Source organism: Berghia stephanieae, chromosome 1 (genome assembly GCF_034508935.2).
Source record: "Berghia stephanieae isolate SIO BIC M18660-M18661 chromosome 1, UCSD_Bste_1.3, whole genome shotgun sequence".
Classification (NCBI taxonomy): domain Eukaryota; kingdom Metazoa; phylum Mollusca; class Gastropoda; order Nudibranchia; family Aeolidiidae; genus Berghia; species Berghia stephanieae.
Window position 1 is genome coordinate 101,580,908 of NC_088360.1, and position 72,089 is coordinate 101,652,996.

The 72,089-nt window shown below is 37.2% G+C and overlaps 4 protein-coding genes and 1 long non-coding RNA gene across 9 annotated transcripts; 4 read left to right on the plus strand and 1 right to left on the minus strand.

The window, feature by feature from the left end:
• The first annotated feature begins 8,534 nt into the window (after window positions 1–8,534).
• On the plus strand, window positions 8,535–20,644 carry LOC144962562 (ataxin-3-like). Its single transcript, XM_078895602.1, has 7 exons — window positions 8,535–8,716; window positions 12,998–13,162; window positions 14,012–14,148; window positions 14,785–14,939; window positions 16,290–16,547; window positions 17,152–17,364; window positions 18,325–20,644. Exons 1-7 carry the CDS (start codon window positions 8,693–8,695, stop codon window positions 18,384–18,386), a joined length of 1,014 nt encoding a protein of 337 aa, XP_078751728.1. The 5' UTR covers window positions 8,535–8,692; the 3' UTR covers window positions 18,387–20,644.
• Window positions 20,645–25,654: 5,010 nt separating this feature from the next.
• LOC144962567 (ribonuclease H2 subunit C-like) lies at window positions 25,655–31,680 on the minus strand. The gene is made up of 4 exons (XM_078895609.1): window positions 31,202–31,680; window positions 30,011–30,079; window positions 28,497–28,660; window positions 25,655–26,994 (listed from the first exon to the last, which is right to left on the minus strand). The coding sequence occupies exons 1-4, from the start codon at window positions 31,353–31,355 to the stop codon at window positions 26,953–26,955; spliced, it is 429 nt and encodes a 142-aa protein (XP_078751735.1). The 5' UTR covers window positions 31,356–31,680; the 3' UTR covers window positions 25,655–26,952.
• A 27-nt stretch (window positions 31,681–31,707) lies between these two features.
• Window positions 31,708–41,003, plus strand: LOC144962568 (uncharacterized). Of its 2 annotated transcripts, none has more exons than XM_078895610.1 (3): window positions 31,708–31,863; window positions 36,859–37,028; window positions 40,265–41,003. In XM_078895610.1, the coding sequence occupies exons 2-3, from the start codon at window positions 36,863–36,865 to the stop codon at window positions 40,369–40,371; spliced, it is 273 nt and encodes a 90-aa protein (XP_078751736.1). In that variant the 5' UTR covers window positions 31,708–31,863; window positions 36,859–36,862; the 3' UTR covers window positions 40,372–41,003. The 2 variants fall into 2 exon arrangements, with proteins under 2 accessions (XP_078751736.1, XP_078751737.1); XM_078895611.1 differs by lacking the exon at window positions 31,708–31,863 and adding an exon at window positions 31,892–32,008.
• Window positions 41,004–43,636: 2,633 nt separating this feature from the next.
• Window positions 43,637–45,141, plus strand: LOC144964992 (uncharacterized). Its single transcript, XR_013643962.1, has 2 exons — window positions 43,637–43,887; window positions 45,031–45,141. It is a non-coding gene; the product is annotated as an uncharacterized LOC144964992 (long non-coding RNA).
• A 1,228-nt stretch (window positions 45,142–46,369) lies between these two features.
• On the plus strand, window positions 46,370–51,199 carry LOC144962563 (protein bicaudal D homolog 1-like). 4 transcript variants are annotated; one of them, XM_078895605.1, is made up of 2 exons: window positions 46,370–48,547; window positions 48,705–51,199. In XM_078895605.1, exons 1-2 carry the CDS (start codon window positions 46,386–46,388, stop codon window positions 48,715–48,717), a joined length of 2,175 nt encoding a protein of 724 aa, XP_078751731.1. In that variant the 5' UTR covers window positions 46,370–46,385; the 3' UTR covers window positions 48,718–51,199. The 4 variants fall into 4 exon arrangements, with proteins under 4 accessions (XP_078751731.1, XP_078751732.1, XP_078751730.1 ...); XM_078895606.1 differs by having other exon boundaries at window positions 46,370–48,514; XM_078895604.1 differs by having other exon boundaries at window positions 46,370–48,514; window positions 48,710–51,199.
• Window positions 51,200–72,089: the final 20,890 nt, after the last annotated feature.

Genomic DNA, 72,089 nt, shown 5'->3' on the forward strand with positions numbered 1-72,089 from the left:
AAAAAAAAAAAGAAAGAAACTTGGTATTTTAATTCTTGTAAATTACCATTGAAAGCATTTATGTGCATCCTTTTTGATAGTTGGGGATATTTTGCCTCTAAGGTGGCTGGAGCCTAAGGGTAGGGAAGCGTCTGCTTCTTGGGCTATGAGTTATACCTCATCCATCTTTAACGTCTGTTTGACATCCCTTTCATATGGCTCTATGACCTTCTACGGGAATGAGACCATACGAAAAGAGTCGTTATATTTTGGGTTTTTAAAAAAATCTTTTTATTTGTTGGGTTTTGTTTTTTTTTTGGTTTTTTTTTTTTTCGAGTTGGGTTTTTTTCTTGCCTATATTTTGAGATTTATTTGTATCATGGTTTTTATGCTTTATTCCCTGTAACTCATTTCTTTGTATCGCCTCTTTTTTTCTAATTTTAAATTTCTTCTTTTTTTCATAATTATATTTTAAAAAAAAAACAAGAACCATTTTGATTTAGTGATCTGATTATGATGCTAGATTTTTTTTAAAGCATTAAATAAGTAGGCAGTATTCGAGATCGCGTCTTTATTTTCATTGGAAACCATCCAAGCTTAGCATTGTCTTTTCAAGTATTATGATGTGAACAGATGTGAGCAAGATTACGTCTAGTAGTGTATCCCGAGCCTCTGTCGTGACGTTGTTAGAGTGCGAAATCAATTCCTCTACTATTTACTTTTTTTTCCATGTATGATTCCCAATTATCTCAGTGCTCTGTCTCATAAATTTTGATCCCCTTAGCTCCAGGACGAGAGAGAGAAAGAGAGAGAGAGAGAGAGAGGGGGGGGGGGGGTTATTCCAGTCTTCTCGTGGAATAGACATTAGACACAAATTTCCCTATGGGATGAATAAAGGGAATTTTTATTTATTTATTCTCAAGAAACATATTGGACACCTTAGAATCACCAGAGAAAATTTGAAGTTTCAAAACACTCAAGGCTTTGTTCTTTGAGGGAAACAAGACTGGGTTTTGTTTTTTTGTTTTTTGTGTGGAAGCGTGCTGGGCCCATAACTTGTTAAGTTATGTAGATACTTGAACTGAAGAAATAAACAATGGATGCCCGATTATTTTGTTAATTTCTATAAGATTTATTTAACTGAAATTCTGATCGTCTGTCTCTTTGGACAGGTGAGGGGAAGAATGAAAAAAAAAGAGAAAGGAAACAGGAAATAGAAGTATAGCAGTTATAGGATATGCATTCTAACAGTACTGCAGTTATAATAAAACATGTAGAATAATGATTTCACTTCTATCATTAACTAATATATACATGATGAGATTATACTCACCACCTTACTGAGTCTCTAAATAAATGACCCCCCCAAAAAAGTAGTTTTCTCTAAACGATTAAAAAGCAACTTAGTAATGTTTTGAATGTCCCCTCCTCGTCTTTACTTTGCATATTCACTTTTTGGTATCCACTTCATCCCGATGTAATACCGGTATGACGTGATGGGTCACACGTGCTTTTTAGCAATAATTAATGCCTTCCTTTTCTGGTGCTAATAATATTTTGACCCAAAAGGTCTCAAACTTCATGAGGCTCCAAATCATACACAATTATATATTGTAAAATAATTTTGTATCTCTCTATTTTGATGATTAAAACACTCCGATTGGAGTGAATGGGAGATGTATCTTTTATTCCATTGTTTTGTTTTGTTTTCTTCATATTTAAATTTTACAACCCAATAATACGCCATGCCATTATGTATTCTTGTATTGATATTTTAAAAAGTTCTATCCAATTTTTTTTTCATATTATATAAACTTATATTTACATATATACCCAATCTACAACATGCAATAATATTATAATCGCTTAATGTCTGGTCTCCTGCTATGAGCTCCTATGTCGACGATTGCGTGATATACTGTGATTTGGTGGCCTTTGAAGTATAAGAGAGAGAGAGAGAGAGAGAGAGAGAGAGAGAGAGAGAGAGAGAGAGAGAGAGAGAGAGAGAGAGAGAGAGAGAGAGATAACGGACACAAAGACACAAACAAACAAACAAAAATAATAACTGTATGTAGGGCCACAATAAATGACAGTTGGTGTAATAGAAGTGAGAAATGATTCCCTGACCTTTAATTGCTCTATAACTGTATTTGCACACTATTCATCCACTAGATAGTTGAAGTTGAAGAACTGAGCACACCAATTCCACTTACAACGTGGGATCTTTCTACCGGCCCACACTCCTACTACCTCTTCTATCTCCAGCCATCATTTTTCCTTTCACGCAACTTTGTGTTCTTGCTCTCGAATGAAACCGTTTTGTTTTGCCTGGGCTCAATCCGGAGTCTTTTGTTGAGAGGGAAATAGTCGGATGGATTTTTTTTTTCAAATGATATTAATTTTCGTTGTATAAATTATGTCTTCGTCATATGCTTTGTCATTATTAGTATTAGGTTCTCTATTATCTTTGGTCTGTTCTATCATATTCCTTTAAATTGCACTGAAATAACCTTAAAATGTAGCAAGTACTTTAAAACTCCTTTTGAAACAAACATTAAGGCTACCCAATCACATCGGCAAGGAGCATTTAAATGGAGACGACTATATTTCTTTATATAATAATAATATGATAATATAATAATGATGAACCTTTTGACGACAAGTGCCTAATTACTTAAGAAATAAAGCGTTTCAATTTAAGTCATTTTTTCATTAATTTATGGTGTTAAAAAGTTCAAACCTGTAGATGGAGGAAAGTTCGATCTTACCCACGGAGACTAGCCTAGTTTCTGAGATGTGACCTTGCATGCTATCTCATCTATTCTCTTAAATCAGTCTTCCTGGGTGGGGCCTTTTGTCCTCCCATAGTGGGCAGGGAGGTCACTTGCTGGGTTTTCTATCCCCCTATGTCTGTTTTCCAACTTGCTTTCTGTCTTTGTCTTGGAATGAGATCACTTAGTTTTATACTGACCCCGACGGCCGGAATTCTTGGCGGGGAGGGAAACAGGAAATGTAGAATTTTATTTTTTGGAGATGATATTTTTTTCCTTTGAAAATCATCTCTGTTATATATTGTTAAATTTGTTGTCTTGAGTGTTTAATGATTTGTAAGCATTTGAGCGTTTTCCTCTAAGTGGGATTCTGTGCTTACGTCTCGATGAGACTTTTAATGATCTCAGACTAATTAAATTGATATTATGCTCTGGGAATCTGCATCTGTCTGATCCACATTTGAACCATCCCCTCTTCCAACTTTTTCTTGGATGTTTGACTTGTTAATTTATAACTTAAAAAAAAAAAAAGAAAAAAAAATTTTTTTGACGATCTCACTTTCTTCCTTTTTACTGGTGCTGATATGGCCTAAATGTATTGCAAGCGCCATAAAGCCCTTAAAATCAAATTGTCTTCTCTTCAGCTTGAATTTGTTGAGGGCTGCTGGCTTCGTGCGGTTGTGTGGTCTTGGTGGTATGATCAAAAACGATAGTTGGTATGACCATCGACTTCTTGTCTCAGGTGGTTCAGGGTGTGACACTGAAGGTCTCTGTTGAATAGAAAAATGTTAATAGGCTTTAAAGTCGCAATGTCTTGATCGATATGTTTAGTTTTGTTTTTGGTTTGGAACCCATTGTAAAGCTCTTTGGACTGTCTTCTATCCCCCTATATCTGTTTTCCAATATGTTTCTGTCTTTGTCTTGGAATGAGATTACTTGGTTTTGTCCTGGCCCTGGCCGTATACCCTGGCTGGGAGGGAAACAGTCAAATGTATAGTTAGTTTTGGGAGATGATATTTTTTTCCTTGTAAATCATCTCTCTGTTATGTATTATTTTGTTTGTTATTTTGAATGTATAATGTAAGTATTTGAGTGTATTCCTCTTAGTGGGATCTTGTGCTGGTGTATGGGTGAGACATTTAGGTGATCTCAAACAAAGTACACTGATAGTGTGCTCTTGGAATCTACATCTGTTCGCCATTTGAACCACTCCTCTTTGTCTAACTTCTTTCCTCAAGTCCTTTTTTATTGTACATCTAGAATATTTTCACTATCCAATTTTCTTCCTTTTTACTGGCGCTGATATGACCTAAATGTGTTGTAAGCGCCGTAAAACCCTTAAAAACTAAACAAACAACATAAAGCACCTTGGGCACATTAAGTGAATATCACGCTATAATTTGATGGGGGTTTAGATCTTTTTTTTTTTTTTATTGTCTCCAAAATACTATGAGCTTCCATTTTTTGGGTGGCGCTGAAATGGCTTAAAAGTGTCACACGTGCCGTTAAACTTCTAACAATTGTTCTACTTTTAATTTTTTTTGTTCAACAGCAGCATTTAACCTCTAAGATTAACGGCCAGTTACTCATTTTACACCTGAGTACGGTGAGTAAAGAGCCGTTTCCAAGGACTCAACCATGCGCCGAGCGAAGCTCGAACCCAGGACCTTCCGATCCGAAAGCGAGTGTCATACCACAAGACCACATAGCCGCATTTTTTCCCCCCATTTGGACCTTGGGAATTCAAAAATAAATCGGTATACTCTTGCTATCTGTTTCATTGATGCTCCGTTAGCTCAATTGGCATGGCACTCGATCTACAAGAGCAGTCGGGATTTTTTTTCTGACATAATCTGTGATTGAATAGTTGGGTTTATTAGATCTGGTGGATAGTACTTTACGATAGACAAGCGTCCTATACAAAGGGTAGCAAGTATTTGCTGCAGATGGTAGCAGGCAAATGTTACAAAGAATAGCGAGAAATTGTCGCAAAGTGTAGCTGGCAAGTGCTACTGTCCGTTTAACGCTATAGAAACCGGGATAAACTCCGATTTTGAGGGTGATATGGCTCTGAAGGACTACTTTTTACAATCTTTTCCATTTGATTATTCTATTAATCCGTTCATGTGACCACTTAAGCTCCATTTAGCGTGAACATTTATATAGTGCAATATCGACCAAATGTGCTCAAAGCGGTTTACTGAGGTCCCTAGCCAACAGTAACACTGAACACGTTGGACGAGACACGACGCCTGTTTGACGCCTGGGTTTTTTTTTAGTTTTGTCCTTTGTCCTTGACTGGGAGGGCAACAGTCGAATGCATGGTTATAGTTTTGGGAGATGATATTTTTTTTCCTTTTATATCATCTCTCTGTTATGAACTGTCTACTGTTATTCTTTTTAATTTTAAACTTTTGATTTGTAAACATTTGAGCGTGTGCCTCTTAGTGGGATCTTGTGCTGGTGTCTGGGTGAGACTTTTAGGTGAACTCAAACTAAATAAATTGATAATGTGTTTTTGGACTCTTCATCTGTTCCCTATGTGAACGATTTCCCCTATGTCTTACTTTTTCCTCGAGTCATTTTAATTGTACACTTAAAATGTTTTTACTATCCAATTTTCTTCCTTATTACTATTGCTGATATGACCTATATGTGCTGCAAGCGCAAAATTTTTTACCGGTCTAATTTCCATCACTGATAATTTACTGTCAGTTAAGTATATGTGAATCTATATACACTGAAGATTTGTGTATACAGTATGATATATACGCATAGAAAAAACAACAACAACAAAACAAAAACAACAGCCACTCATACACTATGTCGCTCTTTCGCATAACCGGCGCCTCTCTGCTTATTCTTATCACTTCGCCAATCGTTCTAATTTCACGCGCCATTATTTACTAATAGTTAGCTACGAGGGTAAATGAATGTTGTAATACAGTACCCCCCCCCCCCAACACACACACACACACACAATGTCAATTATAAAGTTATATCCCTGTAAGGTTATCTGTAAGGTAAATAAATATTAAAGTTCCCTTTAATTTTCCTCAAGAGGAGATTTGTTTTAGGGTCTATTATTCTAGGTGCCAGCCGCAGCTCAGTGCCGGAAATTGAACTTGGGAGGGGCCACATAACACGATGATTCGAACTCGGTATCTTTCGGGTATGAAGCAAAGACCATACCGCTGAGTCACACTGCCCCCCCCCCCCCCCCCCCCCCCGCCCCCCTCTCCACCAAGTCAATTTGGCAATGCACGGTTTCCTCGAACTACGGTTTCTGGGTGGGGTTCCTGACACTATGCATTCTATCCCCTTATAAATGTTTTCCAACATGCTTTCTGTCTTTGTCTTGGAAAGAGATTACTTGGTTTTGTCCTGGCCCTGGCCGGAGTCCTAGCTGGGAGGGAAACAGTCGAATGCATATTTATTGTTTTGGGAGATGATATTTTTTTCCTTGTAGATCATCTCTCTGTTATTAATTATTATATTTGTTATTTTGAATTTATAATGTAAGCATTTGAGTGTATTCCTCTTTGTTGGATTTTGTGCTTGTGTCCGGATGAGACTTAAAGGTAGTCTCAAACTGAGTACTTTGATAGTGTGCTCTTATCTGATCCCTATTTGTTCCCAGTTCCCCTATGTCTTACTTTTTTCTTGTGTGCTTTATTTGTAATTCTAGAACTTTTTACTATCCCATTTTCTTCCTTTTTACTGGCGCTGATATAACCTAAATGTGTTGCAAGGGCCGTAAAACCCTTAAAAACAACAAACAACTAACAAACGAACTACGATTTCTTCGAACTATTTTGCATGTCCCGAGGAGTTCGAGGAAACCGTGCTGGAGTGCATTGCTAATGTTTCACAAACTGACACATGATTTTCTACTAATTGACCGTCGTCTTGTTGGGATTTTAAAGTTGAGTATCTCCGATAAGTAGGGATTTGCAGAAATCTTGAGCACTCATTACAACATCGTACATTTTCGGCCTAAAATCTGTGATCTTTTGTATTTAACTTATTCTGGCGCTGATCATAGACCTAGCTACTACGGGGCTGAAAACTCTTTTGATTTGTTTATTTATTTGTTTCTTTGTTTGTTTGTTGTTTTGTTGGGGTTTTTTTTTTTTGTTTGATTTTTGTTTTGTTTTGTTTTTTGTTTGTTTGTTTGTTTTTGTTTTGTTTTGTTTTGTTTTTTTTTTTTTGTTTTTTTTTTTTTTTAATGTTTTTTGTTTTTAATTTTAAGTTTGTATTCCAATGTCAATCATTGCTTCTTCGACAATCTTCAGAATAATCATCATAATTTTCATTTTATATTTGAAAAGCAGGAGGAATCGACGGATATACAGCCAAATCAAGAATAAAGATAAAGGTGGGATAGCGGAGGCCAATTTCGTTTACACCTTTTTTTAAGTACACGAGTGAGGGGAAAAGTTAAATGTACATCGATAAAATAAGAGGGCAGCCTGTTTATTGACTTTGACAACTCTGCTTAATTGCTCACTAAGCACGGATAAACTGTTTGCGAAATGTATTAATTTTCATGATTGTTATGTTTGGTAAGAGAGTTTAACTAAAGAAAATAAGAGCTTCATAGGTCATACTTTCTTTGGTCCAATGATACTCGTTGGTTCAACATTGTATTTAAGACATTATTATTTCTAAAACCTTATTGCAATACTTAAACACTTCGATTTTTTTTAAAGCTTAAAAATGCTACCAAATTAGCTCATTTTCAGCATTTGCAAATGTATTTATTTTCCTGATCTTCTTTATTGTATTCTTATTCATCTTTATTGTATTTTAATATAAATCTTTAAATTAAAAATGACTTTTTATGGTCACATTTATGTAGTTGATAATTTATTGAGGCGAAATTATTAAAATGGATTTTTTTTTTTACTGGGTGTAATGTGGGAGTGTGTCACAGTGCCATAGACATGATTGTCAATTTAGTATGGTGAGCACCTGATGGTGAGAGTAGTTTGGAAATTATTTGAACCTTCATTACTCTTGATTTTTCGTTCCATTTTGACCTCGGCACTTTCATCAATCTATACCTTTCATACATAAACATAGGCTCAATGACTTATTTGGTTTTATTTCTAAAAACATCTGGTATTTAAGTATAATTGCCAGATTAAGTTATTTAAATCCAAACTCCATTCTAGGCCTAACCCTATTTGGCTGCCAATTCGGCACATAGTGGGCCTAAGAAAAAGGTTTAAGCGTCTGCAAAGTTTTGGCACGCTAGTTCACAATGAAATTTGAAATTTGGAACACTATGAAACACCATTGGCTATTGGCCATATAAATCCAGGACCTAGGAAAGGCCTATGTATGATTTTAAATCGTTCTAAATGTTCGTCCATTTTTACACGTTCTGCATGTAGCTTTACATTCATGGTGCTTTTACTCAAGACTCAAGATCGCTCTTTAATTCTAGAAGGTTTAGCAAGTTCACATGATTCTCTACAATGGAGCCGAATAGAAAACAAATGTTGCAAAGAATTTATTGTTACAAAAAGTATGATCCAACTATTGATTTTGAAACCGTATACTCCAGCAAGTCATATAAGAAAGCACACCCAAAGCAAACGATGTTGGTGTAGACCTAAGAGGGGAGGTTGAAGACTCATATTTTTGTTTCTAGGGTAAGTTCGGCACTTTATTTCAAGATATAATAAATATTTATCCGAAAAGTCTTTTTTTTTTTTCAAATTTGGACTTTTTTTCGGCATTGATTTGGATTATTTTAAAAATTTATCTGACAAGTCTGACGCAGACGACGAGTAAACTGAAAACACAACTTTTGACTCCCTTAAATTAAAAAAAAGGGAAATACCGATTGATTTTACTGATTGACCGGCCTAATTGGAAATCGGTGTCTCCTTTAAAATACATAAAACGCAAATTACATCTATTCTTTTCTTCAAATGGAATCAATATTTCACGAAAAGGTAAGTTATTTAGATAATAACATTAAATGAATTATTACTGAACTGTCAGTGAGAGCAATTTCACTTTCACTCCCACTCTTCCCAATCGCAGTTTATGAAGTTTATAATTATGGTTACAACTACAACTTCAAAATTATGACAATCATTTTCACTGTTTTGCACTTTCTATTGTTATTTTATAATGCCGTGCTCAGTCAGTAGGTTTATGATGAAGATAGAGAGTTAGTCGGAGGAATTTTTTGGTAACGAAGTGCTTATATTTATATTCGCAGTGCAGGGCTGTCTTTACTCTCAGTTCAGTCAGACATGTCTGCCAAAAGAAAACTGATTATTGGCAGACCCTGAATGGCAATAACCAAAAGTCTGGTCTTTTCGTTATTGGCAGACACATTTATCAAGTTGGCATCAAGTTGGCAGAGAAAGATTTCTGGGTGGGGATCCTGACCTCCCATGGCGGGCAGGGAGGTACTTACAGAACAGTGTCTTCTATTTTCTATCCCCTTATATATCTGTTTTCCAACATGCTTTCTGTCTTTGTCTTGGCATGAGATTACTTGTTTTGTCCTGGCCCTGGCTGGAGTCCTAGGTGGGAGGGAAACAGTCAAATGCATAGTTTTTGTTTTGGGAGATGATATTTTTTTCCTTGTAAATCATCTCTCTGTTATGTGTTATTTTATTTGTTATTTTTAATGTATAATGCAAGCATTTGAGTGTATTCTTCTTTGTTGGATTTTGTGCTTGTGTCTGGATGAGACTTATAGGTGATCTCAAACTAGGTGCATTGGTGATATGCTCTTGGAATCTACATCTGATCCCTATTTGTTCCCAGTTCCCCTATGACTAGCTATGTCTTACTTTTTCTTGGGTGCTTTAATTGTAATTCTAGAACTTTTTACTATCCCATTTTCTTCCTTTTTACTGGCGCTGATATAACCTAAATGTGTTGCAAGCCCAGTAAAACCCTTAAAAAACAAAACAAAAACAAGAGAAAGATTTTATGCAAAATGACAAACTAGGCGTGAAAAATATCAAATACTCTGAAAAATAAAAAGCCAGTGGTTATTTGTGTCCCAAAGCCAAATATCAGTTATCTAGATCTAATTAATATCAAGTGATATTTAACACAACATGAAAGTAAATAATGCTCAAATGCCAAATCCAGCTCTTTTAAAAAGGAAGCAAATTTATCAATGAAATGTAAGTTTTTGAAACTTTAAACTTAAACTCAAACTCAAACGTCAAACTGGCAATTCTCCTTTGTTCAACCTGCAAGAAACATGTTAATCATCAAATCGGTTCTTGTCCACCAACCATTAAAGTTTTCACTACCTACCTACCTATTAACTTTATTGATATTCTTTTGTTTCTATAATTTGTTCATTCATTCTGACCAAAATTTTGGGGATATTGATGATGGCCAGGAATTTATTTATTTCGCGGACGAATCACGAACAAAGTCCCGAAACTTATATGGGGAAGTGCCAAAAAACACATACCAAGAGGCTGCCGGAAATCCTACATACCATGCCTACTTTCTAAACATTATGTGGAGGCTTACAAAACACATCCATTTGCTGAAAAAAATGGGCATTCCATGTCAAGTGGACCAAAGTCTCGAAAATTGGGAACCACACCCCTTTTGATTTTGATTTTCCTTATACTATACTTGGCTGAATTGAAGATACTTATGAGAGATGAAGAAAACCAAATTTTCAGTTCAGAATATGGATGGATATACAGTCGACTCTGCTTAATCGCACACCCTCAGGAGTTCCGGTAAGTGTGTCGATTAAGTGGAGAAGCTAAAAATAGCATCAAAGCCCAGCTTTCATGTGCCATCTAAGAAGGACGTTCCCATCTGAGTTTTCTATTTGTTTTTTTTTCTTTTCTTTTTTGTGTTTTATCGCCAACAGAATGTGACATTATTCTTTGTAAGAATAGTAATTGTGAAGCTTGTAGTGCTTTCTTTTCTGTGCAAGCTGTTTATAAACCCTTGTCTCCAATCTCACCAATGCTGGTCGATCATCAGTCAAGCATTCTTCTTGGATGAAGCGGCGTAGTTCATCAAGTTCTTCATTGTTTGTGGGAGGTGATGTGTCACATTCCAATGACTCTTTCTCATCTTCATTATCCAGCCATTGTATTTTGTGTTGCTGAACGGAGTCCAGGAGTTCCTGAGATGTCAGTTCACTGCTGATGGGTATATTGTTGTCCAATCAAGATGGAATCAAATTGTAGCGATTAAGCGGAGCGATTATTGTTATCACGTCGGAATCAAAAGTGAAAATGGAGTGTTGACGTTTGGAACTCGCTCGGGTGGAACAAATCTCGGAAACCATCGAGATTTAGATATTATTTTTTTTCAAAATATTTCCGATCCTATTTTTGGCTTTAAAAAATCGAAATTTGTGAATTTTGCCTATTTTAGGTGTTTTTTTCTGAAATATTTAGATTTTTTAGGGTTTTAATGTTAATGAATCAAGTTGTTATTGGTATCATTAGAAATAGCTTTTAATTCCCTTTCTAATGATGCTATTTGTAACACGATCCAACAAATGTTCGAGGATCTCCGACAGTTAAAAAATGGTTACCCATAAAATTTCAGTTATTCGCCGCGATAAAAAAACTCATTATGTCATGCTATTTACAAGGGTCTAATAAGCTATTTTTGCAAGAAAAATCTGACATGTTTTAGAAAGAGATTTTCAGGCCCGTTGCACAGAAATGGACTGGATTGGGATACCTAATTATATTGAAAAAATTGCGTTTTTCGGGAATGTGTAGTGCATAAGTGGAGTATGCGATTAAGCGGAGTGAACTGTATTTGAAATTTTTACAATTAAAAAAAAAATGTTTTAAGACATGCCAAAATCAAATTTGCTCACAGGTCCATTTATAATGGGCTAATGTCTTTTATTAATCAAGCCAAATGTCTCAAGTTTGATAACCTACAAGGGTGAGACAAAAAGTAATGGGACTCTGTCAGGCCTGTCTGTCAACCTTCCAACAATTATTGGATTTCCGACAGTACAACTTTGCTAGCTAGATAATTTTTGTCAAGTGTCAACGTAAAAAAATTTAAAAGAAAAAAATAATCTGCTGCGTCAAAAGATAAATCAAACATAGAAGAAGAGGACAAAGGAGTTTTTATATCTTTGCCTTGAAAAATGGAGTCCAAAACAAAACAAACTAGTTAACTGCATGTGAAGCTAAATGACGCATAACATCTGCTAGCCGGATATACCATACCAACACACAAAACTATGTGTACCCTTGAACGTTAATTGTCTGACTGATAGAATTTAGTGAAAACTACTTATAAAATGGCTGGCTAAAAACAATAACACGGATCCGAGTGGTCAATTTCGTTCCTTCTATAATTTCATCTTTTCAATTATCACCATTCGCACACTCCACAGGGCATGGCCCCTCCCCCATGAATTCGCTGCCCACCCATTATTTTTGGCATTACAACTCTTTGGATATTTTTATTACATCTAGCTCCCTCCAGTGAGAGGTAGTAGAAGGTAATTGATCAGCTGGATACTTACTGACTTCCTTTTTAACCAATGTCTAATGCTATAGAAACTGGGCTAAACTCCAGTGACTGGACCTTATTGATCTGGATTACTTTTGTGAGAAAAATTATCAGCATAATTTTAAGACTGGTTGGAATATTATGAGAAAATGTGAAAATGACCAATTGCAAAAAGGAGAAGTAAAGAGATATTTTTATTCATAACTTTTGTTATCCATCTTAATAATTATCTGAGATTGGAATGCTTTTGGAAAAAAAAAGAAATTGCATCTTTATATCTAAACTTTTTATAGATAAGAATAGTCAAAGATTTTTATGAATCCAACTGTTTTTGAACTTGTTAAAGTGGCTGCAAAGGGTTTTTGCCTTCATCTAAAAAAAAAAACAAACCAAATCATCTTAGAAAATATATTGATGCAATAAACAGTTCATGACTTAGAGATTCAATTGAAATGAACATTTTAAAAATAGCACTACTAGAGTTCAGATCACATAGCACACTGTTAAAGTCAAATTAAGTGTATTGTCTATTGTCATTGTTGCTTTTATGTTTTAACTATCTGAATCAATTTTGAGCACCCCACCACCACCACCACCAAGGTTGTGTTCCCCTTTTTCCAATGCAATGTTTTGAAGTGTACTAAACTAATTCAGGTACAGATGAACTTGATGCAGAGGTAGAAAACTTATCATCTTTCTCTTTGCTGTTTTCATACTTTTTTTATTTTATTTTGAAATTTCAGCAAGAAGGGTCCCTATGTGCCCAACACTGTTTGAATGCACTCCTACAAAACCATTACTTCAGTGCAGTGGACCTGGCACAGATTGCAAATCGACTTGATGAACGGGAAAGGGAAAGGATGGCAGAAGGTGGTGTTGGGACAAATGAATATCGTCAGTTCATAGCGGTATGAAAATGCTAATCAGTGAATCAGGTTTATGAGTTATGATATATCATCTCTCAATCAATTATTATTATTCACTGCTGGTCAGAGGAAGAGTTTTTACCTTTACTCTGGAGTGTTTTCTGTGCGGCTATGTGGTCTAGTGGTATGACACTCGCTTTCGGATCGGAAGGTCCTGGGTTCGAGCCTCACTCTGCGCATAGTTGAGTCCTTGGAAAAGACTCTTTACTAACATTCTCTCACCGTACTCAGGTGTAAAATGAGTACCTGGCTGTTTACAGCGTTGTCTCTGTCCGAAAAAAATTGTAACGTCGCCTAATAGGCACCATGTCCCGTCCTAAATGTTACATGTTGCTGTTGGACAGGGACCCCTTGTAAAGCGCTTTGAGCACATTTAGTGGATATTGTGCTATATAAAAGCTCAATTAAAAAAAAAAAAAAATTAAACTGCCAAGTCATACTGTTTTGTGTTTTTCTTTATCTGATTTGTTGCTCCCTTGCACACAACTTTCTGTCCTTGTTCTAAATGGTCTTCACTGGTTTGGTGTTTTTTCTTTTTTCTTTGAACTTTATACTAGATGAGATATCAGGGACATGAAAGCAAAATAAGAATGGAAAAAGAGAAGATAATGTTGATTAATTTTTTTTGGAAGAAGAGAGTTGACTGATATAAATGTAAGGAAAGTAAGTATGTAATAAAAAAGATGGATGCATTTTAGTATTAGTATATCCAGATGTTGAAGAAGTCATGAAAGGAGTGACCCGTTTTTCCCCATTATGTTTTTAGTTTCATGTCACAAAGTAGTCCCTTTTATTTTGTAATGATATATATTTGTATCTGTTTCTTTTTAGCAACCCTCCAGCAATTATGATGACAGTGGATTTTTCTCAATCCAAGTTATAACAGAAGCTCTGTCAGTGTGGGGGCTTGATATTGTTTTGTATAACAGTTCTAATGATGTTGCTGTTCAAGCAAGGCAAAACCCCAGGTTGGTAATTTTTTTACAAAAGTAATGACATTAATATTAATATTGTATTAGTTAATTGATAATTTAGACAATTGGCCTGTAATTATTAAGATCTTAAGGCTTGTCTAAAATTTCCCTCTTTAGTGACAAAGCACCATTTGCCTTTATTTACATTTTATTTAATTGAATTCGTACTAAATATCTGCATTTGCTTTTTAAAAAATATATATTATGATATATTTATGATTGCCTCAATGCCTGCTGTCGATTTCCAACACTGGGGAAAAATAATATTTGATTGGTAAAAAGTAGTGCCTGAATAGAAATCTCCTTGTATCAAAACACCAAGATATCTGTCATATTTAAATCGCATAAAGCCCTCAAACACTCACTCTCACACACAATCACTTCACCATGCATCATCTACTGTCATACAATAGTAATGTTATGTTACAATACCATCACATAACATGGGTTGTCACATGAAGATTTTTATGCAATTTCATTGAGGTATTTTTGATTCTACAAGGAACAAATAAAAATACATGAAGACATACTATTTTTATTTTTATGTCATGAATATTGTCAATGCTAATATATAGACTGGTGCACTTTATAATGATTGCTTACATGACATTTTACTTTCTCATTTATCAGACAGATGTCGGCTTTTATCTGTAATTATCTACAGCACTGGTTTAGTGTTCGCAAACTTGGACAGCAATGGTTCAACCTTAATAGTCTTTTGTCAGGACCAGAACTTATCTCTGACACATATTTATCTCTATTTCTTACACAGTTACAACAGGAAGGTATGTAACCCATATGTTTCATCATTTTCTGCTGTCTTAAATTTTCTTCTCCCTATATTTATTTATTATTATATTTGCATAGCGGGCAACTGTCCTTATTAAATCTGGACTGTCCCGATTTGGCAATCTGGAAAAAAAAGAAATGTAAAAAAATAGAATTGTTTATATGTAAGGAAATTACCTTTACATGTCCCTGGATTATGCTTTTTTGACTAGCAAATTAAAACTTTGAGGTTTTGATGAAAGGCGCTATAGGAATGTACTTATTATTATTATTATTAAAACAAGGAACAGAAAAAGCTCTTAATCTAGATTACATTCTATAATAGACCAAATGCACTGTTGTTTTGGGTCATGAAAATATTGGGCATTAGGGTGTCCTGTTTTAGCTCTTTGAAAAGTTGGCCACTATGTATTTGTTATATTGTTTTTCTTGGAGTAACTTGAATGCAACCTTACAGTATATGTAAAGTCAGCTGGAACATTCTCCTCAAATTTATAGAAATCTCTAGTGAATCAAGCTTTTATTTTCTTTGCTATGTTACAAGTTCTATGATTACTACTCTTCCTGTACAACAGTTGCTATTTGTCACTCACCAATGAATATTATAATATACAGGTTTGCATTACAATATCTAGGGGGGGGGGGGGGGGTGTCTCAAAATTTGAATTTGACAAATTGATTAACAAGGTCTTTGCACAGCCATACCACAAATGCGGAGAATTTTGGATATACACTCCAACACGGTTTCCTCTAACTCATTTGAATGTCCCAAATCTTTTCCTTATTATTCTTTGCTATCATTCCATTCCTTCCTCGAACAAATTTTTACCTCGAACTATCACCCAGCCAACGTAAAAAAAAATTATTAAAGTTCATTTTTCAAAAATTGCGCTCCTTGATTTTGACCACTGATGACTTACTGTGACATTGACAGTTACTTGTGTGTGTATCTATCTACACTCCATGTGTGTATGTGCAGTATAATACACACAGACACACACCATAGCCGTTTTGCATAAAAGACACCTCTCTGCTTATTTTCATCACTAGTTCCTCATTAGTTCCAATTTCAATGCCACATTCTTCTTGTAATTTTTCCTCTTCATTTGCCTTCAATTTAGATTTTTATTGTGCTTGATTTAGTCATTGGGGCATGGTGATTCGCAGGTCCAAGTATGTATTCGGTGATTTGCTGTTGGCAAATTAAAAAAAAAATTCATGAATAGCTCTGCCACTGATCTCTAGCTCATAAAATTTAGAACAGCTCAGATATTGCATCAGTAATAATTTTGTTAATTAATTGTGATTTTTTTTTTGTCATTTAAATTTTTTCCCCTTTTTTCCAGGTTACTCAATATTTATAGTAATGGGCTCCTTACCTCAGTGTGATGCTGATGCCATTCTAAGAACCTCCCCAGCGGTCCAGACAGTCAAACCCAAGTTATTGTCAGAGGTCGCCAAAAAAGATGGGCAAGAAGAAGCAATGAGAGAAATAGAGGGAGAAGAGGATGATGTTGTTTTGAGGGAGGCCCTGCGAGTTAGCCGGGAAATGATTGACAATGATGATTCCTCTTTACAAACAGCCTTACAGATGAGTATGGAAGGTATGGCTGAGGGTTGGATTTAAATTGCTTTTCAAAGTAGAAGAATGATTTTGACCTACCATTACTCTTTTTACAATATAAAATGAAATTGCAACTCTTGGTAGCTTAATCAATTTTTGATGTTCATTTCTTCAAAAAAATGAAGTCATATTGATTAAACATCTTTTTCTTAAGCAGATGAAATAATTTTGTATGTCATTGAATTATCAAAAAAATTAGACTTGGAAATCCTTTTAGTTAAATTCATTGTAAAGGCCTACCAATTGTAACCAAGTTCATTTTTTAAATGTCTTATGCCTTGCATTTTGTCCTGAAAAAAAAAAAAAGAATTTAGTATGTCGCATTGAAGTAGATACCAGAAAGTGAAGTTAATGTTAAAAATGGTCATAAATTAGAAATTTTGAGTTTTTGCGCATTATAAAACTATCTTCATTCTCCCCTTATTAAAACACTTAAACTTAACTTTGTATTTTTGACCATAAATTAGATTTTCAACATCTAAACTAATTATGTTTTGAGGCAGTTGGTCATGTATATTTTCAGTTTTACTCCCACCTAACACACATTGCCCCAAATCCCAACTACTTTATCTTTTGTACTGCAGGATATTTCCATAGCCAAACATCACAGTTGTCACATGTTTCAAAATGTTCTGCTGGATCCAGTCAAACCTCATCTTCCTCTCAAACAGCCACTGTCACATTATCACAGGAAGAACTTAGGCAGAAACGACTAGCAGCTTTAAATCAGACAACAAACCAAACACCATCTACAGATTTACAACAAAAGTCAGACGCTAACACGGGACAGTCACATGGTATGTAATTTTTTGTGAGTCAGGGATCACCTGTGTGGGTTCTTACAATGTAGTGCATTGTATAACAAGATGGGGAAAATTTAATGGTGGAGTCAAGTTTTAATATACTCCTTATTTCGAGCTTTTATGTGGAGGAAGAATTTAAGGGAAAGGTTGGCAGTGAAATATCAAAATTGCCAATATATTTTCATTCTGACCACTTTATGACAATATCAAAGCAGGCCTGTAAATCTTCCGACAATTGTCGGATTTCTGACATGATGATTTTGCTCGATAAATTCTGTTAAGTGCAAACATTTTAAAAAAATTAATTAAAGGCAAAAATAAAATTCGTAACGTCAACAGACAGAAAAAAAAAACATTAAAAAAATAATATATTTTATGCCTCAAAAACATCGGTTTTTATTCAGTTCGAGCGCCTGTCGAAAAATTTCATGGTCAAAACATTTTATTTTTCCAGTAAAAACATTGTTTTTAAAAAATTGTCGATTTGTGAAAAGGAAGACTGTCCAGTTATATTCAGCTATATTACAATCCTATTGTCTTAATAAGAATTTTTTGGTTTCATTGCCAACCTTAGTCAAGAAGAAGAGGCTTTATTAACAATGTACTGGTAAACATTTCACATATCCACTTTAACAACTAACAAAAGGATTGCTTTGAAATATGAACGTCTTCTCATTTAATTCATCCTTTATTTTTCGTTCAAGTTGGTTTTATGATTGATAGAAACCCAAAATGTAAAAAAAAGCTGTTCTTTGTAGCCTATTGTTAACTGTAGCTAAATTGATTTGTTTTAATTTCCATCTAAAGTGTCAACTTCAAAAAGCTGTTTAATTTTTTTTTTATTATTCATCTATTTTAGATGCGGAAATAAATTTCAAAATGTACCTTCATTCTTTGCATCATTTTGCACTTATCAATATTAAACCTTTAAAATGTTTGTTTTCAATCCTATAGAACTCAGTGAAGAAGAATTACTACAGCAAGCCATAGCCTTGTCAATGCAACAGGACAGCTGATAACAACCAGAAACTTGAATTTTTTCTTAACTGTGACTTGTGGTATGATATTAGTGATTACTACACAGTAGATTCTCACAGTTAAATTATGTTAATGTTTTAACCATTTTTAATTGAAACTTGTTTTATAACACAAAAAATAGATGTCTTGAAGAAAGATCATTAAGTCATGTAAATTACTGCAGCAGTTTCCATTGTAGGGAATGCCTTTTGGTGATATTTATTATTGTCTCTTTTTTCTACTTATGAGCCAACTTATTTTAGTACTGTTGGTGCACATTAAGTTAAAATTTATTATTTCAAATTAGCATGTTTTCTTAATGGGGATAGTGTGTATTACATATGACAATGTAATAGTAAGTCAATTAGAGGTAAGCTATTTCATAAGAGGAATGTATTTTTGGCAAAAAGAATTAGAGGATTATTTTAAAAATTGGTATCAGCCTAGATTTACCCAACAGCCTAATTTACATTTTGTAGATAATGGTATGCTGACATATTGATGAGATGACTCCATCCTGGTATACAATAGTGCGCAAAAGAAAGGTAACACTCCCCTTTCAAGTTTAAAGATGAATCATGACAATGTCCCACCTCACACAATCACACTCCTATATCCGCAATTTGCAACCTCTTTGACCATTAAGGAGTGGTAATGTTGTTCAGTTTTCCTGTAGCAAAAAGTACCCATCTTTGAATCATCATAAAATGACGATTCATCACTAAACAACATGTTTGCCTAATCTTGGCAATTTGAGCGGAGATGCTCCCTAGCTCACCGGTGTTCGTTTCTGTGTCCATCCTTTAGTTGTGGCTTGATGGCAGGCTTACGGGCTCTGATCCCTACTTCCTACAATCACCTGGTAACAGTACTTCTGCTTGACGTCCTCATTGCTGTATGAAATAGGTTGCTCTCATGGATGTTAACTATTACATGGTCAATCTTGTCAGATTTTATCTGGGCACTGCCTGATCTAGGCCTATCCTTGACAGTAACAACATGATTATAATGTCTCATTATCAAGTAGAGAGTTTTTTCGTGAAGAATTAAACAGTGTTGCTAAATCCAATACTCTACAGCTAGCTTGAAGATGTCCAAAAGCTCTCGATCACTCCACAATTGTCAGCTTTGGCATTGTTTGTCGATGGATCACAAAGCGTATTTGAAATAAAATAAATTTTGTATAACAAAGCTAGATCTGGACTCTGGATGTAACTGTCAAATATCAAAACATTGCTATACAATAGCATGGGTGCAAGAGTGCCGGCTACAGCGGCCTGCCGGCCGATTGGATTACCGAAAAAAGCGTCACCGGCTTTTTGAGATTTGGATTTGATTGATTTTTTTGGGATTTTTTTGTTTTGTTTGTTTTTGTTTAGGTCCCAACAATCGGGTCGGGTACGTCCATATGATTAAGCGAAACTTTTGAATCACGATGCTACTGTGACCCGGAAGTGATAGTTATATTATTAAATTTGAACCGGAAGTTGATAAGAGAAGAAATGAAAGTTGACCCAGACAAGACTTCAAATGACGAGGTAAGTCCGTGAATCTTCCAGGCTTTTTCAGATTATATGTCTGGTCATAAGTAGACTTGCAGGCTTTTTGAGGTCCAGTTGCTTGCACCCATGCAATAGCAATTTAATAAGAATGCTTTAGAATGCAATGGTACCAAGGGATCTTCATCAGTGAAATGGGTGTGATTTTGCTGTGATGCTTTGCTTGGATTTTGCAAGATTGTATTTTTGTCATAATGAGTTAAAGAAGGAATAACTGGACAACAGCTTTATGAAACCTATTTGTTATTAAAATTAGCAGAAATTATTGTAGTTTTGCCATGAATTAAAATTTAGCCATGCTAATCAGTGATATTCGTACAAGACATTTTATGGGTGTTACCTTTTGCGCATTACTGTAAAGGGTTAGTTTATTCTCCCTGGCAATTTATGACATGCTAACTATTCTATTGTTTTTCATATGAACATCTGTTTTATCTTTGATGAATGATAATTGTCGTTTGTAATGCATTTTTTATTCATTCTTCTGTGCTATCTTAATTTTTTATGGCTTGATTTATATGATGTGAAACCGGAACAGAAAATCGGTAGTACCATATCTATATTTTTTTTTAATGTAATTTTATTTCTGCTTGTAGGCTTTTGGATATATTTTAAAACTATTATTATCATTATGTAAATGCTTATAGAAGGGTTGTTTAATTTTGCTTACCAAAACATTTACAGGGATTCGGGATCCCTCCCTGCAGTTGTCATTGTGTATAGTATAATGGTACCAATCTATTTGATTGAAAAGGCTAGTCAAAGAGAAAATTCAGAAAAATAATTTTTTGGAAGGGTTTAGGGCCTAACTGATTATTGCTAGTATTTTATATTTGCAGGACAGTAATAATATATATATATATATATATATAATATATATATATATATATATATATATATATATATATATATATATTGATGAGTGTTGGTGGGTACTCGTAGGTACGAAAGTGCTCAATAATGATGGTTAGAGCTAATATAAAAAATATAAATGGGATCACTCACTTATATGTGGCCAAAACATATGTTTCTGTGGCTTTCATCCACGTAGTCAGTTGGCATATTGTCCGCAGAATAATTTTATTCCCTTTGAGATCGATCTTGACATTTTTGTATGCATATATATATATATGCACTTCAGTTGTTCAATAAGTTCAATTTGCAACAAATGATAATTGACTGAAATCAGTCAATTTGTCAAATTAAAAAAGAGGGAAAAGAAGGAAAGAAGAAAAAAAAACTCACAAATGTAGTCGAATGAATAAATACATTATGAGGTTTTAAAAAATAATTGGGAAATGGGTTGGTTTCAGTGCGCTTTTTTAAAAATTAAGAATATCAATTCAAAAGACATATCCTGAAAGGTAGGTAGATGAATATAAGCTTGAAGCATTTCTCATATATTTGGGTTGACATATGATGGATGGGTCAAATGATGAATGCAAGCTCCAGATTTATCAACCTTGAGAAATTTAGACAATTACTGTCATGACCAAGAAGAATGGTAATGAAGAAGACATGTTTTAAAGCTGACACATTTTGACATAAGGAAGAGGAAACCACAGTAATGAGGTGGTTGTCAGGCAGTTATTATAATATAATTCTTCATGGAATGAATTTATAGGCACAGGTTTCCTTGGTCTATGAAAGAAAGGACTGGTCCAGAAATGGGTTGTTTAGTCTAAAGACGTATTTTCAAAGAATTTAAGATTTTTTGATGAACAGTCTTGCATCCTGCTTTTCCAAATAACTCCCTAACGGAGTTTCTGTGAATGTATCACCTGATTTCAGGCTAAATAGAAAATGTTGGTTTCAGATCTTGGTTTCAGATCAGTATTAGACAAATCCATTAAAAATAAAAATATCTTCCAGTCCTCTGAAATGTTTAGTTTTGGTGCTTTCCTATAAAAAAAAAAAAAGGTACATATTTCCTGTCTACGTTTATTAAAATATTTCTTTGTTAATTAAGATAATTAAGAAAAGTCATATCGTTAGCTTGGCAGCCATAAAAAAAAAGTCCAGTAGGCTAGTATGCCATTACATGTTCTTTTATACAAATGATCTCTTCAGGAATGCCTTTTTCTACTTTTAAAATTTAAATGTAGCTTCTTTATAGTGAAAAAATCAACCCATAATTGATATATCTTTAATACAAAAGAATATTTCACTTTTTACATCTACACCACAGCAATCACATTTAACAATACCATCTGGAGTTCCTGTCTTAAAGGGGTGATCTACTGGTATAAATAATCTCACATCTCTCTCGTACTAAACATTGAATTTTGGATAAAAAACATTAAATTGATTCCCTTTCATTTTGTTTACCCTATTGTACTGGAAGGCTATGAATGGGTTTTAGGGATATTACTGTTCAGAAGATTGAGAGATGGGGAATCACTATCACCTTTACAGTTAAATTTTGAAGGCAGTTGGCCCCCCTCTTCCACTTCTATGCTGATTCCAAAGAGGATTTCTACATTGCAACCTTGTCTCTAACTCTAAAATTTTCTTTTTTTTTTCAACATAGCGAGATATATCTTTACAATATTTTAATACATCATAACAATTATGTCTAAATGCTCTTAAACAATTATTGAAGGATGCAATGCAAAGTGTTTTTTATTGTTTAAGAGTACGGGATGACCAGAGGTCAGTGTCCAGGGGTGTCGTTATCCAGAGGTTGCACTGTATTATATCTACTGTATCAAGAAACTTTCTTTCAACTGAATCACAAGATTTGGTCAAATTAAAATTTATGGTAAATGCGGTGCTCAGTGCTATATGATATTATTAATGATAATATCATGTATTTATTTTCCATTCATTTATTTTGAGACATGTCATAAATGAATTATTTTTAACTTCTTTTTTAAAAATGATGAGCAAGACTGAATAAATGGAAATCATATGCGTGAGAGTGAATTTGAACTAGTTATGATGCGTGAGATCGAATTTAAATTATGATGCAATGATTTATGAGTATTTTCTATTCTCTACCATCCTATATTAATTTGTGATAACAAATAAATCTTCTTTATTCAAATTACCGGGTTGTTTATTTTTTCTGGTGTTTTTAAATTTTATTTAACATTTTTATTATTTTGTTTTGTTTTTAAAATTTATTTTGTCTGTTTATTTTTGGTTGGGTTTTTTTTATGTTTATAATGAAATGATATCAACTTTTGAATACATTAGAGTATGGTTTCCTTGAACTCATTCAAATGTCCCAATTTTTTTCCTTAAAATTCTTTGTTATCTTTCCATTCCTTCATTGAACTAATTTCACCCAGCCATCCAAAGTAAAAATTTTAAAAGAATTAATTACACCTTTTTTTTTCACACCTTAGTCGCTTTTCCTGTCCCCAATCAATTAGAATGCCAGTGAAAGTCCTTCATCTCGAGAACAATGTTATTGGAATTGATTGAACAAAGGCCCCATACACTTGCAGAGGGGAAAGTTAAGGGAGATGTTTTTGTTTGCTCATTTATAAGGTGAGATGTGAAGCTCCTTTCAGTTTCAGGGTTTTTTTTTTTTCAAAAAAATCATTTGGCATCCTGATGATTTACTGTGACAGTGACAGCTACAGATGTGGGTATTGTGTGTATCATTACAAGTGTATGTTCAGTATGCAACACATATGCATACACCATCAGTGCTGCCACCCTGGCCCATGAAAATGTGGACAATGGAGATCCAAAATGAGTAAAATTTAGAAAAATGCGTACAATCTTGCAAAAAACGATAATTAGCATTAAATATGATGATAGGCAATTAGTCCATACAAGGAATATTATAAGTGATAATTTAAATCAATGAATAAACTTACTCTTTATAGACTATATAATCCACTTATAAGTCTGATATGACCCAACCATATAATACTATATGAACGCCCAGGTCAACAAACAGATTAAAGTGTTTAAGTTTAAGTACGCTAAAAGTGGGTGATTGTTAAAATGCTTAAATCATAATACATACAATCCTCAGCAAAATGAGAACATTGAGCAAAATGCTTAAGAATATGCATTTTTTACTCGATGTTGGCACCACTGCACCATCCGCATTTCTCATAACCAACACCTCTCTTATTCTTATCCCGTAGCCATGGCTTCCAATTTCAATGCCATGCGCCATGATTTGCTAATGGTTGGCTATGACAGTAAATAAATGTGGTGTAGCGATCCTTGCATGGGGTCTTTTGACCTCCCATGATTGGCAAAGAGGTCACTATTGTTGTCTTCTTTACCCCTATGTTTTCCAACATTGCTGTCGTCTTTGTTCTGGATTGACATATCTCGTTTATTTTCCTGGTCCTGGCAGGGATCACTAGCTGAGAGGGAGGCAGTTAAATGTTAGTTTTTTTTTCTTCTTTTTAAACCAACTCTCATTTTTAGTTTTGAATATACAGTACTTTTGGTAACTATTTGAGTGTGTCCCTCATTGCGGAATCATTTACTTGTGCCTGGATGGAACTTTCAAGTAATGTAAAAATAAGCACATTGATTAGATTGTTCATGGAATCTTCTGTTCCTTAGTTGAACAATCCCTTTTGTTATTACTTTTAGCCTCAGATCTACAACTTTCCCGCTAAAATCTCCCTATTTACTGGTGCTGAAATGACCTAAAAGTGCTCTAAGCACTGTAAAATCCCTAAATTCAATGAAAACCACAACGCAGCAATCCAAACCCCTTGTAACATGTTGCTCAACATATTAAGTTGTTAAGGCAAAACAGTCTTCTCAGTTTGAGAAAACCTTGCTCTAGTGTGAGTAATAAAAAACAAAGTAATAAACTTATGTTTGTAAACGATATGCGTTGCATTTATTGGTAATAAAAAGGATTTATCTCTCCATGTCATGATTTTGAAAAACCGATCAATCAAAAATAACCAATAAAGTAAAATTCCCTTTATTCATCTTCAGGGAAAATATGTCTTTATTTACGCAATGTGTTCTTAAAGTTAAAGTGCCTTAACATGGGGTCCCGAGCCAACAACAACAGTTACTAGTGCATTTACAATGTTTCATTTAATCCCTCAGCAGGCCATATTGAATATTTCCATATCATACAGTACCAGTCACCCATAAGGCATCCTTTTTGTACTAACACTGAATATCCATCACTGCCTACTGTTAGATACTCATTCACACTTTAGCTGAAATTAAGGTAATGCGTGTATAGTACCTTACTGAAGTGCCCAATGTCATCCGGGACTATAATTTTCCATGATCATTGTCATCCATTTGGCCACTGACCATGCTTAACATTGTTTGAATTTTGACACTGAGACAACTCTGCTACCATTCAAGGCAGGCAAGATCCAAGACCCAAAAGACTAAAAGTCTGCAGGTTCAATTTCATGAAAAGACATCAACCGGAATGCACCACTGCAAAGTAAGCATTCAGGAGACTACATTTCTTTTACAAGGAAAAAGATATACTGATAATAGACTCAAACCGGGGTCATCTGGGACTTTAGTCAGTGCATATGCCTATAGTTTGTAATGTACTTGAGATTCCGTTCTTAACTGATTGAGTGAATTCAAGCCAGACTAAATTTGACCTTTGACCTTAAATCTTAGTTGCCACAAAACGGAAAGCCATATATATGAATGTGGGTAATAGAGATGGTTCAGAGCCTAGAGTTTGTCACTTGATTCATTAAAATATTTTAAATAAAAAAGGATTTAAAAAATAAAATATATCACACAGTTTATATTCCTTTATTGTCTTTATACTTTATAGAAACATTGAAAACTGTTAACAGACATTGTTACAATTCCACTACTCTGACATCTGTATTTTATATTATTTGCAATGAAAATTATAACTGGCAAACTGAAAATTACTGGTCTTAATGTATAATCTAGTCTTTTCCCAGTAATTCCACATCACTCGTACTTGGATAAAGAAAACAAAAATACAACGAATTGAGCATAGATGAATGAAAATGATTTTGAAACAAAACAGGTGGATATATGGAGAATGTTACACGACTAAAGGGGCTATAACCAGACTTTAACTTTTATGTTAATGATTTGATTATTTCTCCTTAAACACCTCTCGCTGATTAAATTAATGTGATCTTTTGTTAAGGAAATGTTCACATATTACATCATCAATAGGGGAAGGGTGTGGGTGTGGATCTGCCATATGTTGACATGGGGAGGGGGGGGGAGGGGGGGAGAGAGCGGGGGTCAGACCAAAGATGATGTCATCAAGAAAGTGAAGAATGGAAAACTAAACATGTGTGCCACACTCAATAAATGCTTCAAATAATGAAATATATACTGACACTTCATGCTGCAAACTTTGGAGAAATGTACAAACTATACATCCTACATGATTTGAAGATAAACAATGATGGACGATTTGGAAGTATATTTCTAAGTTTGTTTCTATCTCAACGACAAAAGGTAACATGCTACAATGATTACTACCCAAATTTGGATGACATCATGTCCAGCTGATTCCTTTATATAATAATATTATGGTTCAACTCATGAATAGTAATAATAATAATGAATTTTATTTATATTGCGCCCAATCCTCTATATGCAATGCATCATAATATTCTATAGAATGAAAAACGGAGAGTTGAAAAAAAAGTTAATATTTCTTTCTTTTGTATGATGAAGAAGTCATCTTTCGGGGGGGGGGGGGGGGGGGGGGGGGGGTCAGGCTAATGATGACAAGTGATGGCAAGGAGGGGGGTCAAAAAGGGCAAATTTCTTGATGACGTATGCAAACAGTCCCTAATTATAATGAGTCTTGCAAGCCTGTAATTGCAATGTATAGAAAAAGATAACGTTTGCTCCCACCATGGACAATACCATCTCATGGCTTAAACATTTTCTTTTCTATCTGAAAAGACCATGTTGGACTAAATCCTTACATTTCCATCCAATGAACATGAAAATTTCATACCATAGTGCTTCCAAAGATTAATTAAAATCAAACATATTTTTTTATTACTAATACAATTTATGCTGATGATTCTTGTCATTTACTTTGACCAGGGTCATCTGTAACAGGCTTGTGAATCTGTGTGTAAAAGGTAAATAAGATAAGATAAGTACATTGGAATGCATTTAATGACTAATTAAAAATTCAAGAAGAGGTTATACATTAAAACTCACTCAACCCTAGCTTTACGTATTCGTATTGTGCAATCTCCCAGTGATTCTGGGTACTTTTGAAAATTGAAAAATAAAAAAATACTCATTCATCTAAAAGAGAATTGGCATGTACATAATTATATTCAACTGCAAATCTGTAAAAATTATGGTAGTTTTAATAATATGTTTATGTGAAACATGGACCATAACTAAGGAGATAGAAAGATAAATCGATGCCTTTGAGATGTGAGTATACCGAAGAATTCTGAGAGTACCATGGACCAGAAAGAAATCAAACATTCTGGTTCTTATTGATGCAGCCAAAGGTCCAGAAAACTGTTAAAATGAGAAAACTGACTTATTATGGACAGATTCGGAGACACAATACCATCCAAAAATGGCAGAAAGGCATGGGGCAAACCAAGGAAGTCCTGGATAGCAAATATGTAAACAACTGGCAAAAAGATAATCGGCTGCTCGGTAATGGCCCTTGAGCGTGAAGAATGGCGTTCCATGACATTTAACCTCTGTAGGGAGACGGAACTCCAGTAAAGTAAGATAATAATATATATATAATTCATTTTTTAAAATGCAAATATTGATGAAGTAATATAAAAGTAGTTGCAGTCAAATACTGAGATAGTAGGTGTTAGAGTTGAGTGAGTTAATCAGGATGCCACAGAATGATACAGTATTCGCTGTGTCAAGCATGCTCCCGGGAGAAGTAAAAAATGTGCCGAAATCTGATGCTCATGGGAGGTAACCTATACATACCCTGATCTTCAAGTATTATTTCCTGCTTATTTCCCTTTATGATACTGCCTGTAGAGGAATATGGACTGATTTTCATGCATTATGGGGAAATTGGGGTATTAAATAGAACCAATTGGGGTTTCAGTGACACTGCTTGTTAATAAAGTGTGGTAAAATACATATCTAGTATGTAGGTTTAACAATTTACTATAGTAAAAATTTGGTCACCCAGCTCCAGCACGCAGTATTGCAGAGTGTGCTGGAATTTTGCATGCTGGAATCCAGTGAGTACTGTTATAAAAAAAGCCTGAAAATCAGCCCCATACCTCACAATTTTAAAACCATGAGTAGTTCACTGGCATCGACTAATTACTATAAATTCAGAATGATTTCAACCCTGTTTTTCTGGCCGGGGATTCAAACCAATTGCCGGATAACCTTTCAGAAAATTTAACATGTGCCAAAAATTCCAGATACAGGCTAAATAGCCAGATTTCTGGCTTAGCCAGAAAAGTAAATCCCTGATTAATATTTTCGGGGTAACAACCTTAAAATCTCGACATACTTCTCTACGAAAAGCGACTTGGGTAAAATGTAAGCAAAATATTGATCTCCTACCAAAACTAAGTTTTCAGCCTGTGTTTAAACAAAATCTTATTCAAATGTCCAACATACCACTGATGCAATATCAATCCACTGGAAGGCACGCTGGACAAGGTCATCCTGACTTGGCTGTCTGTCCAGATTCCAATGAGTGAACTTGTCAAATTTATGAGTCACAATCAGTCTTCGGTCCAAGTCTTCAGTGGCTCTTTTGTGAGGTTCATTCACAACCAAACCTAAAATAAACATCAAATTTCCAAATATTACAAATCTGTTTTAAGACAAAAGTACATTTTAACAATCATAAATAATGACAAAAGTAGTTTAATCCTTTCAAAACACCTCTACTTCTATCATAAAACTGAAGTTAAGAAGGTAAATATAGTGGGGTAGTCCCTTAGAATCATAAAGACCATGGAGCCAGAGTTTATCACAGTTTCTTTTGTTTTAAACAAAGAGTAACAAATCCTCTGGACTCTTTGAATAGGGTGCTAGTTATCACAAAATGCTTTTCACCAGATTAATTGCATCTGAGACTAACAAAAGCTTTTTTTAGCTATCAAAACGCAGGAGAGAGAATTAAGTATTTACAGGAAACAAATTTTATAGAAAAAATAAATCTCTTGCAACAGATTATGGAAGAAGAAAAAAAGATTGCATGGGTTGTCAGACTCAAAAGCAAGTAAAAATATGAACATTCATATAGCGCATTCCCAGTTCTACCAAATTCCCATTTCGTGCATGACAAGTCATCTTTTAGGCTTCTTTTTTTATTAGCATTCTTAGAATATCCATCACAAACTTCAGTCAGGATTCCAACCTAATCTGAGTGGGGGAATTGGTAATTTGTGAAAAGCGCCTTATCCAACATTATTTTTGTTACTCATCAGGTCACTGACGAACTCTAATACTGCATGATTTTATTACAATACAAGACACTGTCTTACTGAGCCATATGTACATTGACTTTTAAGTATTTAAGAAGCTGCACAATGCTCAGTAATCCATTTAACAAATCTAATACAGCACCGCTGGATTCTGGTGCACTCCCAGAAGCCAAAAAGTGTGCTAGAATCTGAGCGTGCCAAAAACTGATGCTCATTTATAACGACTTATTAAATAGAAAACTTTTTTAGTCACTCTGCTCCATCATCTCGTATTGCAGAGCGTGCTGGAATTCAGCGTTCTAGAATCCATTGTGTACTGTATAGGTACACAATTCACTTATGTGATTTAGTGAGATGTGCAGTAAGAATCTTAACTCTTAACACCAATTATTATTATTATCATTGTGTGTTGTGTTGTTGGCACCAATATACATGAAAACTGTTGGACTGGTGAATGAAGGTGATGTGGGATTGAACGGGATAGTCGATTTTAGAAGGCAGAAGATCGGAAAGGGGGACCCCATCTACACCTAGAACGTAACCTACAGCATTCATCAATTAAAGTGAGGTAAGAAACATAGAACTTAAAACTTAAAACAAACGGTAAAAATCATGTTATTATTATTATGTTGTAACTATGAATATAACATATTAAAAGAATTTCACATTCATATGAATGTATAGAGTGAAATTATATACCCGTATATCCTGATGGTACATTCAAGTCATATCCATTAAGGGGTCTCCCACGAAATGTTGCAGTCAATTCTGAAGAAATCAAAATATGAAATTCAATTTTTGTGTTTAAAAAAACAACAAAAAACATAAATATTTTTACAGAGCAATATCAACTAAACATGCTCAAAGCGCTTTACAAAGGCAGAAAGGGTTCCTAGCCAACAGCAACACTTAATACAGTCAACTCTGCATAATCACACACCCTCGGGAGTTCATGTTAGTGTGTCGATTAAGCGGAGAAGCTACAAATAGCATTTGCTGTTTTTTTAAACTTTCTTTTCTTATTCATTTGTCAAACAACAAAATGTGACCTTATTGTTTGTAAGAATAGTAATCGTGAATCGTTGATTGTAATAAAGCCCCATCTCGTGTGCATTGTAAATGTCATTAGAGTCTGAATGCTGAAGAAGTTGTTCAAAACTTCATCACTCCATTGGCTGGCAGAGGAGACATATCGTGTTTTTCGCCATGTTCTTTTCTAAATACGACATTCTGTCGACCTTTCAATCTCGAAAGCCAGCCTTCTGATGGGGAAAAAGACGTCCCCTGAGTTGATGCCAGTTCAATTGCCTTTTGAGTTTATCAATGTGGACAGGGGCCATAAAATTCAATCAAAAGATGAGACGCGAGTCCTCTCTGTAATCATTTCTTTTTTTCTACCGCCCAGCAGAGGAAAACAATGCACAGGTAAAGAATTGCAATCGAGTGGTCAGTCAATGTAAACAAGCACACAGCATTGGGTGGACTGCAATCACGTTTCGCACCTTGTGATGCAGACAGCAAGTGCTGTGCTGAGTTAATTAGCCTGTCTTGTCTGGCAATCCTTTGATGTCAGTAAACAAAATGGGAGAGAGAAAAGGGATAACAAGAAAGAAAAGAAAAAATGAGAAGAGAGAGAGAGAGAGAGAGAGAGAGAGAGAGAGAGGTCCATTCATTGCTTGTATAGCAGCACAAACTAGTTAGCGGAGTTACCGTGTATGTGGATTCTAAGGCTAGGTGCCGGTTACCGTTACATAGATGGTCACCCGCTCGTCAGGGACATCAATCCGCGAACAGTGCCAACTGTCAGGTATTGAAATGAGGTTAGGGTTATACAGGTAAACATGAAAACGCTCTTTAATTATATCGGATGATATATTTATAAGTCATTACCATTTTTTGATTCTTCTTTTTCAGACTCCACTACTGTTGTGGTAAAGAAATTGTTTATATCTGCAGGTCCGTCATACTGAATTTCACATGGAATAAAATGGCAATTTTCTGTTTTTGCGTGCTCAACAGTTGTTAACTCAATAAAAGTTGCCATGATAAACAAATCTTTCACTTTGACTTCGTTGTATTTACTTTTTTCCCCAAACTAGACGTCTACAATCTATTACATTACCCGCCTTACTTCAGCCGCTTCATGGAAGAAGACAAGTATCCGTGAGGCGTATCGGATACATGGAAGTTTCCAGTACTCGTTCCCTTTTAACATTTTGCAATGTATGAAAAAGTTCTCAATAATTTGTCATAATTTTATAACTGCTCGAGTAAAAAAACATTTTTATTTTCTGTGAAGCATTCTGACAGCTTTTATTAACTTTACTCATTGACTTTGCTCCTTCTATCAAAATCAAATGGACTTCTAGTATTGACGAAAAAGGAATTAGATAGTGTCCAATACCGAAAGTAAAAGAAGACATATCCGTGTTTTGACTTTTGACATTGTTTTTGATTTCGACTGCGTTTGATGACAATGATGATTTAGTATCATTCTTACCCAATCTGGCCTGCAGAACGATCACAAATAAGGATTGTTGAGACGTTTACAGGTACTTCAATAGTACTTTGATAATAAGTCTAGTATACCTAGTCTAGTCAATTGCCACGGCCACGGACAGTGATCGTCAGCTCTAGTCACGGCAGTCACGGCAACACACTTGAACTTGAACTGGAACGTCAGTTGCCACTGCGTTGGTAAAAAAATCATCATTGACTATAACTGCCACATTGTGATGTTGTTGATCACTGCCACAGAGTGATGCTGATATTATTAATACACTACACACACTCTCTCTTTCTCTCTCTCTCTCTCTCTCTCTCTCTCTCTCTCTCTCTCTCTCTCTCTCTCTCTCTCTCTCTCTCTCTCTCTCTCTCTCTCTCATTTTTTCTTTTATTTCTCTCGTTTTCCCTTTTCTCTCTCTCTCATTTTCTCTTTTCTTCCTCTCTCATTCTGTCCCTTAAAAATGAGAGAGTGAGAATTTTAGAAACACCACCACCACCACATCATCGTCATCACCAATACTTCAACCAACACCACCTAGGTAGTTGCATGAAAATTTGAGATTGCAGCAATTGTCTTCAAAATAGTCTCATGCTATTCTGCAAGAAATACACTTTTCAATGGTACCAAAATTATGACAATGTGACAATTAGAACCAAAGTTACGGGATTATTAGTCCGCAAAAGTGGACCAAAATACTTAATATAATTTAAGAGGAAAAAAGAAACTAAAACTGTGACCAGAGAGCAACCGAAAAGCGGGGGAAATGGAAAATCACGGTTATTTGGGTTGGAATACATATAAAACCATATATCAAAATGATCGCAAAGGAAAGACGAAGCAATTTTTTAAAAAATTAAATGATTATTATGCAATATTATGCAACGTCACGCAATTACATAACCCTAGAAAATGAAAAAAAAAGGCGCGAGGAACGGATAATAACTTTAAAAACAGATTTGAGGGTGGTCTTCTTCCAGAGCATGCTTACAATACTATGGCTATGATTAATTTTGAACACAAAAATTGTTAAAACAAGAGGAAAGGAGCGTAAACGTATGAATTTAGACACTAAAGTTGTGTCCTTGGGGAAGGCACTTAATATTTGGCATTGGCAAATGAGCAACAGACGAAAGATGACTGGTATTCGGAGAGAAGAAAAAAAAACAAAAAAACAATGAACAGGGCTAGAAATAAAGTTGAACAAGTGTCAGTAAATGCAACTTGCAAATGTACTGCCCAATGTTTTTGCATCCTTGGACAAGACATTTGGGCACCAACAGTACTCGGGAGAAACAAGCTTGCCGCTTTATATATGCAAACATGGTCAGTGATAAAAATGCAAAATTAAAAACAAGAACTACATAAGAGTGGTAGAGAAAACTTAACCTGAAAATGCAAAATTGAATATTACGTAACATATTACATAATAACAAACAATAAGCCGATAAATACCGACACTTTGCAAACTTTCTGCAACATAGGCATGTCATATATCAAACTGAACATCTCGAAGAGATGTATCATATGACTAACTATTCAACTACATTAAAATTGAAATGAACTTTAGAAAATTTGATAATTGCTTTGCATTCAACATCACTAAGAGAACAGATAATTAAAGGGTACTCACGTACTGACTCGCTTAAATCCATAAGATGGCTGAGATGTGGCAAAAGACAGAAGACAACAAAATCTAGGCACTATGGGTTGTTGGCTGCATGGAATGTAGACACAGGCAATATCCAGGTAATGATACTGAATAAATACATCGAAGTCCAAGCAATGATACAGAAGTAGTTGGGGGAGACTGACGATCGAATTCATGTTGTTACTTCAATTTCACATTTAAAAATACAAGACAGACGACTGGAGTTAGAGGCGGCAGACGACTGGAGTTGGAGGTGGCAGACAATCAAATTCATGTTGTTATTTCAATCTCATATTTAAAAATACAAGACAGACGACTGGAGTTAGAGGCGGCAGACGACTGGAGTTGGAGGTGGCAGACAATCAAATTCATGTTGTTATTTCAATTTCATATTTAAAAATACAAGGCAGATTATTGGAGCTGGAGGAGGCAGATGACGGGAGTTGGAGGTGGCAGACAATCAAATTCATGTTGTTATTTCAATCTCATATTTAAAAATACAAGACAGACGACTGGAGTTAGAGGCGGCAGACGACTGGAGTTGGAGGTGGCAGACAATCAAATTCATGTCGTTATTTCAATTTCATATTTAAAAATACAAGGCAGATTATTGGAGCTGGAGGAGGCAGACGACGGGAGTTGGAGGTGGCAGACAATCAAATTCATGTTGTTATTACAATTTCATATATTCAAAAATACAAAGCAGATTATAGGAGCTGGAGGTGGCAGACAATCAAATTCATGTTGTTATTTCAATCTCATATTTAGAAATACAAGACAGACGACTGGAGTTCGAGACTGCAGACGACTGGAGTTGGAGGTGGCAGACAATCAAATTCATGTTGTTATTTCAATTTCATATTTAAAAATACAAGGCAGATTATTGGAGCTGGAGGAGGCAGACGACTGGAGTTGGAGGAGGCAGACAATCAAATTCATGTTGTTATTTCAATCTCATATTTAAAAATACAAGGCAGACGACTGGAGTTAGAGGCGGCAGACGACTGGAGTTGGAGGTGGCAGACAATCAAATTCATGTTGTTATTTCAATTTCATATTTAAAAATACAAGGCAGATTATTGGAGCTGGAGGAGGCAGACGACTGGAGTTGGAGGTGGCAGACAATCAAATTCATGTTGTTATTTCAATCTCATATTTAAAAATACAAGACAGACGACTGGAGTTCGAGGCGGCAGACGACGGGAGTTGGAGGTGGCAGACAATCAAATTCATATTGTTATTTCAATTTCATATTTAAAAATACAAGGCAGGAAATGAAACATGAAAATGTGGTGTCATAATGAACGTCTGACTCTGAAAACAAAAAAAGTACTTCGATTATGATTAAATCAACAAAATTAAAAGTTATATAATAATTTTTGTTGTGGTAAAGAGTAAAGTAATGAATGAAATATACTTTCACTTGAATTGACTCTATCATGCTATTCTGTATTATTTGTATTGAAATTAACCACATTAAATTAAACCAACACACTTAACCTGCAGAACAAACAAAAATAAAAGATAAAAAATAATATCAGTGGAACATAATTTTTAGTTGTCCGGTATCATCCCAGTTAAAAAGTCATTTCAGTTTCAACATTCATTCATAAAATAAAACTAAAATTATGGATGGGACTATTTTCAGTCTTTTTACAGCAATTATTCAGCTTGAAATTATTTATACAAGTCACAAAAGCAAAAGCAGTCGATAGTTTACAGACTGCACTGTACACAGGAGACTCGGGGATACATCGAGAGGCAATCCTGGTTGGCCGTCGCCAACTTCATGAACACGCATCGTATTTAAAGTCACTAAAAGACCCTTTCGCCAGCATCAATCACCACCAAAATTCACACAAATAGAGAAAAATGGTTGGCGAATAATATAACATTAATTAAAAATAGGTAATATAATGAAAAATGTATTTAAAATGAAGTTAAAACTTACCAAATTTTCAAACAGCTGGCATCTGAACAAAGAATGAACGGATTAAAAATCTGAAAACGCCGCCTGATGCGCTGGCTTCTCCTCTTTAAAATGAGACCGGAAGTGACGAAATTAGTGCACAGGAAGCGATTCCACGGCAATGGAAGTAAAACTATGTTCACCGGTTAACACAATTTTCACTCCAGAGCCGTAACATCGATATCGGGGCTCGATCAGCGGCTCAGCCACAGGCGATGCGACTACCAACACCACCACTCCATCATCATCATCATCAGCACGACTTCTACAACCACATCATCATCATCACTACCACCACTACTAAAACTTCACCACATCGTCACCACTACTGCAACCATCACGTTGTCATCATCATAACACTACCACCAGTATTGCAACCACCACCACATCATCATAATTATCATAATCGTCACCATCACTACTACATCCACCTCCCACCACATCATCATCATCACTATCACTATTACAACCACGGCCACCACATCACCATCAGTACGACAACCATCACCACCACATCATCACCATGACTACAACCGCCACTACTAGCACCACATCATCATCATCACAACCACCACAACTGCAACCGCCCCACGACCACCACCACATAATTTTTTACCTCCTAAAATTGTGAGATTCCTGGAAGGAATCCATTGCATTCAAGTCAGGACTCAACGGAGGCAATTAATCTTTAGAAATAAACCGAATGTGATTTCTACTTCGTATTGAAAATCATGTAAGATTGCTAAAAGAAAAAAACTTATTCCACTCTCTATTCGGATCAATTATTTATTTTTCAACAAGACGTGGCAACTTCCCGCTCAAGTCTGGAAACTCTTCATATCGTGATTTTGAACGTCTTTGATACAACCAGGCATAGTGTCTGAACCAAGAAAGGACTTTTAATTAAACTGACAAGTTATTAAATCATTTCGCACATTATTGTCAGTTAACCACGAGTCGTTATGGTCATGTCGTGCTGATATAATCACGCACCTGAGTAAATAACAGGTTGGCTGACCATCCAATGGTAGAAAGCAATAAATTTGCATGCATGCAATCGGAAGTAATGGACTTCATCTGAAATTTCAGACTTGCATTAGTTATGGTCTGGCAATTACAGGCTTCTAAACTTTTCCTGTGTGTTTTGTTTTTTACTCGCACCTGATATAATGTTAGAGCAATGAAATGGGAGACAGGCAATGATAATGCTTAGGATTGGAGTCCATGCTCATATGCATTAATATACACACAAGATAGGTGTGCAAACAATTAAGTTTTATGAAATTCCTTTTTTTTTTTTTCATCATTTTCAATCAGCTTTAATTATCTCCAAGGCAAGGGTTGTTGTAGACTCCAATAATATTTATGTCCCATCAATTAATACAATCATAAACTCTTTTTTTTCTTTAAATTTTGATGAACAGGAAGATGAAGCGTTATCGTTATGGCAACCCTTCATCACAGAGCGTTTTACAAAAGGCCCGTCCTTATATTCTCCTCTTTGTTGGATGGAATTTGGTGGGAGCAATGGTTTGGAGGTTTTTCAACTCTAGGGCAGAGAAGAAAGATCCAGACTGGTTCGCAAAGCCACAAGGTAAATACAGTGCAACCTATGGATAACAACACCCCTGAATAATGATAACCTATGGATAGTGACATTAACCTCTGGTCCCGATTTTTTCTTCTTTTTAAAAATCGATATTAGTAATATAAAAACAATAATAACGACACACATTTTATTAAAACATCTGTTCAGCAATATCAATATAGTGATAACTGGCCGTTAACACAGACACTTGATACCAAAAAAATCTAGCGAAATAAGTAACATTGTTTAAGACAAAATCATTTAGTACTCTTCTATTTGACCACTTTTAAAATCATAATTGACCACGAGGACCTCTGGCCTTCTGTCAGCTCTAGTGCAATCAATAGTGTCACTACTGATCACTGACAACCTTTGCTGACAAATCAAGTATTAATATATGTTCCGTTTTATTAAGAAATGCCACTTAATTAAAGAAATGCTGGTCCAAGTCTGGATAAGCGACAGAGGGAAAATACTCAATTCAGTATTCAATTTTAATGACAATACACATCAGAGAGTGAAAATTTATCTTGTAAATCTTTTGACAACAGGAAAATTATACATTCTACCATGGTTGGGATGTGTCTTATCACTTAGGCTGATCTCGGCATCACATTGTTATTATCACGGGTCTCACCACTCACCGTTAAAGATACAGGCCTGTAGTTTGCTACCACATGTTTACTGCCTTTCTTGGAAACTGGTGTTACATTTGCACGTTTCCCATCATTTGGGAGGATTTCAGAATAGAGAGAGACAAGTTAAATATTTTTGTCATCGTGGGCGCAAGTTCTGTTGCATGATGTTTAAGGTTGTGATTTAGGATGTTTTTTTGTCCACCAGCTTCGTGTTCTTGTATGTTTTTAAGTGGCTTCAGCACCCCATCTGTTTTGATTTCTAGTTCTTCTATTTTGGGATAAATCGTTTCTTGTCAAGTTGTCCCTTGAGAGTTAGAGTCATTGTGTGTGAATACAAATTTGAACTGATTGTTAAGAATTTTTGCTTTAGTCACGCTATCTTGATGTAATGCTCCATCGTGTCTCACTGATGCTACTCCAAACTATCTTTTTGATTTGTTTTGCTGTAGTTCCAAAAGCGCATTTTGTTTCCGTTTTTCATAGAGTGCTCTAGTGTGTTGTGAATATAGTCCCATTGTCTTATTTCTCTCTGGGTTATGCTTTGAATTCCTGATATTGATAGTGGTCCCAATCATATTTGCTTTGGGATTTCTTTGCCTTTACAAACAGCTTGTGGTTTTTTTCTTATTTTTCTTCTTAGATCAGTATTAATCCATGGCTAGTGGTTTTGTTTTGCGCTCAATTTTGATGGTACCTTATTTTTTATTATGTTCTTAAGGGCATTTTTAAGCATATCCCACATTTCTTCAATATCACCTGTTTCCAAGGATATTATCATTTCACTCATGTCTCAAAGTTTTTCAAGTAAAGCGTTTTTATTTGCTTTGTGATAAAGATATAATTTTCTCTTTCTCGTGTACTGTGTTTTATGTCAGAGTCAATCAACAATGTCATGATCTGATAGACCAGGAATGATGTCAGAAGTTGTAATCAGGCTACGGTTGTTGGTGATGTAGAGGTCTTATGTGTTATCTTTTCATGTTGGCTGATGTTGAAGTTGTTCAAATGTGTTTTTCGCTAGTATATCAATAAAAGTTCTATGTTGTGCCGCCTGGTTGGAGCTTGGGAGTACAGTGTTGGTCTCCCACCATATGTGGGGAAGGTTGAAATCCACTCCGGTTTTTATGTGTCATTTTTTTGTGTGCTTTTTTGTTGTTATTTTGTATGTTTGTTTGTTTTTTTAGCTAAGTGTTTAGATATTGATTTCCCCAATGTTATGATACTTTCTATTGTGGAATTTGAGGGTCGATAATACAATCCTACAATGATAGTGTTGTTTCTAACATTGATTTCAGCCCATACAGGTTCACAATCCATTTCTTCATCTAATTTAAATTAATTTGCATTGGGGTTGTTATTTGCTTCTATAAAGACCCTGCCTCCATATTTATTTCGGTCTTTACTGAATACACGATAAACCAGTAAAAATAATTAAAACCAAAAGTTTGGAGTTAGAAAACATATTGTCAAATATTTACAACTACCCATCAATGAAATATATTTGTACTTAAAATGTTTCACCCATTGTCCAATCACACCAATTTTAAAACAAAGATAAGTTGCATTAGAAAAAACATTGAATGTCTAATTTTTCCCAATGTTAGACCAATCCGAACACCTCTGTTACAAGCAATTTGTCCAGATTACACAGAAACATCTGGATAGTGGAGTCCGTCCCTAAAGAGTACAATTTAAGAAGAAAAAAATCCGTCCCAACGCAACTTGTCCAGATAATGGAGACATCCAGATTGTGGAGTTCCGAATTAAAGAGACGCAACTGTAATTTACAGTCCAAGAAGATCTATGCATAAAATAAAGTGGAATATGCATAAATTCAACACTCTTAAACTTTGAATTAAAGGCAGTCCAACATTTTCTGTTATTTAATCAAAGTGTCTTCCATTGATAATGGAGAAAGTCAACATTGCTTAAGTCAGCCAATTTCCTAGTCAGGGTGTGTTGGTGCTATCAGTATTCCACTGTATACCTCCACAATGAACTCTTTACCTTGAGACCACAAAACCAAAGGGGGTCCTGATACCTTTGTTGGTAGAGCACTCGCTTCGCAAGCAAAGGGACAGAGACCAATCCCGGGTGCAGTCAAGATTTTTTTCTGACTCCCCTATCTACCCAGCAGTGATAGGGTAGCTGGGTCTGTTAGATCTTGTGGAAAGTACTTTGCGATAGACTAGCATCTTATCCAAAGTACAGCAAGCAATTGCTATTGTCCATTTCACGCTATAGAGACCAGGATAAACTCCGTCTCCATGGGCCTGGTGTATGTTGCATATTATCAACACTTTTTATGAGACTTTTTCCTTTAAATAATATTACCAGTTATGGAAATATAGTTTGAAATATTGAATGTTTAACTTATTTTGTGCATTTAGGCTTCAAAATGGAAATGGTCAAAATAATTGACAAGAGACCAATATTTTAAATATTTCTGTCGTTTGTTATTCATATCTATCTTGGGTGGATTTTGCTAATTTGTTCTGATTTGTAGTAACCATAAATACTTTTTGAGATAAAAAATCAACAATAAAAATTTAGCTTTGAATGGCTAACCACTTTCAACCAATTTGTTTTCTCTTTAAATTCCAGTTGATCGCATTGCAAGATTGACAGGCAGTATACCAGATGATACAAAGAAATACTCATATTCTATTGTGAATGCTGAAAAAAGTGACAGTGACAGCCCAGACTCATGACCTCAGTGCATGTTCTTTGCTTCATGTAAATAATTTTAGCCATTCTCTTTTATTCATTTATTGTTATGATAATAGTATGGTCATCTTTACTTTTCCATGAATTCAGTCGAGTTCAAACTGATGTTGAAGTAATTTAATTATGAAGGAATCATCTCAATTTATTATGATTTTATCTCGAGGAGCCAGCGCTTTGGTTTTTGTCTTCAGCTGTGATTGTGCCACCTCTAGAAACAATGTTAATAGCATCAAGGATATGTTAATTATTCGGTTTGAGTGTAGAAATGAATCAAATGGAATGAATCAGGTATGATGAATGCAATGTTCCCCTTGCTATTGTTATAAATAGATAGTTAGATACGGGGTGATTCAATAGAAAGTGAACTCGTCCTTGGTATCCTAATATAATGCGTTCAATTAAAGTCTGCATGCTATATATTTGACATGATAATGATGTGTGTAGTGCTCTTGCATAATGTTCAAATTTTATTGAGTCTTCTTGTACAACAAATTTATCTCCTGTTGTGATGTATCTGTCTGTCTGGCATGTAGAATTATTTGATGACAAGATAGTGAAAGTGTGATAATAAAAATATTGTTTCTTAAATGGAATAAACTATTTTTATGTATAATAAGTTTCTTCATTCCTTTACTTCATCTGGGAGTCCCGGTGGCTCAGTTGGTAGAGCACTCATCCCACAAGCAAGACGGACCCTATTCAAATTCAAATCCCTTCAGCTATTTTTTTTTTTTTTTTTTTTTTTTTTGCTCCACCAATTTCTCAGCAATTATTGGGTCTGTCAGATTCAGAGCTAGTGGAAAGAACTTTTTGAAAGTCCAGCGACCTATCCATTGTGCAACAAAGATTTATTAGAGATATAATGAAAAGATGTGTATGATATTTCTATGTGTGTGAATGATTTATATCATACATCTGTGCTTGCTCCCTAGTTTGCCTCAAGGAATTATTACCATTTCCATTTTAAGCTCCAGGAATGAACTCCTCCTCTACTGGCAATGTTTGGTCTCACAATAAGTGCAAGATGGCGCTTTTATTAGCGCTATAAATTCCCAATGTAAATTGTTGATTCAATCTCAAGCCAGTCCATTTTTTACTCCACTGATCTTCTCATCCAAAACTTTTGCCTGCTGTTAAAAGTCCCAAATGAATGTGGCTCTTTTACAAGGTTTAGTTACATTTAATAGTTACTGGTTCTTGGGATTTTTTATAACCCCCTACAGTGTTGGCCAGGTCTGCCAACTCCATAGTACAGTGGAACTCGGATAGGAAGCAATACTGGGGGAATTTAAAAAACAAACCAAAACACAAGGAACACAATTCAAGTTACCTCCCTAAATATCCATTTACCTCCCTAATTAAATAAATCAGATAAAGTGACTGTGACTTCCATTCCTGTGCACAGACGGATGTCAATAGAGTACACACAATTACTCCAATTCGGCCACTCCCACAGTCCTGTGTAATCTATGGCCACTCCCACCTCATCTCTCCTTTCTTATAAGTTCCTTTTCTTCTTGAGTAAGTAGTTTTTCTCAACTTGGTTAAACTTGAAGCCCCCGTTGTAGCCGTGTTCCAAGAAATATGTCCCCGTTATAGCCATGCATGATTTATGTGCATTATATAGGCCGTAGAAGGGGGGATTTAACATTTTCCCGTTGTTAGCCGAGCTCCCATTGCAACCGATGCCTTTGTACGCGAGCTGTACTGTATGATGTTGCATAATTTTTTGACCCAAATAAGCAGTTACGATTTCAGAAGATTTGGTACATATTATTAAAAGCTGAAATTTATTAATTTAGTCATCGGTTAAGACACTAATACATAAATGTGTTCGTTGTTCATTTTAACCTGTTTACCACTGACACATCAACTGTTAACAATGTTTCTGTATGATGATGCCTCTCAATTTATACTAGAGTTTCAGTTGGTTATAACAACCATACCTTTCAAAATATTTTGAGGATTTGTATAGAATCATTCGTGTATACGCTTATTTTATAGTTTGAATGTTCTCACATCACATAATTTATAGGTCCTTTGGCTCGGGAAGACTACTTTTCATTGTACAATCATGCAATATTTTCTCCTTTATTTTTTACACACTCGGACTGAATACACCTTTTACCTAAAAAAAAAATATTTTTAAATATACACTTTTCACTCTAGGGTTGTTGGCATGTCTTATTGATTTTTGTTCCCTCCCTCAACATATTTTATCCATATTTTATACCCCTACCACCACCACCACCCCAGGGCCTCCCGATATCTCAGTTGGTAGAGCACTCGCTTCACACGCAAAGGGACCAAAATCGTGCAGTCAAATTTTTTTTTTCTGACACCCCTGTCCACCCAGCTGTGAATGGGTAGCTGAGTCTGTTAGATTTGGTGGAAAGTACTTTGCAATAGACAAGCGTCCTATCCAAAGGTTAGCAAACAATTGCTATTGTCCGGTTCACACTATAGAAACCGGGATAAACTCCGGCCCAATGGCTCTGAAGGACCACCACCACCCTAGTGGCAGTAGAGTTGTATCAATACGAAGAGGTTCTCTGAATTCAAAGAAATATGTAAATGGATGGCTACATAAATAAGGAATTAACTTGGGACTGTAAGATGTAGTCACAAGTGGGGAGTGAACCCGAGACTATCGAAAATGGACACAAGAAGAAATGTACCTACTTTTTTTTAATGGATACCAGTAGGGAGTGAACCAAGGACTATTGGAGATGGACAGCTTTGGGGTGTGAAACTGTGACTGTGATTATTTGAGGTGAACGCCACTGGGGAGTTAACCGTGGCCTTCGTGACTATCTAGAGTAACGAAGGTCACGAGTTAACCCGGGACTGAGGGAGGTGAATACAAATGGGGAGTGAGTCTGGGACTATGAAAGTAAAAGTTGGACACCAGCCGGGAGTGAACATGTGACCACGGGTATGTGGACACCAGTGGAGAGTGAACCCGGGACCATGGGAAGTGGACACCAGTGGGGAGTGAACGTGGGGTTATGAGAGGTGGATGCCACTGGTGAGTGAATGTGGGGCTACAGGATATGGACATCAGTGGAGAGTGAACCCAGGAGCGACTATGGGAGGTAGACACCAATGGTGAGTGAACCCGGTGCTATGAGATACATGTATTGATCTCGTTATCCTGGATATCAATCTCCACGGGTGTCCACCACAAATTATCTCTGGTTCAATTCCCACTGGTGCTGACCAATCAGTCTCACGGTCAATCGGCTTCCTAAGTCGTGACGTAATCCTGCGCAGCAACGCATGGCAACAAACCGGCTGGCTCTAAACAGTCGAGAAAAATGGCTGACACGAACTCTATTTCCATCACCGCCCTTATGAAATATTTCTCCAATGAGCATAAAAGTGTCTCGCGAGGTGAAAATCATCATCAGTCAGGTCCTGTTTTGACTTTCACTTACTCAGATGGCTTGATGTTCGGCAAAGTTCAAGCCAGCATGAAGAATAAAGAGTATTCTGTGAAGGTAAGTCATTTCGTCTTCTCATTCTCACTCTCAAAATCTCACATCTCCGTAAAACTACTGTTGGACAATAATCAGTTTACTTTGAGTTTAGGCAGATTTAGTATATCCAATGGAAAGATTTAACTGTTTACGTTCGATTTTAGTTAGGGAGAGAGAGAGGGAGTTATTGAATTATTGTGTTTTTATCTTATGGACCACGGACTTTGAGTCTTTGAGGTCTTAGTCTTGCTTCGCTAATTTTCGTTGCTATTGACTATAGTCTACTACATACTATTTAGTATCGTGTTGTAACCTTTATTATAATACTCATATGAGCATCACAATCACCAATCACGCTAGACATTTTATCATACTTCATGTGGGGCAGCGTGGATCAGCGGTACGGTTTTTGCTTCGTACCCGAAAGGTACCGAGTTCGTTCACCCGCCGCTGCGCTGTGTGGCCTTGAGCAAGTCACCTCGCCCTAGCTCAATTTGCGGCGCTGCACCGTGGTTATTCCAGTCTTCCCTGGGAATAGACCCTAGAGATAAATTTCCTCTATGGGATGAATAAAGGATTTATTTAGACCAGTGTTAGTCACGGTAAACTAAACTTCCTATTGGGTTAAGGTGTAATGTAAATGTTGCTGCTTGAAACTCGAAGAAATCAATAACATTGTGAAATTGAATGTGAACTTCAATTTAATATACGAAAACAGATAAAATGGACGTTTCGGGTTTCCCCCTTATCAACAAAGCAAGATGAATGAAAGAATCACTTAATTTGTTTTTTTAATTGAGTTTTTATACAGCGTAATATCCACTAAATGTGCTCAAAGTGCTTTACAAGGGGTCCCTGGCCAACAGCAACATTTAACATGTAAGACGGGACATGATGCCTGTTGGGCGATATTACAATTTTTTCGGACAGAGACAACGCCAGGTACTCATTTGACACCTGAGTACGGTGAGAGATTGTGAGTAAAGAGCCTTCTCCAAGGACTCAACTATGTGCCGAGCGAGGCCCAAACCCAGGACCTTCTGATCTGAAAGCGAGTGTCATACCACAAGACCACAACAGACGTTTTATTAGTTTGTTTGTTTTTTGCCTATTGAGCATGGTCGCAGCTCTAAATTTGAATCTTTTATTCTTTTACTTCCACAGATCTATCTTGATGATGCCTTGGGTTGATTCAGTCCAAAACTAATTTGTGTGGTTTTATTTAACAATGTTAATGACATTGAACATACATTGATACAACAATGCCATAATTTGTCTGTTTATCATGTAAAATCATGTATGGACCTACAAAACCATTATTTTGAATGGTGATTTGATGATGATGAACAAAATATGTGTGTTGTACAAAATAAATGGCAAAGCTAACAAAATGCAATCTCCTTAATAAGAGGAGACTGGGGATTGACAAGTGCTGCAACAAATTGAAAAATAATATCAGATGTTTCTCTTAACATGGTTGGAATATATGAGAGGATGTTAACATTTTTCAGTCTTTCATTAGCCCTCTCAACATGAATTCTACATGAAGCAATTTCTTTTGTTAATAAAATCTCATTTTCAGTAAATTTATTATGTAAAAAGGGAGGGATATTTACAGTTACTCCTTGAGGTAAAATATCTTGAATCAGGATGGGGTTTTACCTTTATTACCTTTATCTGCTAAAATTAATTCTCCAGGGCTTAAAATTAAAAGTTTTAGTAATCCACATGTAATAGAATGACCATTCTATCTAATGTTATTTGATTTTGTACTCTATTACTCTTTACTACTTGTCGCTACCATCACTATTTAATTGTATGCAAGTAATGCAAGACTGTGTGCCTCTGTGGTTGATATCAACATTCCTTTACTCGTGTGTGTTACTATGACCAATAGTACACTGTGTGTTGTGTGTTAAGCCCTTACACAGGTAGTCTCTCGATGTAGTACTATTTTTATCTTCGGCTGGGTGTGACTTCTGGCCTGATACTATATTTTTGTGTGCTTTCTTTCATCACTTCACATCGTTATAACTTCATTTTAACAACTATGATCATTTACAAATTTATATCACTAATTCTGGCAAATCATAGCTTTCTAGCCACCTACCTTGAGTCGTCTAAATCTACTTGGTTCTTCTATATACTTAATAATTGCTACTTAAATATTTCATACAGCCATAACGTTAACGCCTTTGATTACTAATTACGAGCTAAACATTTACTCTTTAACTCTGCAATTCACTATGATTGATTTTGTAGCATAACTCTTTAGTTTAGACTTATTCGTTCCTTCATACATGTCCCATGTTATTTGCATTAATTTGTTCAAATCATGAAGATGCACACAACTCGATCGAGTTTACTCACTTCAGTCTACGCATCACTTTACCTGGACCAGTGACGTAGGTGCTTTCCCTGACGTCCGCGCTAAATCTATTTTTAACTGCTATAGCTAATATTATATGAGATTATTCTGCCATTTATTCTTTTCATTCATCCATGACGAGGAGAAGTTTATGGAGGAGACAGCCAAGAGGGAAGAGAACTACCAGTCATCCATTTCAGACTTGGAGCAAGACCTGAAGACCACCCGGGCCAACTTACAGCGATTGACTACAGAGAATGAGAGACTGACCAGTGACAACTCTGACATGGGGCACCAGTTGGAGGTGTTAGAAAACCAAAGACAACAGATGAGGCATGAATTGAAGGAGTTCAAGGTCAGGGAACATCGAAATCTCTTGGACTACGCCGAGCTGGAGGAAGAAAATATCTCATTTCAAAAACAGGTATCTGTTTTAAAACAGAACCAGGTAGATTTTGAGGCCACAAAACACGAGACACATCGGCTACAGGGTGAGTTGGAAGACCTGCACCTCCAGATGGAAGAACTCGACAGTCTCAAGGGAATTGTGGAGAAAAAGTTGGAAGAGGCTCTGTCCTCCTTGGTACAGGAACGGGAACAGAGGCACAACTTGAAGAAGGAGCTGGACCAGAGAATATCACAGGAATCCATGTTCAATCTCAGCAATCTGGCACAGCTCGGTGGGCTCAGCGAAGGCTTGTCTTTTGAGAATCACGTTGAGCATGACGATGACACAGATGCCAGTTCGTTGAAGAGAATCACTGCTGACTTTTCCTTCTCCCCCAATTCCAATTCCGCCCCTATTCCTTCCACTCCTAGACCTGGTACCGTCAACGACCTTCTTAGTGAGATCAAGGGTAATGAAGTTAGTATTTTGGAAAAGAAATTGAAAGAAACAGAATCGGAGAAGGGTGAGCTGGAGAAAGCCCTTGATGAGGCCAAGAGCTTGATAGAAGCCACGCAGAATGATCTGATGGAACAAAAGGAAAAGACAGACTACCTCAAGAACGCCATCTCACACGTGGCGTCTCTGCAAGACAGCCCAAATCTTCCTAACGATTTGACAGTATCTTACGATGAAGGTTTGATGGCTGAAATAGCCGGCGAGTCAGATCCTGACAAGAAGGTCCTGCTGGAGCTGAAGAAGAATTTCCAGCACAACGAGAAGAAATACTCCAAGGCCATGAGGGAGATAGGCAGCCTCCAGGAGGAAATCAGTCGGCTACAGAGCCGGGCTGCCAATGCCAAGGACACCAGCATTGAAGAGGCATTGGCCATTTTGAAAGGTAAATGTGATAAGTATGAAGCCACCATCCAGAAACAGGAATCCAGTCTTTTAGAAGCCACACAACAGTCCGGTTTAGCACAGTCCAGTTTACAAAACCTACAGGTGGAGTTGACTCGCATCACAGAGGATCTGGCCCAACTGTATCATTTGGTGTGTCAGGTGACTGGCGACACGCCGTCTCGTGTCATGTTAGATCACGCCAAGGGTGACGCAGGCCAGAGGGAGTCCAGCGAGGAGACCCCATCATCTTCCAAGGCATCGTCGCCAACTGCTGCTGGGGATGGAAAAGTTGTCGTCAATGGAACAACAGATGAATCGTCTACAGACAAAAACCCCATCAAGAAGTCTTCGAGTCGCAAATCTCAAGCAGGTCAGGCTAAAACTGACCCAACTTCCTGTGGAATGTTGTCGGAAACCATTGTGGATCAGGTGAAGTTCTTACGCCGTGCCATAGAGCATCTGATGGATACATCACAAAATTGGAAACAACAGGAAGATGGAGAGGGAGATGCCGCTGATGACAGACAGGAACTTCAAGAGCAAATCATCAAACTTAAAGCCATGCTGTCCACAAAGAGAGAGCAGATTGCCACCCTGCGATCTGTCATCAAGGCTAACAAATCCACAGCAGAAGTGGCACTGGCAAACCTCAAACAAAAATATGAAAACGAGAAAGTCATTGTCACAGAAACCATGATGAAACTCAGGAATGAACTCAAATCCCTCAAAGAGGACGCAGCCACGTTTGCCTCGTTGCGTGCCATGTTTGCCCAGCGCTGCGACGAATACGTGACGCAGCTCGATGAGATGCAGAGACAGCTATCGGCAGCTGAGGAGGAAAAGAAGACGTTGAACTCCTTGTTAAGGATGGCCATTCATCAAAAGTTGGCGCTGACACAGCGCTTGGAAGATATGGAGTGTGACAGGGAACAGAGGAGGAATATCCCCGCTCGACGACAGGGGCCCCGGAACCCAAAAATGGGGAACTCCAAGTACGCTTCGGCGTCAGCACAACATCAGCAGCAGCAGCAGCAACAGCAACAACAACAGTACCACCATCGGGATGAGGAGCACACACCCAGAAGGCCATATCAAAACTTTAGAAGGGATTATTAGCGTAGGGGTTTTTTATGGTTTTAGGGTGTGTGGTGTGTTTTCTGACATTGCATCCCCCTAGTCTAGACCAGTGAGCTGATGTCTTGCAGTCCCGGCAGTTGTAGCAGTAACCAACCTATGACCACCAGTATCATTGAGGACACGGAAAGGATGTGACATTGATGATGATGATGATTTGCGACATTGGGGATGATTACCAGAGTCGTAAAAGACTTGCAAAACTGTCAAACAGCAACCCCCTTCGGTCAGATGTCCACGATATGTTGCATACTTCTAGATGCTTTCAGTGTTTTAGGTTGTTCATCACGGCTTGGATTCACTTCTCATCATTTTCCATCCACTTTGACTCAGGCTTTCATGCTGTTCTTGATACATTTTGGGTACTGTATACAATGATACACTGGTTTTGGGGGGGATTGTTATTTTAGTCAAATAATTTAAAACGGGTTTTAATATGAGATTCAAGGAATTAAATCAGAAAACCTTTAAAGTGAACATATTGTAATTAAATGACTGAATTATTTTATTTTCATTAAAATTTTAATTTATCAACTTTTTTTTTTTGGTATTATTTTGCTTTAAGAATATTTTAGCCAATTTTGTGTTGTAGTGAATGAATTACTTACAATATGTTTATGTTTAAACATTTGGAGACTTGAATTTCAAACTGGACAGTTTTTTGAGTTGAAGTAATAAATACAGGACTGTTTTTATTTGTAGCGATAGTCATTTTTTTTCCTAAATTTCTTTCTTAGTTTAATCCGTTAAAATCGTTTTATTTTTATTTATTAAAAACTGTAAGATAGTCTGTACTATAATATATTTTTATGGTTTGTTGATACAGCCTCAGAATAAGTTCCTATTTAATTATCATGACCGTGAAGCAAAGGTGAAACAAAATACTCTTAACTAATAGTTCAGTTTCTGCCGAGGAAATAAAACTTTGCATTCCAATATGTAATATTTGTCTGTAAGGAAAACGGATATTTTCTTGCGACAAATGCTTGATCATCTATCTGCTTTTTATCACATATCCAAAATTATTTTCTACTGTGTTGTGAAGAAGTAACATTCACGTGTTGCGTATTTTGCAGAAATATCTATAAACATAAAGCATAGTGGATAATCTACTATCCTCTTCTTTATTTTCAAAATGATCTCTATAAAGATTTACGATCATGCCATTACAACCTGAACTCTTTTCATTGAAAAAGATTGTTGAAATAAATATTTTTCCCTTCTTTCATGGGTTTTCAAATTTTCAAATATTAAGAAGGCCAAAATCTTTGTTTTTACAATAGAGAAAAACACAAATTGATTTTTTACCTTGTTTTAAAAGGTCAGTTTTGTACTTTTAAAATATTCAGCTCTTTTTATATCAATATATTAATAAATGAAATATGATGAGTACAAGTATAAGACCACGTTATTATTTAACCTAAATTGGATTAAGGAAATATATTGCAATTATAAAAATTATGATTATGTTATTCAAGTAGTTATGTTAATATCTTTATTTATAAAGTAGCGATGTTACCATCTACTATATATTGTCAACATTATGTTGTAGAATATAGTTGTAATCCGACATACTTTGTATTTATTTATTTAATCTTTTGTGTTCAGATAAGTTTACCTCCCATTAATCATTTCTTGATGAAAAGCTTTAGAAGAAGGATTTATGACATTGTGAGCTATTTATAGTTTGCAATAACTGACTTTTTAAACATTAATAAACTGCTTTAGTGAATGAACTTTTTAATTCTTGTCTTTTTTTAAAAAGCAATTGTCTTAATTTCACGACAGGTTTTTAAAAATAAAAAGATAATGGGAAAGTATGTTTGGTTTATTTATTAATGTATTGACAATTTCGTAGACTTCCAAGGGATGTAAGTGCAATGACAATTCTATTTTCATCTAGTGTTTGAATTAAATACAAATGTTGATTGTTTCTTTGGGTTTTGTTTTGTTTTTGTTTTTGTTTTTTTAATGGGGGGGGGGGGGGCGGGTTAATTGATCAAAATATGTGTGACAGGGATGTGTGTAAACAATCTATTTACCTTCTATGGTAAATGAATAGAATTCACATTCATTGTCTCATAGGTCACTTACACTTTTTTAAATATCGAAATTGTCCCTCGATTGTCCTTAAACTGCTCTTTCACTGCTAACAATTGTAAATATTTGCATCATCAAACTCATTATGCAATATTATTCTTAGGTTTTATTTACAAACCTCTGTATTTATTGTTCTCGTTTTACAAACGATTCTTGTTATGAATTGCCATCATCGCATCCTTAAAATGAAATATCTGTTAGTTCCTGTAATACAAAGCAATCGCTATACTCACTATCGTCTTTTTCTTGTTATTCCACCAGTAATAGAGAGTGTCTATGTAATGATTTGCGTATTTATTTTAACAGGTTTCATTTTATTTTTATTTTTTAATCGATAACTACATTGAGAGATAAACAATTATTATTTGAAAAATTTCAAAGAATAAAACTTTAAAATAAGTCTAAATTTTGCTATTATTGAAATGAAAATGTTAAGAATAAAATTAATACTGTAAAACATTTTTTTTTTTTTTTTGGAAAACCTGTAAAAGAGTGCTGTGCTTATTTTTCTTGTCAATAATTTATTACTTAATTTATTATTATTTATAGCAGGTCAGTAACTGTTGACACCCAATAAACTAGTTCATTTGCAACAGTGTATAATAATTTATTATTTTTTTTAATCGCTACTACTATTATGTTAATTTTATATCGATGGGTATGCTGATATCTACAACATTATTGTATCTAGAAATACATTATTATTATTATTATTTTGTTCCTTTACTGTGACTTATAATGCCTGTCTCAAAAGTATGGATTTTTTTTTTTAAGAGCTGAATTTTGATGGCAGAAAAATAATGACTTTGTAAGCTAGAGAAAAGACATGGATGGTTTGTTTGGTTGTGCGTCAGCAAGCAAGCAGTTTTGGTTTTATTTCGGGTATGTCAAATTTTGACGTACACAAAATAAATGTAATAATCATGATAAAAAAAAAAAAAAAAAAATTCATTCATTGATCCATTCATTGCTACACGCCTATAGAATACGATACAAAAGAATGATCTGTTCCATTGTTCCTGAATAAAGACTGGGGTAGCCCTATTCGTCCTTAAGGTCGAATAGCATCAACCGTGGTTGCCGTACGTACGGACAAATAGTGTTGCTTGCACTATTCGTCCTTCACACTAAAGCTGGGCAATATTCCGTTTTTGCTTTTACTGAGCTGGATTCGAATCCACGTAATTGCATGATATATCCGTATCGTCTTAAATGTTTCACAAACCCCACCTCCTCTGTTTGTGAGTCAAATAATCAGTTATGTGTGTTTGAGGTGTGTGTGTGTGTGTGTGTGTGTGTGTTAATTTCGTGGGGTTTTTTTTTGTTTGTTTTTTTCTTCTGGGATATGATTTTTATTCCAGAATGGTGATTGATTTCTTATAAGGAACAATTGTCGTGTTCTCCTATTGGTAAGTATCCCATTCAAATACCTGCTCGAGAGTTTGGGTTGGCTAGGCACAGAGGAAGATTCGGCAAGTTTTCTTTGTTTTGGTTTTTTTTTTTTGGGGGGGGGGGTTGTTGTTTTGTTGTTTTTTTGTTTTTTTTTTGTTGTTTTTTTTTTGCTGGGGGGGGGGGGTTATTGTTGTTCTTTTTTATTTGTTTTCATTTGTTGGTATTTTCCCTGCTTTTGTTTGATTTGTGTGTGTGTGTGTGTGTCTATTGTGTGTCTACGTGTGTCTTGCCTTTTTTACATTTTTTTTTCAATCTATAATAGTGGGTAAGCACTCAGTAACTATTTGTTTTAAATGACTAGTATTCAATTTGTCAAAATATTATATTAGTCATAATAGTATAAGCAGCGCAAAAAAACACCAAATTTCTGTATCTCTTAAGAAGCAGTTTTAATAATCTTGATAATTCAGTGAGTGCCATCAATAATAGCTTGAATTTAGCCAAAATTTTTGAACGATGTCGATACCTGTCCTTCAACTTCAGAAAATGTTGTTATAAGTTGTACAGTCTTGAGTAGACTAGCTGTATGAAATAATGATAGATTTAATTCATGGCGAATTCAATGCGTTATCAAATTGGCAGTAAACGAGGTAATTGTATAGACGGGATGGAATTTGGCGGCTTTACAACACGCGAATTAATTCCAAAGCCGAAAGCACAACTTTGCATTTAAACTTATCTCCATAGACGATGTCAATATATTAAAGAGTAATAAAGGACACTAATACCAAGTCCTCAATATTTTCAGTACTTCGTTCGTTAGCTAATACTATTAAGTATTTGGTATCCACTTTTGCCCTGACGAGAAGTTAGAATGTCAACGGGTTGGGATTTAAAATGTCAACGGGTTGAAACTGGGTGAAATAGAATGATACAGAACATAAAAGCCCAGTTCGGCCTAAGAACAATAACTTGCCTATGTTCTTAAACTCAGAACAAGGGGTAATGTTGTCATGGGGGTTGGGGTTGTTGTTTTGATCTGGGTAGGGGTCTAATAAGTCTGATAAAGTTACGATTACTGGCCAAAAACAAATTCCTAACTTTAGTTTAAAATTAAAAAATAAAAAGACGGAAATATATACATAATAAGATTGATATATTTTAAACAATGGTTACAAGAAAAATAAATCCACGATTTTTCTCAATAATTCTGTACTCAAACAGCTTTGTATGCAAATGTTGTATTCCAGATGTGTAATTTGGCTTATCGCCACTCAAGGTGGTATTTCAATAGATATTATTACAACTAACGTATCTATGTTCGCAGTGATACAGACCTGCCAAGCATTCGACTTATTGTGTTATAGTGGAAAAAAGAATACCATTTCAAAAGGATTTGTGCTGCATTGTAGGTTAACAAACACGCAGGTCTGACATCCGAATCCACTTATGGGCCTGGTTTAACATTGTTGTATAATGTATTTTGCGTCATTTTAAAAAAGATTTCTATTACAAGAATGAGCCCATAAGGAAATGGTTATCAGACCTAAAAATAATTGCACGTCGATCCACATCAATTTAAAACCATCACCATCACTACCACAAGCACTTTTACATCATTACCATCAGAATCGCTACCACCATCATTTGCACAATATCATAAGTATCATCAGCACCACAATCAATATCACCACCACAGCATTATACCTACCATTACCATGGTCATATCAATTATTGCCATCACGAGCAAAATCATAACTATCATCTCAGCCACCACCACTCTAGGAAACAATCGTTTTAAATATCAATACCATACGCGCACACAAAGACGTCACTATTGCCATCAACTTTATCACTCTAGCTTCTTGATCAGTGGCATCCCCACTACCATCATTTCATCATCGAAACAAGAATAACATCACTGTTATCATTGTCACAAATACTAACGAGAGTTTTTATATAGCGCAATATCCGCTCGAAGTCTCAAAGCGCTTTACAGGGTGTCACAAGCCAACAGCAATACTTAACATCCTACATGATGTCTGTTAGGCGATATTACATTTTTCAGACAGTTAACGGCCTGGTACTTATTTTAAACCTGAGTACGGTAAGAGTGGACTCAACTATGCGCCGAGTGAGGCTCGAACCCAGGATTTTCCAATCCGATCCGAAAGCGAGTGTCATACCACAAGACCACATAGCGGCACATTCTTCTTCCTTATTTCACATTTTCTTTGTTTCCTCTGTCCGGTTGTCTCTAACTCCTTCTCTATCTATTCCTCTCTTTCGTGGTCTTCTTCTTCTTCTTCTTTCTCTCTACATCCATGATTCCCACCACCGCCACCGCTTCAAGATCTCTAATCATTACCATAATTGCCATAGCAAGCTCACTACGAAAACTTTAGGCCTTCCGAATGTATTTTAATTCTTCGGTGGTTGGCAACTCTTAGTTATACAGACGGCCAGGAAGTGTGTGTTTTTTTTTAGGGGGGGGGGGGGGGAGTGAGAGGGATTGGTTTTAATTTATGATGTTGCAGTCGCGTGGGGTGTTTCTGTGTCGTCCCCTTTTGTTATTTTTTTTTCTTTTCCTTTTTTAAAAACAATAATGGATCAGAGAATGTGAAAGGAGAGGAGTATTTGATACCATATCCAGATGAAACGCGTTTGAGACCACTCAGACATAGAGAAAGATAGACAGATAGATAGATAGAGAGAGAGAGAGAGAGAGAGAGAGAGAGAGAGAGAGAGCGAGAGAGAAAGAGAGAGAAAGGCAGATTCAGATAGAGATAGAGAGAGAGAGAGAGAGAGAGAGAGAGAGAGAGAGAGAGGACAGACAAAGGGAGAAAGAGAGAGGGTGCCAGAATAAAAGAGGAGGATGAGCTATATAAAGAGAAGGAAAAGACAGGAAATTGGAGAACAAATGTGGAGGGGGAAGAGAGAAAGAAAGAAAGAAAGAGAGAGAGAGAGAGAGAGAGAGAGAGAGAGAGAGAGAGAGAGAGAGACTTAAAGAAAAATAAAGAAGAGAATATATATATATATATATATATATATATATATATATATATATAGAGAGAGAGAGAGAGAGAGAGAGAGAGAAGAGAGAGAGAGAGAGAGAGAAAGAAGACGACGACGAAATAGAGGAATAGACAGAAAAGGAGCGAGAGACAACCCGACATAGGAACATAGATTTATGGGGGAAAATATGAAAGAGAAAGAAAGAGAGAGGAAGAAGAATGAGAGACAAGGAGAAAAGAAATGTGACAGAAGTCAAGAAAGAAAGAGGGAGGGGGCTGGGAGAATAAAATTGAGAGATAGATAAAGAGAGAGAAGGGTTTTTAAGAAAACAAAAGAGGAAGAAATCAGAAGAGATAGATAGATAGATAGATAGATAGATAGATAGATAGATAGAGAGAGAGAGAGAGAGAGAGAGAGACAGAGACAGAGAGAGAGTGTGTGAAGAAATGAAAGAGGATGATAGCGAGATAAAGAGAGGAAAATACAAAGGAAGAGACTGATGGAGGGAGAGAGAAATTAGAGATAAAAGGGAGAAAATATGACAGAGAGAGAGAGAGACAGAGAGAGAGAGAGAGAGACAGAGAGAGAGAGAGAGACAGAGAGAGAGAGAGAGAAAGCCTTAAAGAAAAATAAAGAAGAGAAAAGATAGAGAGAGAGAGATAGATAGAGAGAGAGAGAGAGGGGGGGGGTAGGCGAAGGAGGAGCGATGAAGATAGATAGGTATATATATATATATATATATATATATATATATATATATATATATATATATATATATAGAGAGAGAGAGAGAGAGAGAGAGAGAGAGAGAGTGTGTGTGTGTGTGTATAAAATATGTATATGGAGGTAGAGAAAATTAGAGAGGAAGACTGAAAGAGAGTGCGATAGAAAGAGAGTGCGATAGATAGATAGAGATATGCATGACACTCGCCTTTTGATCGGAATGTCCTGAGTTCGACCCTCGCTCGGTGCATAGTTGAGAGAGAGAGAGAGAGAGAGCGAGAGAGAGAGAGAGAGAGAGAGAGAGAGAAAGGCAGGGTCAGATAGAGATAGAGAGAGAGAGAGAGAGAGGAATACAGAGGGAATTAAAGACAGAGCGAGAGAGAGAGAGAGAGAGAGAGCGAGAGAGAGAGAGAGCGAGAGAAGAGAGAGAGAGAGAGGGAGAGAGAGAGAGAGAGAAGAAATGAAAGGATGATAGCGAGATAAAGAGAGGAAAATACAAAGGAAGAGATTGAGGGAGGGAGAGAAGAAATTAGAGATAAAAGGAGTAAATATGACAGAGAGAGAGAGAGAGAGAGAGAGAGAGAGAGAGAGAGAGAGAGAGAGAGAAAGAGAGAGAGAAAGAGAGAGAGTGAGAGAATAATATGATTTTTTCTACTCATACTCATAACGATGCTTACGTTTCAACAGTCGATAAAAAAGTGAAGACGTGAAGGACTGAACACTCCGATTTTGTAATTCCACTTAATTACATAGATAACATGGGCGCACACAAAAAGCCGGGAAGCAGTGACATATATAGGTCACTGTAATAACAATGCGATTTATGGAGGGCAATAACCTTGAATTTAATACATATAAAAATACGGTGACAAATATAAACAACAGCCTTTCAGTCAATTGTCCTTTACGTATTTCACGCCTACCTCATTTGCATAAGCACTGAAGGTCGGCTAGACACTTTTTAAGAATACGACCTGAAGGACGAATAAACACTCCGTAAAGACTTCATCATTATACATACTGGCCTTTGTTGTTTGATCGCCTCCACTACCCTGGAGTGGATGGGCTAGGACTCGGGTAGACTATGGTGTCTCCGGACTTGACTGTGGTGTGTGCTCTTCGCTCATGAAATCAACTCCCTACTTCTACTTCTGACACATGAAGTCATGCTACTACTATCACTAACAGTAGTACTAAACTGTCACTTCATTGTCTCGATCTATCTTCCTCACTTGAGCACCACCGCCGCAGTTACAGTCTGGAACTCTTAAGTCGACCCCGGGACCGAATCCATTCACTCCCACCACGGCCTCTACACTCTGCCAATACTACCACTACCACTCGCCGGCATCAACTACCCGGTTGTCTCCATCAGTAACACACTCGCCGGCATCAGCTACCCGGTTGTCTGACTTTATTACAAATTTGGCGCTGCGAGCAGGATCTCAATTTCAGAAGCCACAGCCTTTCTGAGACCTGCTTATTTATTCATCAGTCAGACATCCGCTTGGAATTGGAACGAATTTACACTCTCGCTGCCAGTCCCTGTACACCAACCTCGATGTTTTATTGCGACAGACGACAATCGACGTCAACTTGCCACTCGGCCCCTTTACAGCCGAATTTATAACAAGACTGCCGCTACCGGCTACCATACACGTCGAGTATCCTGTCCAACCCGAGATGACCAGTGACTGCCAAACCCGAGAGGACCCATGTTCCTGAGCCCGAGATGCCCCGTGTACCTGTGCCCATGATGACCCGTGTCTCAGTGCCCGAGATGACCCATGTGCCTGTGCCCGAGATGACAGTGTGCCTGTGCCCGTGATGACCCGTGTCTCAGTGCCCGAGATGACCTGTGTGTCTGTGCCCGTGATGACCGTGTGCCTGTGCCCGTGATGACCTGTGTGTCTTTGCCCGTGATGACCTATGTGTCTGTGCCCGTGATGACCTATGTGTCTGTGCCCGTGATGACCCATGTGTCTGTGCCCGTGATGACCCGTGTGTCTGTGCCCGTGATGACCCGTGTGCCTGTGCCTGTGCCCGTGATGACCTGTGTGTCTTTGCCCGTGATGACCCGTGTGCCTGTGCCCGTGATGATCGTGTGCCTGTGCCCGTGATGACCTGTGTGTCTGTGCCCGAGATGACAATGTGCCTGTGCCCGTGATGACCCGTGTCTCAGTGCCCTAGATGACCTGTGTGTCTGTGCCCGTGATGACCGTGTGCCTGTGCCCGTGATGACCTGTGTGTCTTTGCCCGTGATGACCTATGTGTCTGTGCCCGTGATGACCTATGTGTCTGTGCCCGTGATGACCCATGTGTCTGTGCCCGTGATGACCCGTGTGTCTGTGCCCGTGATGACCCGTGTGCCTGTGCCTGTGCCCGTGATGACCTGTGTGTCTTTGCCCGTGATGACCCGTGTGCCTGTGCCCGTGATGATCGTGTGCCTGTGCCCGTGATGACCTGTGTGTCTGTGCCCGAGATGACCCGTGGGTCTTACCAACGTGAATTAACCAACCAGATGGAGCCTCGTCCCTATTACTGCCATGCAACTATCCAAAGGCATCGTCGTCAAGTGGTGGCCGGTGTTCCTAAAAGTCGCGTCTGTGAAAGTGAAACCACGTCACAGTATCCCGCCTGCACACATATGCCCAGACGACGTCACGCCAAATGCAAGGATCTGCCTGAGTTTGACCACTACGTTAGTGAGATAATCCATGTTTTGTAGGATTCTCATGTATATTGATTCAATATCTCCGTTAGTTCCCATTAATTTTGCAATAATATGCTCGTGATTCATAATGAAACATACAATGTAATTATGGAATGTTTAAACTATTGCTTATGATTATAGTAGTGTAGTTCTTTCTACCTTTACCGCTAACAGGCGATGTCCACTTAATATTTCCATGTCTATATTCGACATGAGCCTCCTCATATTTGAGACGTTCGTATTTCAAGTTTTAACGCTTTTCTCATCTTATACTTATACCGCTATGCTGAAGCGACGTAAATTTACATTGATTGCATTTCTTTCAAGTTGAGTTCGTACATTGAATCCTCTCTGCCTAGTTGACCATTGATAATTAAATAATTTGTTCTATGAGGACATAGAACGGTTCGAGTTGGGGGATATGTAATAGAATGACCATTCTATCTAATGTTATTTGATTTTGTACTCTATTACTCTTTACTACTTGTCACTACCATCACTATTTAATTGTATGCAAGTAATGCAAGACTGTGTGCCTCTGTGGTTGATATCAACATTCCTTTACTCGTGTGTGTTACTATGACCAATAGTACACTGTGTGTTGTGTGTTAAGCCCTTACACAGGTAGTCTCTCGATGTAGTACTATTTTTATCTTCGGCTGGGTGTGACTTCTGGCCTGATACTATATTTTTGTGTGCTTTCTTTCATCACTTCACATCGTTATAACTTCATTTTAACAACTATGATCATTTACAAATTTATATCACTAATTCTGGCAAATCATAGCTTTCTAGCCACCTACCTTGAGTCGTCTAAATCTACTTGGTTCTTCTATATACTTAATAATTGCTACTTAAATATTTCATACAGCCATAACGTTAACGCCTTTGATTACTAATTACGAGCTAAACATTTACTCTTTAACTCTGCAATTCACTATGATTGATTTTGTAGCATAACTCTTTAGTTTAGACTTATTCGTTCCTTCATACATGTCCCATGTTATTTGCATTAATTTGTTTAAATCATGAAGATGCACACAACTCGATCGAGTTTACTCACTTCAGTCTACGCATCACTTTACCTGGACCAGTGACGTAGGTGCTTTCCCTGACGTCCGCGCTAAATCTATTTTTAACTGCTATAGCTAATATTATATGAGATTATTCTGCCATTTATTCTTTTCGTGCTGGGTCGAGTTTGAAACGATCAAATCGAGCGGGTTTTCGATCGAGTCCTCTAAAATCGAGTCGGTTTCGGGCGGGTTTCGAGTCAGTGACGTCATCGAGCAGTGATTCGTTTGAAAAAAAAAAAACACGAGCAACTCGTTTGCCACAGGAAACTTCACATACCCCTCCCTCTCTTATGTCTGTGGCTGGCTTGACTGCAGCTGGTTATGATGGGGGCTGCCAGATGGCCAAGTTCAAAATTGGTTACTAAGAAACGCTTTTCTATTATTCATTTAAAAAAAAAATCTTTTATTTAAAAAAAATGAAAAGATAAGTTTATCCAACTGTAGTCGATTGTTTTGTTAATCAAAACAAATGAGTTTTTCAAGGGAGTCAGAATGCTTGTGGTGTTGGGCTATTTGGGGTCTATTTGACTACTTGGGCAAGAAGAAATCTGGCTGTCTGGCAGCCTTGATTATGATCGTTCGTCGCATCACACACACATACACACACACACACACACACACACACACACACACACACACACACGCCATCAAACAGTTGTTGATGGTGAAGGGTTGAGATCCCACCACCATCATCCCGCTGTCACCTTAACATTTCATATTTATGTCGCGCCAAAAGTTGTCGGCCGCCCCCACCTCCCATAATTTGTCACTGGTCGTCATCGCCTCTTGTGTGTGCGGGAAAGGTCGTGCCTTTCATTTCATTATTTGAAAAATAAATGAACAAGAATGGTGTGTTTTTATTAGGTAGGTAGATAATAATATTTAGCAGGTTCCACACCCAGACATACACGGATTGCCCGGACACGATGATAACGATGCCGACGACAATGGATGACGATGATGATGATGATGATGATGATTATCGTGTTTCTGTTTAAAAAATGAAATACTTTAGCAGGTTCCACCCCCACCCCCCACACGGATAGACCGGACCCGAAGATGATGATTGTGGTTTTGCTGGCTGTTACGGCTGTGATGAGGATGATGATAATGATGATGATGATGATGATGATGACGATGGCGCAGATGGTATTATTTGTTCGGTCGCTCAGTGGTACGGTGTCTCTTGTCACAAAATCAAGCCTTGTCAATGGCCGGATGAGTGACAGTGATTGTTGAAAATTGTGATCCAGACGTTAAGTCCGTGTGTCAGGCACTTGACTCAGGTGTGAATGTATTCTTATCTTATAAGCAATGACGGGTATTGTAAAGAGCTTTAATACAAAAAGACTCCAAACAGCGATCGGTACCTACTGTACGAAATGGATGTATGGTCGATATGTCGTGCCGGAGGAATAAATTAAATAAAATATTGTGAAGTTCATTGAGCATGGTAAATCCTTGGAAATGCGCTTTGAACTAATACACCTGCTAGACAACTCCGATTCCAATATAAACGACTGATTAATATTCCCATATATAAACTATAGTTAGCTGAAAATCTTTCTTTGTCGGGACTCCAAAAGTATGGAACGAATTAGACAAAGAAATCAAAGGGTCTTTTAGGAGCACTGATTGATTTTAGATTGATTATTACATTGAAATGTGTTGATATTTATTTTATCCATTATTATTAGGGTGGTGGTGGTGGTGGTGATGATGATGATCCCGCTGATATGATGGTGATGATAAATAAATTAAACATAATTCCCTTTATTCATCCCATAGGGAGATTCGTCTTTCGGGTCTATTCTAAGGGAAGACTGGAATAACCCAAGCGATAGCCGCAGTGCAGCGCCGCAAATTTAGTTAGGGCAAGGTGACTTGCTCAAGACCACTCAGCGGCGGGTGATCGAACTCGGTACCTTTCGGTGCCAACCAAAGACCGTACCGATGCCCCTGATGATGATGATGATGATGATGATGATGATGATGATGATGATGATGATGATGGAAACTAACAAAGAATACACAGGCATCTAAAATTGAAACATTCCATATTCAAAGCTAATGTTTTACTTTAAAAAATTGAGCTTTACAATATCCACTAAATGTGATCAAAGCGCTTTGTAAAGGGGTCCCCGGTCAACAGCAACATTTAATATGTAGGACGGGACATGCCGCCTGTTAGGCGATATTACAATTTTTCAGACAAAGACAACGCTGTTAACGGCCAGGTACTCATTTTACACCTGAGTACGGTGAGAGAATGTGAGTAAAGAGCCTTGTCCAAAGACTCAACTATGCACCGAGCGCGAGGCTCGAACCCAGGACTTTCCGATCCCAAAGCGGGTGTCATACCACTAGACCATTATAATGCACAAGAGCCATGGTCGACTAGAGTACTACCTATAGTTACGTCATGACTAGACCACATAGCCGCACTACTGTAGGAGTGTTCATTGATAGAGGGATGCGTGTGTGTCATAGAAATAGCCTTAGTGTGTGTGTGTGTGTGTGTATGTGTGTGTGTGTGTGTGTGTGTGTGTGATAGTCAAACTTTAGTAGGTTTAATGAAGTCTTGTCACACACGCGTGATACACCTATACGAATTTCCCTGCCACTGCCACCCAGACACACTAACATCTGACAAGGAGTGAGGGCTGTGGAAGAACCACAGACTACCGTGTGCAAACATTGGCGATTGGTATCGGATGGCAAACTGTGATCGTTTGAATTTGAAATGATTCGAAACACTCGTTACCCCTCCGCTCGCTCGAATCCTGATCGTCTCAAGCTCGTCTCACGTGTCAAGATCGTCTCAAGCTCACAACCCGCTTGATCGTTTACGATCGAGTGATCGTTTTACTAACTCGCTCTTCCGGCATTGAGATCGAGCACTGACTCGTGGCTTGGCGCTCGGTCGTCGATCGAGTAAAAGCGATCAAATAACCCAACACTACTTTTCATTCATTCATTGGAAGGAAGGGAGTCAGAGGTGGAAAAACTACACGCGTAGTGCACCCCCACCCAACCCTAAAAATAAACCTCCACATCAGGGATGTTAACAAATCCCTGGTGTCGGGGGTATTGAAATGGGTGGCTCCCTCCGTCAAGGAAGGCGGCCTCACCAGGGCCCTCGCCCCCTTCGCCAAGCCCGGCACCATCGTTGTCGGCAAACCCAGACGGGACGAGCTGGACTCGTATACCTACGTTCCGTCTGGAGAAGATAGATGGGGTAGAAATACCCCACTATCTAAAATTTGAGGTAGGTGGCGCCTTCCACCACGTAAAAGTGCACATTCCTGGGCGTGTGCCGGCATGCTCCACATGCTACAATGTGGGGCACCCTTTCTACTTGTGCCCTACTAGAGCACGGTATGCACCAGGAGTGAATTCAGCACGAAATCCCACTATCCCTCCTCCTTTTCCATCTTCATCTACTGGTTCTGTCACGCCTTCCGGCAACCCCCTGCCGGACGCACCATCCCAATCCCAAGAACCTTGGAACCAGGTAGTAAAAAAGGGAAAGAAACACACAACACAACACTCCAACACACAAAAAAAACACACCAAATACATCACTACTCACAAGCTACACCACTAAACCACAGACACCAAACGCAAACCCTCAAGACAACACTCCAAAAGATACCAACACAACAAAAACTGCACCAATGAAACAACTAGAACAAGAACCACACAACTCCCCATACACACCAAAACGAACATCATCCATGACAAATCTACACCAACACACCACACCAACACCATAATAATCCCTTTAGAAAGGGCAACATCACCCCCACCCCCATCCACACCCCCCAACCCCAATAACAAACCCAAAAACTCTCCCCCAAAAAATACAACCACACCATCGCCCTTCAAAGCACACACTTCACTCACACGATCACCACCTGGGGCTTGCCCAAGAGCACGAAAAAATCACAGAACACACTACCCAATATCTACACAAACACATGCATACACACCTCACCAAAGAAGCTCTTCCCTCAAGAGGAAGACTCCACCCATCCAAAACATCGAGAGGGAAAGGTCACTACCCAGACCACCACGACACATGGGAGACACACACCCCAATACTTAAACAAAACAATACACACACTAAACCCAGACATGCAGCCTACAGTCCACACATATATACCTACATACAAACGCAACTCTAGATACAACAAACACACCACCTCTAGAGAACAAGCAAAATCATACACTAAAAACAAACCATACAAAATAAAAACACCCTACAAAGAGGATGACCCCCCACCATTGACAATCATAACACTCAACATCAGAGGCATGAGACAGAAAATACAAGACATTAAAAATCTAATAAGGAAACAAAGACCAGACTTCTGACTGTTACAAGAAACGAACATACACGACAAATTCACAAATTCACACAAGAACGAACACTTCTCGAACTCAAACCAGAAGTTAAAAATATATTTTGGACAATCGACAAGAAAAAAAGAAACTGTAGAGGAGTAGCCATAATAAAAATCTCCGACAATTGGACTGTTACCCAACACGACCATGACAACACAGGACGAATAGGGAAAATAGACGTGACTCAAGACAGCTACAAATTCCAAATTTACAACATCTACGGACCTGCCTCAAGAACAGACGAAAAAAAGACAACGTTTTTAGACTTAGAGAAAAGAATGGAAATAAACTCATCAACACCCATCATCCTAGCAGGGGATTTCAATAACACACTACACCCCCGCGACACAACTCACCATAGAACACAACAAACAGTCATAGACAAACAAATACTACAACGAATTTTAGAAAAACACAATCTAACAGATACATACAGAGAAACATTCCCACTCGGGAAAGAAACCACCTTTAAATCATTCGCAAACACAGGATCCAGACTCGACAAAATATACATATCCAAAACAACCCCAATAACAGAAATTAAACACCTAGAGAACACACTAGACTACACAGACCACAAAGCTGTCTACGCCCAGTACGGCACCCAAATTACAAGACCCAAACAAAAAAGTGCCTACTGGAAATTCAACAACAGTCTCCTGCAGGACCATTATTACATACAATACATGACCGACATCATATTAGACTATACGGACAACATACCAAATGACAACATCCGAGAATGGTGGGACACCCTCAAACAGACCATACAAACGCTAACACAAATGATAGGGAGAAAAGTACAAGACAAAACCAACAGAAAGGAAACAAAGTACAAAACAATCATCAACATAGACAGGGCGCGTGACAACAAAACAGAAATACAAACACAACCACATGTTACTAAAGCAATAGAAAAACTGAAAGAAATTGAACAAAGAAAATTCAGAGGCCACAAAGTAAGAAGCACATACAAAACACGCAACGACTACACTGATTTAAACGACACAATAGCACGAATAGAAAACGAACTACACAATAGACGACATATAGACAAAATCAGAACAACAGATGGGCAAATAACAAAAAACGAGACAGAAATCCTTGAGACCTTCTACAATTTTTACAAACAACTATACACAAGTGGCGAAATATCAACAGATATACAAGACCACTACACCGATTATACAAAGAAGTTGACAGACGAACAGAAAGAACAATTAGATACAGAGATCACAATAGAAGACCTACAACACAGCCTAGAGAACATGAACACAAACAAATCCCCAGGCCCCGATGGACTAACAGTAGAATTCTACAAAAGTTTCTTCCCTCTCCTTAAAAAACCCCTCCTAGAACTGACTAAAGAAATACACAAAGAAGGACAATTAACGAACAGCCAAAAGATATCATACATAACCCTCATACCCAAAGAAAGCAACACAACAGACGTCAAACAATACAGACCCATATCCCTCCTAAACACCGACTACAAAATTATAGCGAAAACTTTAAGCAACAAAATCAAAATTCACCTACCCCAACTGATAGACAAAGAACAAACATGTAGCATAAAAAAACAGAACAATAGAACAACACACAAACTTCATCAGAGACCTTATAGGATACGTAAAACAGACACACACACACGCATACATTTTGTCCATCGATCAAGAGAAAGCTTTCGATAGATTAGAACACAGTTTCTTACACAAAATATTAGAACACAACAACATAGGCCCTTATTACAGAAGATGGATAAAAATACTATACAACAACCCCTCCAGCTGTGTAATAGTCAATCAAAAAGTATCTGATCCCTTCAAAATCGGTCGGTCAGTACGACAGGGTTGCCCTCTCTCGGCCCAACTATACATCTTATGTCTCGAAACCGTTTTGGAAAAAATTAGGAGAAACCCGAAAATTAAAGGCACCAGAATTCCCGGAAAAGCCAACAAAAAACTCATCGCGTATGCCGATGATGCAACCCTAATTCCGAGTGATATACCTAGCATACACAAAATTTTAGAAACTTTCAAAAATTTCGGCCTCGCTAGTGGTGCCAAACTAAATATTAAAAAGACCAAAATCATGAATCTCGGTCCCGAACCCTTAGAAACCGAAAAAGCCCAGATACCCGACATGCAATGGGTTAACCAAATTAAAATCCTCGGAATAACGTACTGTCAAAGACACACGACACCGAAACACATCTGGAGTGGAATTGTACACAATATAGACAAGAAACTACATTCATACACATACATCAAAGCCAATATATTCGATAGAACCAGGATAGTGAACACCTACATTATTCCAAAAATCTTATACTACATCAAAATCTTCAAACCTCCGTTCACCACAATAAAGAAATTAGAAAGACGCATAGACACATTTATACTACAAGACGCAAAACCCATTCCACACGAAATACTCACACTTCCCACAGAATCAGGCGGCACAGGACTAAAATGTATTAAAAGAACCTTAGACACAACTAGGATCAGATATATAGACAAAATAATACAAGAATCGACAGGAAATAAATTCGGGTCATACTACTTAGGGACACGACTAACACAATTTAAAAAGATCGACCACACACTCCCCCATTTCGGAGGTAAGACACTCCCTCCTTTTTACAAAGAATGCGTAGGACTAGTAAACAAATACCCAGACACAATAAATAAACAATTAGACAGTAAACAGATATACAGAACAATAAACACACCAAACAAACGCAGAGAACAAGACCTAATGCACGCATCAGGACTAACATTAGATAACATGAGAGTGGCCTCAGAAAACTTACATAACCATGATACTTCTAGATACAGTAAGCATATAACATACAGACTGATGTTCAACGCCTTACCAACAAACAACACGCCCAGATGCGCCTTATGCCGAGCGCTTTGTCCAACACAAAATGTACACATTTTCACAAACTGCATTAAAACAAAAACACTGATTAGAGCCACAATAAACACAATACAAAAAACAATACGACAACCCATACATACAGAAATAGCATTTAGACATAATATCATCCCCAAAACTGACAATGCAACACATGAAATAAACATACACATCCTAGCAGCAGCAAGACAAGCGATTTGGACTGCATGGATGGGTCAAGTACACAGACAAAACACCACTAATACCGACATCTCATTAATATTTCTTAACATAATACAAAAGAAATACAAAAACGATTTAGATAAAGAGAGAGAAACAAGATGGAACAAATATACCGACCTAATAGCACAATTCAGATAGATGACCTTCCACCGAGACATTTCAACTCTCTGCACCACACCCACAACCTGACCCTACCCCTCCCCTCCGCCCCCCCCCCCCCCCCTAGCTAGCTTTACAAACTTTATTTATACATATATTATTTACACCTCTATTATCGATCATTTACCTGACTGATCACTTACTATTATATATTCCTTTCCCTAGTATTTAGTTATTCCTCCTTCCCTTACTTTTGCTGTAGTATTATCCTTTTCTATATTAACTTCCCCTTTCGCCCCTCTACCACACTGATATAGCAATAACTTTTTCACCAACTTCACTGCCAAACAACCTAGTTACAAACAACGAGGTGCGTCCATGTCTATTCTTACCCCCCCCCCCCCCCCCTTTCTCTCTCAGCATTGATAATGATACACAACCCGATGAATCGATCATCCTTCTCCTAACTCTTCGGCCTCCGGAATAATATAATCAGAACCATTCTGTATATAACTAATTCTACCTTTTCCTTTGTTTCTACCCCATCCCCCCCCCCCTCCCCCACACAGTACATCCAATCCTACCCCACATCTAGATAGATAATACAGACAGCCCCCTTCCCATCACCCTGATACAAACGGAGACGGAAAAGAATACCAACATAAACGACAGAAGATCTCGCCAAGGAAAAATGCAGAGTACCACCCTTTTTGTATTTTTATTTATCTGATTGCAAAACCATAGCTAGAGTAGAGAACACAGACCCTATTTCGGCTCTAAAAGATCATGTGGCAGATAAAACCATCTAATAATTAATGATACTAATACTAACATACAAAACAACACCCCCCCCCCCCCCCACCTAAAAATTCCTACTTATACTAAACTCAACAAAATAACAATAACAAACCTCCAAGGAAAGGACGTGACACAAGTGTTTAGTAAGATATAATCCCCCCTTTTTTTTTTTTTTTTTTTTTTTTTTTTTTTTTTTTTTTTTTTTTTTTTTTTCCGATGCGGCCCCGGCGAACTCGGCGCAACGGCCCACGGCAGAGACGGCGCGGGGTAATGTGTGTGCCGCGCAGCATGCCGGAGGGGTCTAGTCCCGCCCAACCCGCCTGAAGCGCGGCTGAAACAATTGCGCTGCGGCGTCTAGACTGCCGTGGACCACATGTATGCAGATGAGATCAGTCGGGGCCGACTCGGAAAGAAGAATATTTACAATATTTATAATATTAAAACGTACACCTTGTACACCCACAGTCACAACTGCCCCCCCCCCCCCCCCCCCCCCACGATTCTAACCTTATCGAAAAATTAACTATATTCATAGAATAATAAAATAACCAATGCTGCATAGGGAAAGACCACGTGCACAGTAGTTGAAGCAGCGAATGACGCTCGGCTAGAGAGCGGGAAAGTGGGTGGCCACCCTTGGACTCCTAAGGGAGCAAGGGAATAGGTTACTAACAAATTAATCAAAAGTTTTCCTTTTAAAAGCATAACCACCTTCATCACCAGTTCCAATCTACTCCCATAATTTAGCAATAGCCCAAGAACATCAACCGACCACAACAATTAATAAACCCACAAGACGTTTGACCCGTGTATTCACCATCCCAACAACAGAAGCAATTCAGAAACCTCCCCCCCCCCCCCCCCCCCCATCCAACCTAAAACCTAAACCTAAACTCATTTCCACAATAACCCCATATTACAGAAGTTCGAATATTCCGATCAGCTGATAGGCTGCAGCCTTTCAACTCCCACCAATCAAAACCCTCAGAATCCAACACCCCCCCCCCCCCCCCCCCTACTAAACCTCTGTCAGTCCCAGACAATCTATCTAAACAACATTACAAACAGCCCTGAATCATCAATAAACCGATTGGTACAGGATCTCTGTCATCCACCAATCGCAACACATTTTATCTACTCTCCACATCCAACCATGAACAGCTATTTAATTGTTAATTTAAATCATCTAAAAAAAAAAAACAAAAAAAAAAAAAAAAACAAAAAAAAAATTTATTACAACCCACCAACCCAATATAACCTCTAACTGACCAACTGCCCAATTAACCCCCCCACCCTCCATGAACGCGTTAGGCAACATTAATATTTCAACCATTATTTCATTTATATATAAAAAAAAAAAAAAAAAAAAAAAAAAAAAAAAAAAAAAAAAAAAAAAAATTATATTATTATCGTAACGTACGATACAGAAGCAGTTAATGCCAAAGCCTTCCTACTGCTACTACTACTAAACACATAATAATTAACCTAACAAATACAATTTTTACTAATTAAGAGGGTCATTAGATAGTATGGCCTGGGTCTAAAAAAAAAAAAAAAAAAAAAAAAAAAAAAAAAAAAAAAAAAAAAAATTCATTCATTGATCCATTCATTGCTACATAGTGCTGGGTCGAGTTTGAAACGATCAAATCGAGCGGGTTTTCGATCGAGTCCTCTAAAATCGAGTCGGTTTCGGGCGGGTTTCGAGTCAGTGACGTCATCGAGCAGTGATTCGTTTGAAAAAAAAAAACACGAGTAACTTGTTTGCCACAGGAAACTTCACATACCCCTCCCTCTCTTATGTCTGTGGCTGGCTTGACTGCAGTCTGCAGCTGGTTATGATGGGGGCTGCCAGATGGCCAAGTTCAAAATTGGTTACTAAGAAACGCTTTTTTATTATTATTCATTTTTAAAAAAATCTTTTATTTAAAAAAAATGAAAAGATAAGTTTATCCAACTGTAGTCGATTGTTTTGTTAATCAAAACAAATGAGTTTTTCAAGGGAGTCAGAATGCTTGTGGTGTTTGGCTATTTGGGGTCTATTTGACTACTTGGGCAAGAAGAAATCTGGCTGTCTGGCAGCCTTGATTATGATCGTTCGTCGCATCACACACACACACACACACACACACACACACACACACACACACGCCATCAAACAGTTGTTGATAGTGAAGGGTTGAGACCTCCCCCCCCCCCCTCCCACCACCATCATCCCGCTGTCACCTTAACATTTCATATTTATGTCGCGCCAAAAGTTGTCGGCCGCCCCCACCTCCCATAATTTGTCACTGGTCGTCATCGCCTCTTGTGTGTGCGGGAAAGGTCGTGCCTTTCATTTCATTATTTGAAAAATAAATGAACAAGGATGGTGTGTTTTTATTAGGTAGGTAGATAATAATAATATTTAGCAGGTTCCACACCCAGACACCCACGGATTGCCCGGACACGATGATAACGATGCCGACGACAATGGATGACGATGATGATGATGATGATGATGATGATTCTCGTGTTTCTGTTTAAAAAATGAAATACTTTAGCAGGTTCCACCCCACCCCCCACACGGATAGACCGGACCCGAAGATGATGATTGTGGTTTTGCTGGCTGTTACGGCTGTGATGAGGATGATGATAATGATGATGATGATGATGATGACGATGGCGCAGATGGTGATTATTTGTTCGGTCGCTCAGTGGTACGGTGTCTCTTGTCACAAAATCAAGCCTTGTCAATGGCCGGATGAGTGACAGTGATTGTTAAAAATTGTGATCCAGACGTTAAGTCCGTGTGTCAGGCACTTGACTCAGGTGTGAATGTATTCTTATCTTATAAGCAATGACGGGTATTGTAAAGAGCTTTAATACAAAAGACTCCAAACAGCGATCGGTACCTACTGTACGAAATGGATGTATGGTCGATATGGCGTGCCGGAGGAATAAATTAAATTAAATATTGTGAAGTTCATTGAGCATGGTAAATCCTTGGAAATGCGCTTTGAACTAATACACCTGCTAGACAACTCCGATTCCAATATAAACGACTGATTAATATTCCCATATATAAACTATAGTTAGCTGAAAATCTTTCTTTGTCGGGACTCCAAAAGTATGGAACGAATTAGACAAAGAAATCAAAGGATCTTTTAGGAGCACTGATTGATTTTAGATTGATTATTACATTGAAATGTGTTGATATTTATTTTATCCATTATTATTAGGGTGGTGGTGGTGGTGGTGGTGATGATGATGATCCCGCTGATATGATGGTGATGATAAATAAATTAAACATAATTCCCTTTATTCATCCCATAGGGGAGATTTGTCTTTCGGGTCTATTCTAAGGGAAGACTGGAATAACCCAAGGGATAGCCGCAGTGCAGCGCCGCAAATTTAGTTAGGGCAAGGTGACTTGCTCAAGACCACTCAGCGGCGGGTGATCGAACTCGGTACCTTTCGGGTGCCAACCAAAGACCGTACCGCTGCCCCTGATGATGATGATGATGATGATGATGATGATGATGATGATGATGATGATGATGATGATGATGATGGGAACTAACAAAGAATACACAGGCATCTAAAATTGAAACATTCCATATTCAAAGCTAATGTTTTACTTTAAAAAATTGAGCTTTACAATATCCACTAAATGTGATCAAAGCGCTTTGTAAAGGGGTCCCCGGTCAACAGCAACATTTAATATGAAGGACGGGACATGCCGCCTGTTAGGCGATATTACAATTTTTCAGACAAAGACAACGCTGTTAACGGCCAGGTACTCATTTTACACCTGAGTACGGTGAGAGAATGTGAGTAAAGAGCCTTGTCCAAAGACTCAACTATGCACCGAGCGCGAGGCTTGAACCCAGGACTTTCCGATCCCAAAGCGGGTGTCATACCACTAGACCATTATAATGCACGAGACCCATGGTCGACTAGAGTACTACCTATAGTTACGTCATGACTAGA

Bases quoted from the DNA above. Each gene is read 5' to 3' on its own strand.
- LOC144962567 (XM_078895609.1), bottom strand. From the start codon at position 31,355: ATGGCAACTTTTATTGAGTTAACAACTGTTGAGCACGCAAAAACAGAA. The intron at 30,080-31,201 runs GTAATGACTTAT...TGATTTCTTCAG, and splicing joins AAAAGAAGAATCAAAAAATG to AATTGACTGCAACATTTCGT. The intron at 26,995-28,496 runs GTATGTTGGACA...TTTTACACACAG, and splicing joins GGATTGATATTGCATCAGTG to ATTCACAAGCCTGTTACAGA.
- LOC144962563 (XM_078895603.1), top strand. From the start codon at position 46,386: ATGGAGGAGACAGCCAAGAGGGAAGAGAACTACCAGTCATCCATTTCA.
- LOC144962562 (XM_078895602.1), top strand. From the start codon at position 8,693: ATGGAATCAATATTTCACGAAAAG. The intron at 13,163-14,011 runs GTATGAAAATGC...GTTTCTTTTTAG, and splicing joins AATATCGTCAGTTCATAGCG to CAACCCTCCAGCAATTATGA. The intron at 14,149-14,784 runs GTTGGTAATTTT...CTCATTTATCAG, and splicing joins CAAGCAAGGCAAAACCCCAG to ACAGATGTCGGCTTTTATCT.
- LOC144962568 (XM_078895610.1), top strand. From the start codon at position 36,863: ATGAAGCGTTATCGTTATGGCAACCCTTCATCACAGAGCGTTTTACAA. The intron at 37,029-40,264 runs GTAAATACAGTG...TTTAAATTCCAG, and splicing joins CTGGTTCGCAAAGCCACAAG to TTGATCGCATTGCAAGATTG.